Raw genomic sequence first — 60,948 nt, 5'->3', positions numbered from 1 at the left:
TGCTCCGTAGATGTTTCTTAGGAGTAGGTTTTCCTCTGTGATTTCTGGTACCGTCCGTTTCAGGTTAGACTGGAAATATTGTGAAAGAGCCTCCTGACTTTCTCACATACAAGGTTCTTTTCTGACTCTCTTACATTTAAATCCACAAACTTCTCAGGAACTTCAGATATATATCGGACTAAGGACATTATCTTGTAAGACCAAGAACATTAGACTTGCTTCAAAAGTCAGAAAAGAAACTCTTTGCATGCTTGCCAAAGCTTCTTCTATGCCAGCCAAGGTGAGAACAAAGAGAAAAAATGAGGATGAAAATGGGCACTAGACTGTGACTGTGATTTGTTTCTGTTTTTTCGCCACACATTTGGTCAAAGGTTTGAGGCTTTTTTCTTTCCCTTCCTTGTTTTCAGTTGCAAAGCACTTACTGAGGTGAACATTTTAAGCTATCCAAAGCTTTCTGAAGACAAAGGAAGGGAATTAAACTGACTGCAAACAGGCACTGGGTCGATCCATGGGATAACATGGCCTTTTTGGAAATACAACCACATGAAGTGTTCCAAATGTTACTTCATATACTTCAGCTACCTCACACTATACCTTGTTATTGCAGCATAAGGGCATCTCAGATGTTGTTTACAGTTAACAGTTTCCCCCTTACAATCTCAATAAATGCACAGAGAACTTTGTTTCAAAATTCTGCAAAGGAAGCTCACCTTCTAAATCTCTGCAGTTCTGGAATTCTCCCATTTTTGCATCCTAGACCACAAAACAAGAAGCTGAAAACACAGAAAGAGAGTACAGAAAACGATTGGCACTTGTTTCTCTTTACCTGTTTGAAATATGTAGTGCTTTCTGAAGTCAATTTCTAAATTAGTTAAATTAATAAAGAATGGATGAATTCAGTAATTATCACATTAAGAGATGAATTCATAATTCTTGTTACATATCTTATACATATGCATGGGCTCACACGTTACATGCATGCAGAAGTTGTTGGAGCTGGAATCAAAAAAAATATAAGCAGTACATTTTTTGCCCAATCTACTGCCCATCATTGTCAATGGTGTCTGGAAAAAAATCTGTCAGATATGCTGGTGCCTCGCAGCATAACTATATAAGCTTCTAGCACAACCGCAAAAGCTTAGACAGACACAAGCAGAACAAGAATGATCTGATCCTTGATTATTATTAAGGACCATAAGTTGTCACTTGGATTCACAGAGATTTTAATAAAAAGGTCCTTTAAAAAGAAACCACATTTTTATAAAAAAAAATCACTGTCAGGTCAGAATTTTTTAAATTTCAATTTTTCCAAATGTCATGATGCTCTTTTTTTTTTCCTCAGCCTGCATCAGACTATGGAAAACTAGCATTAAGAGTTTTCTTATTTGTTTGGATTTTTTTGCTTTTTCCCCTTTCTTTTTCTAACTTCCCACTCCGCTTTGTTACTCTGTAACTTTTCAAAACTTCTCCATCTTGGAAGCATTATTGTGGGAAAAGGAGAAGTTGGGATAATAACAGAGTAACTTTTGCTAATTTTTTTTTCTTTTTCATTGCTTAAATTTGTACAAGTCAGAGAAGGTTTAGAAAAGTTACAGCAGAGCAAAATAACAATGTGTGTATTCACATGTTGCAGGAGGGAAGAAAACGTTTAACCTGCTTGTAATTGTCTTCTTCCACCCAGTAGAAAAAAAAGGAAAATTAAAAGAAGAAAAGGAGAAAATGCAAATCTGATATTTCAAATGTGCAAAATTTTTCACGAGTTGAACAAAAAATCCAAGATAGTTTTTTCTGAATCTTACAAAACAATTTAAAAGTGCCTTTCATCCATTCCTAGTTGTAGCTTCTGTCCTATCTTTCGGGAAATCTGAATAACACATAGCAGTATTATAACTCTTTCCTCAGTTTCTGCATGGTGTTTTTAAACTTACGATCCTTACTCCCTCTGAACACCTAGTAGTTTTTTTTTAAATAAACGTCATCGGACACGTGCAACTCATTAGTGATGATGGTTTAGCTTGGGACAACTTTGGTGGTTTCCACTCCCAGCTTTCTGCCCTGGCTTTCTCTTGACAGTTCTTTCTCTTGCTCCGGGGGTAGCTCAGCAGCACATGAACCAGCTCCTTCGCCACTTGAGTATGCAGAAAACCAGGATCTATTTCAAATTCCCTTAATACACTTGCCTCTAATTTATGGCAGCTCAGCAACTTCTCCTGAGTAACCATGGTACCTTTGCAGCAGGGTGAGAACCTCTGAGAGAAGAGCAGGGCAAATTTCCTGGCTGAAATCAGGGGAACAAACTAACAACATTAGCACAATGGCATATGTGGCATTAAGGACATTTGAGGAGTCAGGCACTCAGGGAAAAAATAAACTAGAGCAAAATAGAGCTTGATAACGAATTAGGAAAGGCACAGTTTTTAATAAAAGTCCAGGTGGAAGCATGTACCTCATTGCCTTCACTGGTATTCCAAGCCCTTTGGCTCAAGGTATAGCATTTTTTTGGAAAGGCTGGGGTGAGTATACAGAGAAAACATTAGGGCATGTTTTACCGGGAATTCAGACTCTTTCAGCACAACTGACTTAAAATTGATCATCTGTCATAAAGATCATGCTACAGAAGTCTGCCTTGTTGCATGTATGTACGTATGTATGAACGCAGCAAATTATAAAACAAAGCCGTAGTCTTCTTACTTTGTGACTTAGATTAGCAGGAGTGAAAGAAGTGAGGATGCTCAGCAGGTCTTCTAGAGTTGAATGTCTAGCATCTACAATGAAATCCTTTATTTACATGTAGGCCCAAAAGAATTAAACAAATGCATAAGAAGAGAACGTTTTTTGGAGATGTGACTGATTATTTTTCCAGCCTGACTGTGTCACCAGCAGTCTAGATGTGACCCTTAGAATGAAAGAACGTGGCCTTACAGTATACATTTTTGTACATCCAGGTCCTTTTTTAACAGTCTTTGTTTTCTCACACTGATATTTGAATTGTATTTCACCCAATAAGTTTCACGGCAAAACAATAAATGTGTGTTGGTACAGACAGCTACGCAGGTGACATTTTGATTTAATAAAGAATAGTAGAAGAAACTGGGAAAACATCACATTAAAAAGTGATTCTCTGAAACAAAGCAGGCTGAGCTTTGTTTGTATTGCCAAGAAGTTATTTGCCTATCCTACATTTTATTTCCATTTTTCTGCAACAGTCTTGCTAGGAGGTTCTCCAGGTAAGCAAGTGAGTTGTGTTTAGCAAGTCTGTTTGGGCTCCTAAGGATGTTTGCCAATAGGTTTCTGTTTAATCAGCACGAGCTTAAGCAGTCTGCAGGGAGGAGAGGGATAAGAATAAAACAGGAAATTACATTCTGCTGTCAAGATAGTAAAATCCATCTCAAAACTCAACTTAATAAACTTCTTGTTACAAGCTATTTATAGTCAGACTCTCATCTATGCCTAACACTGATAAATTACTGAGTATTACCAAGAACAGAAAACCTACAGCATTGGTGATGCTGGAGACTCTGAAGGTCTGTAGCTCTCTAAAACGATCAATAGACAAAGTAAAACCCTTGTAATGAGTTCTGCCCAGGCTGTTTCTGTCTCTCTAAGGAAAAAATGCTTTCCACGTTGAGATGGGAAACAATGGCCCTAGCGAGTGCAATTTCACAAGAGACTCCCTCCTCCTCTTCCCCCAGGCATTGGGCAAGGCCAAGCACGGCAAACTGAATGGATCGATCCATCCACTAGATCTTGCTCAGTTAGCACCAGGCATTGCCATTCCCTAGCAGCAGGGCTAGTATTTCGAGGGAATTGCACAGGTCAATGCAACAATGCAAAGCACCGCAAAGGCTAATTTAACATTATGAATGTATTCAGCATAGTAAGTCAGGTAAGAGCATTTGTAATTGTGTGTTCTATTAATACTGGGCTGGGTTTCTTGGAGGAGCTATTAAGATTTGGCTCAAGAAGAAAAATGCAGTTCTAGAGACTGCATCTTTAAGTGCTGAATCACCTCAGACAGAGAGTCTGAAGAAAAGATTGCTGTGAAGTGCTTGTAGGTATTGTTAGTTGGGCCTAGTCTTGCTAACACCTTAAGTACAGAGCAGCCACTGGATACCGCAAGAAGCAAAACAAAGCTGCATGCCCTATAATCCTGTCTTTAATCCACAGCTGATAAATCTTGCAGAGAATTATTAAAGCGAACATTAGCAAGTTAATCCATGAAAGAGAGAGGCAGAAACAAACAGATAGAGGCACCTTAAGTTACAGACGGATTTGCACTCTCGAAGGCTGTATTATCTTGTTTTCTTCTCCAGTCTGTAACTAGGTCTCAGCCATACTTATGTAAGAGTTTTTGCCTCGTCATCTTTACATTCCACGCAATCTGGTCCTTTGTGATTTTCACTTTGTTTTCTGTATCATATCTAAGAAATCTTGGTCTTTTAAAGTATCAGAAACTGGTGATAAAGATCATTTGGAGGTGAGCGTTTTCAGATACATGGTAGAGAACTTGGCTTTTTACCTCCCAGTAAGGCTGAGGAGAGGAACTGCATGAACACTGTGTAGTACGCAAGGTGCTGCCAAGACATGGAGCAGCTGGAAAACTCTAAAACAGCAGGGAGATTTGAGATAAATCAGTTTTCTCTTTGGGGATCCACAGAGCGTATTTGGTAGAAGTGATGAAGTCCACTGTCTTGCTAGACCGTCCACTCAGAAATTCTTCCCCTCAAGGGGAGCGCCACTGTCTTTAAGGGAAAATTTTGCTTGAGGCTGCTGCTACTTCCACCAAGCCCCAGTCCCCCATTTAATGGCGGCACATTCCCAGGTATTTTCCTCTGGCTTCCAGAGTCTTTTAAGGAATAAAGTTTAAGAGACAACAAGGAAAAGCCCATGCAGTCAACTTTCCATTATCCTGGTCAAAGGGATGGAGGGAGAACACTCTGGATGATTTACTTTAAATGGGAAGCTGAATGGAACAGGATTAGACTAATTTAACAGAAAGGGATTTTTAGCTCAAACAAAGCACCACAGGAATGCATGAGCTGACAAGTTCAGTAGGAGCTGAACTGCTGCAGCCCTCCCCAGACGAGGAGCATGGTGCTGAGAAACCCTAACACTGCTGGTTCTGAGTGGTACAGATGACCCTCTGCAGACCTAAGCTGCCTTTGTGCAGAAGCGCTTTCATGTCTGTGAAGAGCCAGAATGGCTTTACTGGGGATCATTCACTCAGCTTCAGGAAAGACCTTTCTGGACCTCATCCAGCCCTACATGGTGCCAGCCCAGGCACTCCCAAAACCATGGTGCATTTACCCACAAACCACATAACCCATTCAGAGGTAATGGAGCTGACTGGTCCTTTTCACACCACATTGGATGGGGAATCTCTGCATGGATCATAAGGGACAACGTACATCTCATCTCCGTTGTACTTTCACTCACAGGAGAAACTCCTTTTTCACTTTACTGCCCATGTGTTCCCTCTTTATAGATGTGCATAGAAGAAACCAGGCAGACAGCTGGTGTACAGCTGCTACCTGCAAAGGACCACATCTCAGTGCAACAAAACTATGAATAAAGGGCTTAGGCTGTATGAAGCGACAACCTAATAAGCAGATTCTCTTTCCTATACATTCATTCCTGAGGATCTGACTATATTTGGAAATAGTTATGGTGTTCAAGATGTTTTGCACCAAGAAATAAGGTTTCTTAAAAAAGGTGGGGGAACACAAAGGAGCCTAACTGTGGCTGAAGGGTATGGTATTCTAAGAATGCACATCTTTACATCTGGTGCCGAACTATATTTTACACAGATGCAGATGCAGAAATGTCTGTGGAGCAGGGACTACTCCAAGCCTTACTCCCCTTCCAGCTCTGCTCTAGCCACTGCACTCCAGTCTTGCTGCCTCTGGTTGTTCTCTCTCTGGCCCTCTGAGTAATGGATAATTTATTCTGTCCAGACTGTTTCAACAACAAGCTCTGAGGTACCTCCTCTCCCACCCCTGGCCTGCTTGTCAGGCTGTTCTCTTGGGAAACATAAGGTTGAGCTTCTCCAGGCTGAGGAAGACCTAATATTGAGGTTTCCTGGGCAGGTACCACAACCATTAACTAAAAAAAATCATGGTAGTACCATCACTATTACCTCCTCCATCATAATCAAGGCGTGATTTCAAACAGCTTGGTCACTCCTGAACTGTGCAGGGAGCCTGATGCCACCCGTGGGTGTTAGGTGTGCTCTGAGAACACCCAGTGGGTCAGGCCCTGGGGGAGAGGGGCCAAGCACTGCCGGCATCCCAGATCCAGGCGTTGCTCTCTGGCATCCCGGCAAGGAGCCATGCAGACTGAGGCTCTTCTGCCTGAGCACTGAAGCAGAGTGGAAGGTGCCCAGGAAACCTAAGGACCTCCCTTGTGAGCACAGACACTGCCAAGCTTGGGGAGTGGCTGAGCAGAGGTTTTCTGGATTGCTGTTTTGAGCACAGGTAGCCTGCTTGATGTGCCCTTTTGAATCTCAGGCCCTGTGATGTAACTAATTTACACATTTACAGCTTCTTTACACTTTATGCTCACATCCAGCCCTCTGCTTTAAACAAGTTTTGGACAGTGTGCTGCCATCTCTCTATAACCAGCTTCTCACCTCTCCTACTAACCCTCCTTCCTACTGTCCTTTCTATACTGCAGTGGTGCCCTTCTGGCCAGGCCACCCACAGACCTTCTTCAGTGGCCATTTTCGCTGAGTCTGTGCCCCCAGCAGAGCCAATCTGCACATGCGCAGCAGGGCAGATGCTTCCCAGACATGCTCTTGTCATGTAACTGGGCCTTCTGGAAAGAGTCCGGTCCCCACAATTGCTAGAGCAGCCCATACAGGCTGCAGCCTGCTACAGAGGGAGTCCCGAGCAAGGGACGAATCCCTGAAACAGATAGAAATAGCCTCGGGTCTAGACTGAACAATAACCCAACATCCTGTAACTCCTCCAGCCTCTGATCCCCAGACACTCTGTGAGCTTTGCCTTTGCCTTACGCATTACATGTTATGACTTTTTTTTACTGTCCCCAGACTTGCTTTGATTTGGCACTACTGCAATTCAACAAGTCTAGCACGGACCAAAAGTGCCATTTAAGTTTTTTGTGGCCATGCTCAAGTATTGAAATTTGATTTTTGCTTTTGTTTTTCAGAGATGAAGATAATGTCTTTCAAACAATTCTTCTGTCAAATGTGTATTAAGGCATCTATTCATGAACTAAACCTCTTGCTTTCCCTCTTTGGAAGGCTTATATAGTTTGGGAGCAGAGCACTGGTCTTTCAGTATCCCCTGTCCAAGTTTCTTTTGCACTGCCCACTTCCAAATGAGGTTTCCATCCTTGAACACTGGGATTCCAGCACAGCAGAAAGTGAGTCAGGATCTTTGTCTAGGAAATTACCTAATCACCAAGCCACAGAGTGTGAAACATGCCGACTTCTTTAATTACTTTGTCTGCCACTCTTCTTGACAAAATTGATATATCTTCTGGAAATATTTTGACTTTAAAAAATCAGATTTCAGAGAAATTTCATTTAAATGGAAATCAATTGTAGTCTTTTCTTGTCTCCTGGGTATTCCAGTCTCCTATTATACCGCTTTTCTCTTTCGTTTTTCCCTTTTTAAAATATCCTGAATTTTCCTGTGCTGGCCCTGTTCCTGCTCAATAATAAACTTTTCACGGTACAAAAAGTACTTCTTTTTACATCTTAGTTGGTATAAGATGTAATAAACTCCCTCATGGTGGTTTAAAGTGGTTATTATGGCCCTTATTAGCATAATCTTACGGTAATGTGTTAATATTTTACATGAATAGTCCTCACTCACCATTGAAGGCCAGGAGATCGCAATCCACTGTAATCTACTTCACTCAGTGAGACATCAACTACAATTTACAAGAATGGAATAAAAACTAACTTTTCCTTCTTTGAAATGGCATAGTTAACATTAAGGTGAAGTACACAGTTCAAGGAAATTGCGGGATGAAACTGAAGGGCTGAAATACCCCAGACAATGGAAAAAGCATACAATACAGATATTGGACAGGGTGACGTAGAGACTTACAGACAGTGTTGTCCAGAGAGAACACTGTATTAACAACGCTGGCACGAGGCCAGAGGTAATAAGCCTACTTATCCCACCATGACTTCTTCTGAGCAACTCAAGCTTTTCTGAACCACACTTTTTTCTTCAGTACTCAGCAATCTGGCTGGATTTACCGTCTTGGACTTAATGCCAGTGACGCCAGACTCAAGTGTGCCTGCTCCGCAGCCCTTGTAGTGGGAATGCAATAGAGGGAAGCTGAAGTGGCTCTGCACAGAGTCAGCTTGAGCCTAGGGTGAAAATGACAGGGGGAAACTGGGGGAATGAGGCGAAAGGAAAGAGGGAGGAGTGGGACCAACCCACTTAAAGGCAGGGAGCTCAGTTTGGCTTTGCTGAGTAATTTCATTTTCAGGCTGTGCCACAGAAATACAGTAAAACTGCTCCCAGACCTGAGCTGTCTCTGGAAGCAGTGGAGCAGCATCTGGATGATGCCATTCCTAAAGTAGCAAGTGCAGTTGATCCCAAGTTAGCTCTGCCAGCTATTTGCATCCAGTAAGATAGTTAATTCACAGCCCCCAAAGCACTAACAGATAATAGGAAGTTAACTAGCTTGGTAATTTATGTTGCACAGTTGGTGTTACAAATATCTGGCAGAAGAATGTCAGGACCAATTATCTGTGGACTCTGTCTAAAAACTCAAAAACCACAAGCTCAAGTTTCTTCCTAGAAACCCAGGGATCGAAGTTATGCTTTCTGGGTGCTTATGATGGGCACTGTTTCTCCACTCAGGTGACTTCATCTGGGTATCACACAGCCCTCACATACATGTTGGTATAGATGTGTACTTTGGTGCTCATCATTAGCAGATTAGCAGGGGGTTTCCCTCTTGGCTTCACAAGGAGTCCAGCCACCTCTTTTCCATATCTACAAACAGGTACGAACAGTGAACTCTCCCTGCTCCTTCAGCGACAGGCCACAGGGCTTGCTCTGTGCTCTCAAAGTGACTCTGACAAGGTAGTTGCTCACAAGCCTTCCTCTAACACAATTCATCCCACAGTCATTACTTCTAGAAACATCTGTGCATAAATGTGGGCTCAGTCTCAATTGTGCTCAATGATAAAGCATCCTCCTGCCTCAAAACAATTCCGTGCAAGTGGCCTGAACAACGTAAAAATTTGAAGGAACTATAACATTCTTCTGAAAATACCAGTCTATCCCTTTCCTAATAGAGCCATAACCTTCTCATGTTCATTACACTGTGCACAAAGCAGGAGACTGGGCAAGCCGATGGGCTACCTGAAAACAGAGCCACTCAAGTTTGCCTGAATCACTATGAAAATATTTGTAACTTCTTAGAACAGATATAGAAGGACAGAATAAGATGAAAGAATATCTTTTGCTCTGTAATATGCTTAGAAAAATCCTGACCATTGGAATTATGTACATTCATAGTGTGAATTCCATTCAGAGACACCATGAAGTCTCTTCTGTGTCTACAACTTAAACTCAAAATTAGTTTTGTATCAAAATACACTAATATTCTCCCTTTAATCCTGATACATTTTCCATTAAAGTCACTGGAAGCTTTTCCACTGGCTTGACTCTATAAAATGTCTTTTGAAAAAATCCACACATAGTTATTACAGCTCCTTTATAGTTAAATATAGTATATGGTTATACATATATTCTATATAGCTAAACAGTAATAACTGTATAGTTATATAGTATAGTTAACTATACTGTAGTTAAATAGCTATTATAGCTAATTTTACTAGGTCAAGGAATATTAAATTTTCACTGGAACAATTTAACATTTGCTAGTGAAAAACTATTTAAGAGCGCTATGTTTCTCCTCTGTCCTAGTTATGCTCAGAAACTAAGTGCAGGATGAGCACCTGGCTAAATAACAATGAGGCTGATACATGGGACTGAACCGTTTTTGCAGATCTTGTGGTCTGCCTTGAAGAGGAAGCAAGGAGTCAAGGGTGTCTTGCTACTTCCATAATTACGTCAGTGTTGAGGTCCATTTCTCCTTGCTATAACAGCACAGAAGAGATCTCCAGAGCGCAGCCAGTTCAGCCCCTGCACCAGAGCAGAATCCATCCATGTGCGACAGATGTTGGTCTAATCTGTTCTTACAAACCTCCAGTGAAGGCGATGTGCAACATAGCCTGCCTAGTGCTTATCCCCTAGTTTTTATATATATATATGTGTGTGTGTGTGTGTGTATATATGTATATGCATGTGTATGTGTATGTGTACAAAATAATATTAATAAATTAATAATATATATAATATTATATATTATATATAATTATAATTATATATATTATATATGTATAGTTTGAATCTTCTTTTCTGCAGATTTGACTCTTGTTTTATATCCTTCCCAGTGGGCATGTTAAACATTTAATCACTCACTGTACTCTTTAAAAAAACATTTAAGGAGTATCAGTGTTTTTCTGCTTCACAACATACTATGCATTTTCACACTAGCTGAGCAGCTGGACTGTGATTTTAAAGGGGCAGTTCTACAAGCTACAGTCCTTCTGACACAGGACTGATGATGGGAAATGAAGATCTATGCTTTTATGTTTGAGTGTTTCATGATCCTAATGCACTCACCTTTGATAGTGACAATAAGTCACTGCGAGTTTATAGCTCTGATGGTGACCTGTAGGAACCAGCTGTTTGAGGATGGACTGCACCAGCTAATGACAAATAGCAAGGTGGGTACTGCATCCTCAGAAAACACCATGGATCATCCTGTCATTATGTTCTCAGCGTTGCTCCCACTGCCACTGTTAAATTCAGTTTAAAACGAAGAAGAGAGAAAGAGAATTAGTACTTTGTTTCCTCTTACATTTGCTTTCAGCGGCTGGTTGTTGAAATGTTTCAGCATCACGCATCAGGATTTTTATTTCCAAGTAAGATGTTAACTGACAATTTCTGCTTTCAGGAATGGTCTTGTTTGTTTCTTATGGATGCCTGATGCATTACCTTCCTGTGAATGGACCTTTGCAGGAAATTCTTGTAACTGTTCCTGGTTTGGCATGGAAAGTGACTGCTCTAGAAAATAAGACAATGAAGAAAATATTCCCACTCAGTATCAGCTTGGAAATCAATACTCCTGGGAATTCTGTTCACAGAGAAAACAGCTCAGCAGCAACTGTTATCTTCTTCTTAATGGCTTGGAGATTTGTCTTGAACTCATTACCTGAAATAACTCAGGACTGGATGACCTAGATACAGGACTGAAAGTTGTGTGACCCACTTTACAATCCATCACACTTCATTGTTATTGGCATTCTTTGGTATGTATGGGATGTAATGGTAATGTCTCAGGACCACATGCGGAAGGGAAAGACAGGAAAAACTAGGGGAAGAGCAGAAATAAAAATAAACACAAAATAGCAGCAATGTAAGTTCCTTTTGATATACTGAGAATTTCAGAGGAAGAAACAAACTGTGCTGCTCTCTTCTGTTCTGGCACAGCTCGTCCTGAAGGCCAGTGAATATACAAGGCATAAAAACTGAATGAAAGAGTAAAGGAAAAGGAAAGATAAAGCAGAGTGTGTCTGAGGCATTGGACCATACGAAGAAGGGAACGGAACCCAAACTGGAATAACCTGAAACCTTGGAGAAGCAGAGAAGTGAGCTTAACATTGAGCGTTATCAGAGGTATCACCTTATTAGCAGCGCTGAGCCATTGGTGCTTATCCCACACTAAGCTTTCAAGGTTCACAAACAAAGCCTCTCTCTAACTAGGTCCCTGCAGAGGTGTGATCCATTAGACCAGCTGTGTCCTGGCTCAGCACGACCCATCAATGCTGAGCTCAGTACATGGCACACCAGAGGAGCAGTGTTTTTCAAGGATGTGCCTAAGGGACAAAGAAGTGGTGCCCCCCTTTTGCATGCTGTCCCAGGACAGGAGCGCCCTGCCAGGAAACAGGAGAACGGCTTACCCGGGAGCGCGCATGGAGGCGCACAGCTCCCCATCCCTGGGGCACGTGTTACCCGTGGGGCTAGTGGCAGGGCTAGGTGGGGGCGCAGCACCTTGGTCGGCAAGGGCAAGAGAGACTTGATCTTTTATGAACTTTAACAGGGAGCTTGTGGTTGGCTGCAGCATGGGAGAGGGCATGAAGCTGTCTGACAAGGAGGCTGCCTGGGGAAACGTGCCAGGGACGGTCTGTCCAAGGAGCTGGTCCCTGGGCTGTGCTCAGCCGCCAGCCAGTGCTAACCTCAAGAGGGTTAAAAAGGAGGGGGATTTCTGTCCAAATGTCTGGGGACCCCAGCAGATTATCTGCTCCAGGGATCAAAGATTGAGCAGAAAAATCAATACTGTAGGTGTATTTGCTGAGTACTGTAGGAAAAAAGAAATGAATGTTTTGCTTAGGTATAAACCTGAAATAACTGAACATATAGAAAATTAAACATTTGAAAGGAGACACCTGGTACTAGCTTTCTCTCTGAGCCAGATGTGTCAGTAGGGGACTGGAAATTGCCCCTAAAATCAGGGTGCACCTTTATGAACATTCAATGCCTTTTCATGTGGTAACATTGTTCCTCCGACCACAGTCAGGTTTATACTGAGTATTCAGGGTGTTAGTACAACAAAGCTCAAAGACAAGCACTGAAGAAGTAAATTAGGAGCAAAAAAGGATTTGAGGCAGTTCATGGCCTGGAAGAAAGTTCATGGCAAGAAGCAAATAATAAAGCAAGGGAAAAGGCAGTGCTGAAGAATATCTAAACAACAGGAAGGGAATTGTGCTTGAAGAAAATCAGGTTGAAAGACCAGGCATTTTGTTAAATGAGTTGATACAGAGCTGAAGGTCACATCAGGAAGGAGGAGAAGCAGAGGGAAGGCTAATTAATGAGATAGGCTCTCAGGATGAAAATACAAGTCACTGAGCATGAGAGCGATGGAAGAAGAGAACCAGAAAGCAAGGCAGTGAGGTGCAAAAGCTGGATGTGATCAGGCATGGTGAACATCACAGGAGCGCACACTAGGACAAAGAGTCAAAGGGAGGATCAGAAATAAACTGATAAAAAGTGGAGAGAAGAGAGTGGCTAGAGGGAGAGGAAACGTTAGTTTTCGGTGATGCTACTCATCATTCAGCTTCTCTCCTGTGTATGAACCTGTCACAGGAGGCTCTCACAGGAGATTACCCTCTGCGCTTTATGCACTTGTTGCTCAATTTGAGATATTTCTTCACAAGCAACAACTCTGGTAAGTGTTCCCTGCCATTAATCTCTGTGTGGTTGTGGGCGCACAACCTTCTTCACAACATGAAATGGAGTGGTAAGAACCATATAGTTTCCATGCAGGCAAGGTGAAGTCACCAAATGGTGTTGTTTTGAGTGGAGAAAGTGCAGTCAACGTGGGAGCTGCTGAAAATTATTCATGTTTTAGTGGTGTAACTATGCCACTTTCCCTGGTAGTAAATACTCTCTGATATGTCAACTTTACAGGGGACTATGAATAGGTTGTAGCTGATTCCTGAACTGAAACCCCAAAAAAAGTGAAGTACATAACTTTTGTCATTTTAACTGTGTTAATTGCATTCCTGATCTCATCAAATGGACCCTTTTCTCCTCTCAGTCCTCTGACTTCCACACGTCTGCTGCAGTAGAGCCCCATGACTCTCCCAGGCTCAGGTTTCCTGTGGGCAGCTAGGATTACCTCATGGCCCTGACTCATCTTCACTTCTTCAGGCCTCCAGGAACAGAGAGAGTGGTTTCCATTTATGAACAGCTTTTCTAAAGCAAAGTCTAATTTATTTAGAACAAGGGCAAGGCAGAGAAAATGGACCTAAAACAGAAAAGCTATCTACATGAACGTCTGCCTGCCTCCCACTAAGAGTTACTGTGGTGGCTGCTTCTCCCTACCTCATCAGAGTATCTCCTAGTGTCACCCTGGGCCTAGTGGCAGCTTCTGATAACTGACTGCTCTCTCTTGAGAACAACTTCTTAACCGTTTGCTGGTGTTTGGATTTTCAAGCATATAAAATAGCAAAATAGAGCCTGAAGCTTTTCACTTAACAGAATATAGGATGCTCAGAAGGTCCAGCTTTTCAGTGCTTTCTGGGATATTCTTGTCTGGAAAGTCACTGTACAGCCTGGCATTTTTCTTTTTCCCACAGCCCTGCTTAATTAGAGCAATGCCAGCTAGCCAGCAAGCATTGTCCTACCCTTCTATAAGTCAAACAGATTAGCTTCATTTCCAAGGGTACATTTTCATTGCAGAGACCATGGTGCAGAGATCCCCAAGCTAGCATTGAGCTCGTCCGGCAAGTCCACACAGCACAGTAAAGTATCATGCAGATATGCCAAGTGGGACTGAGAGGCAGAATAATCATGTTCAGCTGGCAGAGCATGCAGGGCTATATTGCTTCTGTTTCAGTGCTGGCTTGCATGGAGTCGCTGCGCTGTTTCCCAGCTCTTCCAGCTGTGGGAGTAAATTGTGCAGCACTGGCTTAGATATCTTTGTGCACACCCTAAATTGCTGACCGTATTCTTAGATTATTACATTGCAGCTCCGCTCCATCACAACCTCTATCTTTCAATCAGTGAGAAAAATGTCCTTTGGTATGATCCATTTTATCTTCGCTTCATCCTGATACACTTTTGACAGTGATTTTTAAACCTATCCTTGATAAAGTCATATTGCATAAACCCTCAGCTGTTTGTACTCATTCTGACCCCTTCCTTACATAGAAACTCTTCTGTTTCATTATACTTAACTGGATGGGGAATGAAGAAAACTCTTTCCTTCTCTTCAGCATATCCCAAAGCCTTTGTGAGAAACAGTTATGAAAAAGAAAATTTATTAATATAGAATCATGACTTGGTATTAGATATGGTATGAGTAACAATTTTGGAATCATCCTATATTAGTTACCTTAAATTCAAGAAACCATTCTTTCTTTCAGGCCCAGAGTAAGGAACAGCCAGCACAAGAAAAATTACCATCTTGCAAAGTTTTTGTAGCACTGACTCTGTGTTCTTGAAAAGCAGCCAGGACTCCATCCCATCCACTTGTAAATGCTCTGCAGTTATTCTCTTAATAATTCAAGGTTGATGGATGAGTGTAAGGTTAGGCAGCTTTGTTTAATAGCCTAGGGGAGAGAGAGAGGGAGGGAAAGAAACAAGTATCAGCAAATATATTGTGCAAAAGACAAATAAAAAGAATTACACAATACACTCTATTTTTTAAATAAGCCTTCTGAAATGTTGTCATTGCCACCAACTGATGTTGCTTAGAAAAATTCACCAGCTGACACTGTCACAATCCCACTAATAATTTAGACAAATGAGTCCAAAACATTGTACCCTGCTAGTGCTTAAAGGAGTGTCAATAATACAGAACAATATTTTCAGCAAGTTGCATTTCCTAAAGAGATTCTCTTCCTCTATGTCTCTTCTGAGCTTGAGGAGCATTTCAGGAGAATGGGAGAAACGCCTCATTTCAAGTCATGAGGTGGAGGGGAGGCTTGAGATTTTCCACTCTTCAAAGTCACTTTGCTAGTGCTTAATACAAAGCTTCTGTTAGTTTTTTAATTCAGCAGTTTTCAAACTCCTGGGAGAGATAGAGCAAATCCTCTTAAAGATTTCACAGTAGGTAAGTGAGAAACACAGTCACTATTATCAATGCACTTAAGTTTGGTAGAAATGGGGACTGCCTCTCCACTTCTTGCCATTGTCAAGATCATGAAAGTTCATTTTAAGTCTGTTATGAATTTTTGTAGTAATTATCACTGGACTACCTTCTACTTGAGGAAAGAAAAATATAAAAGTCCTTTCTTTTCCTTCGCTTCTTGTCACCCTTAATCCATTCTTCCTTCCATTCTCTCTCCTTACAGTTTAAACGACTGCCTCATCCCATGATCACCAGAACAAAACAAATAATGAGACCATCTTTAGCATGAATTTACTTTTTTTAACTGAGGCAAGAATTTTGTGATTGGGAATGTATGGAAGGATTATGAGAATCATAATGATTTTAGATCATGTATATGCAAAAGAGCGGAAGTTAAGGGCAAAGTATATGGTCATGCATTGGATAGCTCATGGATCTCTGGGTTCATCAAGCAAACCTCCAGTGAGAAGGTGAGCACCTACCTCTCCTTTTGATGTTTGGGCTGGGCTCAATGTTTCACATAATTAATACACATTTTTCAAAACCATCAAGCATAGTATTCATGCCTTGATGAAGGAAAGGCACATAGCATATGCAATGGGAACTCAAGTGTATACTTATTAAAATAAACATCAAAATGCCTCTTGACCTCAGTTGTGATCAGCAGGCTCTGGTCCTGTACGAGAACAGCTGTCTGGAGCTGACTCGTAGCAAAAATCAGCAAAAAGTTGCTGATAACTGTAGGAAAACAGTTTTTGACGTTTTTGTAGCCCCTACGTAGCACAAGCTCACTATTGGCTAAGTCAGTCTGTAATTTAGTAGTAGCTTTGAATTCCTGGCTGACAATAACTGCCTGAAGTAGCTTCTGCAAGTAGTGCTTGCCAGACTCTCTCCCTGGTGTAAAGACTCCACCTGATGTGCTTTGTGGTGGGGCCTAGGGAGGTAATCTTCCTGATCCTGAATTTCATGGTACCAAATCCCAAATATTGCCAAACATGTTGACAGAACATAGGCTGCTATGAACGAATTTGACCTGTCCCGTTTGCTACCCTGGCTGTCCATGGCACTTCAAGTCTAGTTCAGTCTCTTCATCCTTGAGATTCTTCATGGTCACTACAAAAGGCCACAGAGAGTGACAACTATGATTAGCCTCGTGCTCTCAGCCACAGTCCTCTGAGATACAGAAACCTGAAGGCTGTCACAAGCCGGAGAACTTTCTGCTCCAATTGTATTTGACCTTGTCTTTCTAACAATAGTATTCAAAACCATGCTGACTGATACCCCACTGAAACAGACTGCTGCAGAAGATCCATCCCTGAGGAATGGCTGACAGGGCCCATCATGACAAGCACACTCATCACAGCCAGAAAGCATGGTTATCATAACAAAGACTGAAGAACTATATCAAACAGAATACAATGCCCATCCAAACAGCAGGAAGATCAGGATGCATGGCAAATAGCAAACAGTCAGAATGGACCAATGAATAGGCAAATATCCTTTAAATCAATAAAGCTCTTAAAGACAGAAGTGCTTTGCTGCTCTTGCTAGTGGCTTCCAGATAGCATGCTATTGCTGCTGTTCACCATGTTCAGCGAACCACCACAGAAATTGATTTCGTCTGAGGAAGCACTGTAAAATGTAGTCCCACATTCCTTCTGCTGAAGCACAATTTTAAGCTATAACATTGACCGACCAGAACAATTTATGCTGTAGTGTATCATCAGTTACACCAAAATGAGCACGGTTTTTAATTTTACTTTTTTCCATATATGCAGTTAGGAAGTAGAGGACAAGGGTTGTTACTCGCATCTACTTATTGGGGCATGGAAATAGAAAGGATTAGGCCAAATGTTGTGAGGGTACTTGTGTAAGTGCCCTAACATGTATACCAGTGCTCTCTGCTATGCAGCCAATTAAATCCTCCATGAAATTGAGTCTAGAAGGCAGGGGTTCCTGAATCCAATACCATACTTAATTCATCCCTCATTACCATAATACTGAATATTATAGCACCAAGTAATCCAGTAATTACAGTTTTCCTTTTCAGATCTACTGGAGTTCATTGAAGTAGTTGACATTAAAACACTCCTGAGGTGTTTTCAACAGAACACCAACTCCAATATGTCTTTATTTGCAAATGCATTTATTCATATAAACAGATTAAAGCTAATTTCAGAAAAACATCATGTGAATTGAATTTCCTATGATCCTGAAAGAGGTTTGACTGCATTGGTGATAAACATACACAGTCCTACTTGGGCAATAATAATACCATCTTTTTCTTTCTAAGGAAGTCTGTCTGACTTGCTAAAACATATATTGTCAAACGTATCACAAGCACAGGTGATTCAAGAGAGATGACAGTACTAGCAGTCATAAAGTCTGCAATTCAGGTAACTGCCATAAATAGCCATGAACATTTAATTTCTATGCTATAGTTGCTGGGAAGTTGTTCTTTCAATAAATTAGTCGTTATAAAGATAGGTTATCAGTTTTTAAAATGCCAAGTTAAGAACACAGAAAGGAATGGAGGGGCTAGGAACTGTCCTGACATTTGTAGACCAGACTGTAGGCCTGATGCAGATCAAGTTTTCTTTTGGACATAGGAAGCTTGTATTTGCAGGTTTCTCCTGCAGCCAGATTAGGCATATTAAAAATAAAAATTTTGGAGCAGAGTTATTTCATAGAAATCAAGCAATCATCAGACTATAAGAAAATCAGCAAGCTGGAAAAGCCAACAAAAGTGTAAGCATTTCTGAGAGCAAATCTGCAGCCTTTCACTTGGGCCAAAAAGCCAGGTTGGGCACAGGTAAGGTGCTTGACCTACCAATATCTTTACCGGCTGTAAAGATATGTCCGGCCTGTCAGTAGCCGCATTGCTGAGCCTTTCTTTACAACTGCGCCTTTGTCTTTATGTGAATGCTCACCTATGAGCCTATACATATGCATGTACCTGAACAAAATCCAACTGATCAACTTGTGCCATATATGTTCCTGCACTTCTCTATACATGTATGTATATGTGCACGTGCGTGTGTCTTCTTTCATTCTCTCCTGTTCTCCTTACTTTCTTCCATCCTGTTTCATTTATATGCCACTTAATAAATCTCCAAGACTTTCGACGGACATAAAACAAAATGACAAAATCATGAGAATAACTTGACAGTTATAAACTCCCAGTACTTTCTCTGCCTGTACACCATATCCTTCCACCCAGATTTCTTTGACAGTCATAGCTAGTCTGGGACAAATATGATTGTACACTGTATGAGTATATAATGACTCTTGCTGATCTTGATAGAGACCTTTAAGATTATTGAAATATAAGTAATAATAATATCTACATGCCAGATATGGCCTCTTCAGCAAAGGTTTAAAATCAAAATTATAACTCCTGTGGGAGTTTACCAAAACTGAAGAAAAAGCTAGAAATACACTAGTCTGTATTCAGGTCAGCTTACCTCATAGCGCTTGCTGTAGTAGTATGAATCACATTATGCTCCCTTGGTATTTCTGTGATCGCCAAATTTTTATATTCAAATATTATAACTGATCCTTGCAAACAATTAGCATGAATTCATAGCTGAATGTAAGAATGGCTGGGTCCCATGGGACAGGCTTGCTTCACTGCGAACCCCTCTGTGTTGGTGCTGAGGGGGCCACCCTGCCTGTGTCCCGACAGTGCGTGTGATACACATGGGGGTGCACCAGCTTCCTCAGTGACCTCTTTCCCCTTGCAAACCTGCAAGCATGCAGTCAGAAAGGGCAATGCTGTCGATTACACTGGAGCATATTGAGTCTCTAGTAGAGATACTGCTAACAGCACTGGCAGAAGCAGAATTAATCAAATCAGCGTTGAAGCAGTCCTCAAGGCAGTGGTGGGGTTTGGATTTAGGAAGGAAAGTGCTGATGACAGAGATATAATGGAGGCATCCATCATAGCCTATATAGAGGAGAACTATACGTTGTTGTAATATCGGCCAAAACAGCTGGTAGCTGTCAAATATCAACCCTTGCTATTCCAGTTTTTCCTTTTTTTTTCTGCGTACATCAGTATGTTTACGGAAAGAGTGGACTGATCAGAAATAGCCTAATTTCTCTGAAGTGACAGAAAGTCCAGAAGTTTTTGTTCCTTCAAATAATGCTGATACATACCCTTGGATGCTCAGTACCTTTGAAAATCAGGTCATATACGTAAGATAGGAATGCTTGGCTCTAATTTTTGGTAATTTTTTTAAAAAAGAATCTGGATTATAGTACTGAGAAGGAGCATAATTATGAGACATTTGTATTGCCCTTCATTTCCATATGATACAGCTGGATGTGGTATTTTCTCTGGATGCACATGTTCATTTTTCAGCCAATCTGAAACCAATGTATACGGATGCATACAATGCACAAGCATGTAGTTGTCCTCTTTGCAAGGACCTAGGGAGTTATGCCCAGGCCCATGAGGTTATTTAGGTGCCTAACAACCAATGAAATCAGTAAGAGTTAGCTGTCTAAATATCTTCATGCACCCGGGATCTACTTTGTACACGGACCCCGAGCAAAAGAGTTTAGTCCTGTGAGAAAGAGAACACAAGTCAAAGTTTGCCCACTCAACTTCCTGCATCTATCACGGGCAATGCCCAAAACAGTGACTCCTGTGTACAGTAAGGTTGGGACCTTGCTGAGTGCTGCAGCAAGGTACAGAGTGGATCTGCTAGGACAAAAGGGCCTCTAGCACCAGCTCAGGTTTGCTTCTCAAAGCAAACTCAGCCATGGCTCTCCCTGTACCAGGATAGGCAGAAAGGAAAACCCACACCAACATGTGCTCAGGGGAGTCCTGCCATTCCAACACATGCAAGAACAGCTGCAGAGACCACCCAGGCGAAGCACAGAGCCAGTCTTCCTCCCTTGCCACGTGGTACTAGGTCCTGCTTTTACTTGAAGCTTGCCTGGTGTTTGCATGTACTTTGTGACTATTCAGAGATAAATATGTGCATGAATTATTCACAAGTATCCAGAAAATCAGTTCTGAAAGTTGTAAAACAGTAGTGTGACGACAGGCTGGTCAGATCTTCAATGGTTTGTTTGCCACAAACAAACTGGAAGAATCAGCAAAGGTTTTATATTAATTTCTAGTTAAACCTGCCTTGTGTAGGAATCAGTTCTTCCTGAAATTTCATCTATGAGCAGTCAGATCTCCATGCAGCATTTCTGCCACTTGCCTGAGTTACAGATGGGCAGGTACCAGCAAGGAGGGTAACACCTGAGTGTTGCCCGTGATACAGGCAAAAAGCTGCCCCGAGGCATCGATCTGTGGATTAGCTTGGGTGCATTTCTTACCTGGGACCTAGGTCTGCTCTCCCTGAGTTAACAAGTTTGTGAAGGGGCATGTTCAGGCTTCCAGTGTACTAGTACTAATGTTAATGATATTATATGTTATGGCTGAATTATGTCCTGGTGCTTAGAAAATAAACAACTTGGCTTTCCCTTAATGTTTATCTTCAGTAAATACCTCAGCTTTGCTTCAACAATTATCTCTCTGCAGCAGACCATTATGCAGTAGCAACATATAATTCCATTAACATTACCGTTTAAAATATATCCTTTTTGTGCAGAAGAGAAAGCAGTTGTGTGTGGGAAATGTCAGGGGCCTCATGTATTTTTGGAATTAAAACAGAAATTAAATCATTCAGCCTATTCTTTATCCTCTCAGTTTTTGTTTTTCTATTTCTTGTTTTGCACAACAATGCAAGCTCTTTCTGGCTTGTGAGGAGATTGCAAATGGAGAAATTTGGAAGGCGCCTGGGGAAAGCCTATTTTATCACAGTCCTGTGCCAGGGGCTACTGATAATAACTGATAAAGGTCCAGCATATCAGCTGAATCTGCTTCAAATTGGCAACAGGAATTTAGGAACAGGTAGATGTCGGGCTCTTTTATATTTTCTAAGGAGGAGGTGTAAGAAGCTCCTGGTGATAATTGTTAAATATTAACAGTGTGTTGACATTTCAATCTGATTGCACACAAGCCAGCAAGACACCCAGAGGTTAACAGGCTGTTTAAAGCAAAAATGATCTCACTAATTTCAGTGCTAGTGTAGGAGCAGTGTGGGAGGAGCCACTGCCACGAATATGGTGTTCTGCACAAATGGCCAGAAGAGTAGCATCTGGAAGCTCACAGCTTTCTATTATGCATAAGTCTTTTTGTCCTCTGCATTCTGTATCGAGCCAGCTATGCAGTTAGCACTTAGAAAATATGCAATAAGACAAATTAATTGGGACAGGATCTGTTCTCATGTGTATCATTCCAAATCTAGAGGAACTCTATTAACTCACTGAAATAAATGAGATGAGGACCTGGCTCATTGTGTTTATGGCCAGATAAACTTTGGCAAAGATCTCAAATAACAGGATCTCTATAAGGGAAAAAGTTGCAGCGATGGGAAGCGGTTAAGAAGGAAAGGACAGTGGCAGAACTAGGCAAAGAGAGCCCAGGTGTGGATGGAAACAACACAGAGTCTGCAGGCAAACTCTCCAAGGCTAAATAATTCCAGTAGAGGACACAGATGTCTAGTGAAGAAAAGGTCTTGGGCTGTTTGGGACACTTGAAACCAAAGCCATTGCTGCCCAAGCTCATGCAGTACCTCTCTAACAGATCTCAGCAGCCCCTGGGCTTCTTCACAGCCCAAACTTGCTGCTACTTCACATGACCTGAGCTCTCAGTGCCTATTTCACATCTACAGCTGTGTAAGATTCATGGACTAGGTGTTCTTGTACCAAGGTCCCCAGAAGGGCTCACTCTAGTAGACACACTCTGAATGCACCTCAGGACTGAGTTTCATACAAAGTACTGCAGAGAGGGTCCTGTGCCTCATGGGGGTGCCCAGTATTTTCTAAAATAACCAATGGTCCACTTTCATCGGCCTTTGGCACCTAGTACTTGCAGAGGCCATCACACTAGCATGACCAACAGGAGCAGCCAACATTCCCCCAAGGCGAGCAGCTATCTCTACCCTCACCTGTCATGAGCCATTAAACAACTTTTCTGCACTGCTGCTGTGAGGAGTTGGGGAGATCGGGGTGGTGGGCTGTTCTGAAGTTTGGGTTAGGGCAGGATGAGAAGTTTCATGTGGTTCTTTAGAAAGGCTTACTATAGGAACTGCTCTAGTGAGATTCTCCACCTCCTTTAGGAACAGTGACCTAGACGGCAGCACCATGTGGGTAGGAGTTAGCCTACAGGCCACCGGTATGGCTGAGCAGGTCTGGTGAATTTTGCATTTGCTGAATAACCAGGAGAGATGCGCTAGATGTCCTCCTCGATAGCTCTGTTACCTTTACTAGGCAGAGAAAGTTAGGTTAAGTCTAAGAAGCCGGATTCAGCCTTGAGGTTCAGGAGTTCAGGTGGGACAGGAAGGTCTTTGTTCCCACTCTTCTTATGTAGGTTATCCAGTGTGAAGTGCATGGATAGCCCTGAGAGGAATGCTTGTGTGTACGAACCCAGGAACTCTGTATACAACAGGAAGGGTTTATAACTAGTCTTGGTTTAAAAGTGTCTCACACCTACAATTCAGGAAAAATGTTAACAGATTAAGAGGTTTCAGAAAAGAGTCCAGTGAATGATCCAGGACTGGAAAACATGCCTCACAGCAAGAGGTGCTCAGAGCTGAAACTCTTCACTAGAGCAAAGGGAAAGGCTCACGTAACTGCAATTTAAAAGGACCTGTGTTTGGAGCAAAACTTTGGAAATGGGCTCTCACATATGTCTGTCTAGACAATCTGCCTTAGAAACAAGGCATGTGGTTTCAGCAAAAAGGTAAAACTAGCTACTAGCTTACAATTTAAATAGAGGGGAAGGTAGATTCTTTATCACCAGGAATAGTTTAATTAGACTTGGCTGTCCTACTCAAAGAAGTGCTGCAGTTCAAACAGGAATGAATGTAAGTCATGCACTTTGGTCTGTGTTACACAGGGCAATGCTAGGTGACCACAATCAATGAAAAGTGGGTCAGTCTGTTCTTTGCTCCCTCTCCTCCCTCCATCCCTCAGCAACAGGTCTCTGCACAGTAGGAGCGAAGTGAAGCATCTCCTAAGTTGCCTTCCTCCACCCTGGGATGGGTGCAATTCTGGCGTGCAGGAACTGAGCTTGGAAATTCAGGAATTAATAGCATTTTTCCTGGGCTTGCATAACTAATTGTTGACCAAGAAAAGAGAGCAGATGTGGGCTGGTAGGATCTAGAATAAATTCATTAGAAATTAAGAGTCCAATGATCAGCTGGAAACTTCCTACTCTTCGGAGGCCAGAGAGAGTCCTTACAAAAGAGAATATCTCCTTCTGTCCACATGAAAGAACTGACAACACTTACTCTCTTTCTCTTTTATACACACACACACACACAAACACAAACAAACAAACAAAAAAAAAAGAAAGAAAACATAGCCTTTTTTTAAATACCTCATAATGTTATGGTAATTCCGAAGATTAGGGGAGTGCTGGGTTTTCTTCTCTTCTGGGGCTAACAGTCCCTTACGAGATCCAGACTCTATGCACCAGGCAGCAGTCCCCTCACACTTCCCACTCCGAGTGTGTTATCTCATGTCTTTGTGAATGTATCCACAGAGGATGCCACAGTGACCTCTCTTGGCAAGCTACGCTTGTGTCAAATTGCAAACATATCTTTTTTCTCAAGCTACTCTTTGCATGATGTCTGCCAGGAGATGTAAAAGAGAAATCAGCTGAAAAAAAACAATGCTAATTACTTGTAAGTCAGAACATCACCTTAAAAATCAGGAAAAAAGCCTCTATCCATTTTTATAATGTTAACATAGCCCCAGCGTAGCAGTTCAGCCAACAAAATTTGTCAAAGACCCAGTCTAGATTATGCACGAAATATTTAATGCCTGAATACTTTTATCTCCTGTTTCTTTAAAGGGAATAGCACTTACTCTAGAGTCCCCATGAATGCATTAACCTCCCTTGACAGCAATCTTCTAAATCCCAGCATAAAAATAAGATGCAGTCCGATGATGCTTATACAAGCTTTGAAAGCTCAGACTAGTATTTATTTCTCCAACTTGTTCCTCCTTGTTCACAAGATGTATTTCAGTCCTCTGAATTTGCAGTCCATGCTTTCTCACAGTATTGCTCTCCTCATCCCCACCCCAAGCTGAGGGAAGCTCTATCTTTAAGACACCGTGCAAGTCACCAAGAGTGGTGCAACACGTAGCTCCACCTGTATGTGGCCAGACAGGTAGATCTGGAATCCAGCCCATCCATCCCATCCAAAAAAGAACAACTTTCTAATATGAAGGCTATCGAAGCACTGGAACAGGCTGCCTGGGGCGCTGGCAGAGTCTCCATCAAGGGAGGTCTTTGAGAACTGGTTAGACAAGCATCCACCGGGAGTGATACAAGTGCAGTTCATTTTGCCTTGCAACCCTATTTTTCTTAGATCTAGGGTCAAATTCTATTCCTTAAGAACTGTTATGAACTTTCTTATGTTTCCTGCATCCTAGGAAGATAAGAAGACACTGTTTTGCAACTTGCACTGAAGTAAGTGGGTTGCAAGCCCCATTAATAATCTTAGAAGAGCATTAGGCCCTTACTGACTATTGTCCAGCTACTAGAGTGATTGGTATTGACTGGCATTTGAAGCTCAAATCCCCAAATCAGCAATAGCTTCCAGACTTTTATAGCTTGCATTATTTTTAGAATATTACACAGTTTTCACGACTGATCAGCCTGGAGTGACTTTGCTGTGAGTCCTAAGGGAGGGGAGAGAAAGGGGTTCATGGAGATTTAAATTTCCATGGGTGATAAGCTTGCATGTGCTTTGAACTGCAAAATGGCAGCTCGTTGTGAAATCCTCTAAGAGCATACCTTTTAAATGCCAAACAAGCACAGCACCAAAAGCACATAAAGAAATAATTGAAAGGCTCTGGAGGGAAGCCAAGAGGACGTGGCTAATGTTTCACCTAATCTCACCCCCTCGCTCTCTCTCCTCCAACAGCTCTGCCTGCATGACGTGAACTTCAGAGCTTCAGCAGGCAGCTGCTTCTTGACTGCATGCACTGTCTGCCTCGTTGGCAGCAGGACAAGAAAAACAAAGAAGCTAAAAACATAAAACGGTGAGAGATTAGGAACTGTGCGGCTGGGAGGACAGAGCTCTCTCCCTTCACCGTGGGTCTGAGGTTAAAGTCCCTCTCAAGATCCTGCCTGAGCTGGGCTTGGAGGGCACCGCTGAGATCTCTGCTGGCAGGCATCCACTGCACAGAGCCACCACACACAATTTGTGTGCATCTCAGCTGCCTGTTCAGGAGAGGCCTGGCACAGAGGATGTCTGAAAGGCCTCCCCTCAATGCTGTGAAAGAACCAGGTGGTTCTTTCAAGTCGGGCAGGAGATAACTGGTGGAGCAGTATGGGAAAAACTTGTAATGAAACTTGTTAAGCTGTACCTTTCCTTGGAATAAATCAGCTTCGATCCCCCAGCCTCCAGTCTCCTGTCATTTACCTGAACACAGTAATATATCTCCTTCTTTCATATGCCCCCAAATACCTTTCTTTTAACACAAAATATTTTATGATGTGTCAATAATCTGTACTGGAAGTAATACTCTAGAGGCCCTTCCTAATAGCCCTGCTCTGGGACTCCTGCTTTCTCTAAGTTACTCCGAGTCGTGTGCTTACTTTGTGCAATTAGTACCATGAACAAATGCTACTCAGGGTATGAAAAAGTGCATAGTCACACCTGGAATTCTGTTGTTATCACTTCCTGGACAGGTTAAATTCAAAATGCAGCTGACAAACCTGACGTGCTTAGAGCAACAGAGCTATTATGTATGCAGGAATTTGGACTTATTGGAGGCAAACAGAGTTAATTATTGATTGGTCATATTCACCCCAGCTCAAGTGAAGTTTTTAGGACTGACCTTTTGCCTGGCCTTAAAATATCAACTGTCGTTGATGGGGTAGTAGAGCTACAAAGCTTTTCAGTTGATTTAGAAAGGGCTCTTCATGCTACAAACAACAAAAGTGACAAAAGTATTCCAAATGTTAAATGAAAAAAGCAAGTCATAATTTTTTACTAGGTGCTGACCAAAAACCTGGAGTTTAAGTCATAAATCACCAGAGTTGTGGTCTCACGACATAAGCAGTAGCATAGCAGGAAAGCAGTGACTGAATGGCAGTGAAATGGAAGTAAAGATTGGAGACCAGTAGGGGACTGAAAGCAAATGTGATTCTCCTTGGTAAGATCATATGAACCCATAGGGAAGAAAAGAACTAAAAACGAATGCACAGTTTGGCCCAAACCAGACACAAAATTAAAATCAACTGAGTTTCTGAAGGTTTGGTCTTGTTTGTTTATTTGTTTACTAGATTTATTTTTGATCCGGCTGTTTTTCATTTTGGTTAGTTTCATTTTGAGGCCAAGTGATGAAACAGTACAAGAAAGGAAGTTCTTGTGGTTTTTCAGGGCCATCCAGACGCAGAGTAATGGAAAACCAACCATAGGCAGGAAGGACTGGAAATCATGTGTGAGAGCTTTCCTATGCAAGTTCTGCCCCGTTCTGCAGATTAAAGGTATAGCATGAAATACAGGCTCTTTCTTGGGGTTGTGCAGCTGTGTGTAGATCTAGGGTAGGCACTGGGAGATATTGTGATAAACTTCTAGAGAGTACCAAAACCAGATTGCCTTTGGAGATATAACGATCCATCCATCCCCTTTGCAGCCACCCACTTTGCACTCCTTCCAGGATCTGTAGTCTTCGTGCTCCATTAGCCCTAGGACGCACGTTGTGTTCAGCCAGCAAGCGCTGGAGATGTATCCTTGTGCTCTCTTCCCTGCTTGTGCACCCGTGTCAGGTCAGGCACTTCCTGGCCTTAACACAGTTCAGAGAGTTTGCATTAGCATTGCACAAGCGTGAGCCAAACTGCCAAACAGTAGAACTATCTTTTTTTTCCTTCCACTTCTCAGTAAAAACTCAAGAGCTCCAGGGCAAAGCGCATGGTGCTGCTCTAGATGGTGCCTTACTTTAGCTCACTGTCTTTGTAGAGTAAAAGGTACTTCCTGCAACAAAAATATGCATGTGTGAGTCCAGCTAGCTAACTAGCTACCTGGCTAGCATATTTTAAGTTTGCTTTACAGGCTAGTCAAAACCATTCTCATCCAACCACTGTGCACAAGCAGAAAGAAAACAGCATTAAATCTAAGCATTTGACTGATCAGGCCCAATCAGACCCACACAGCGCACCAGACTCTCACCTGTCATCAGCATCAGGTAAGGTGAAAAATATCCAAGAATTCACATCTGTACACAGCTACAGAAAAGAGAGAGCACAAGGGAAAGGTAATGCCTGGCTTCTATTAGACAGAGGTTGGCTTATATCTCAAGAAGGAAGTTTCGTATTTTTTTGTTCTGTCTGTGATACATATATAGCTACTATCATTCAAGTATATGAATGCTTTGTGATCCATAATTCACATCTTTTCATAACCTCCTATGAGCAGAGAAGGATAAAGTTCTTACCTTCACTTCGTAGGATACGGTTTGGCCAAGGTCCTAAATGTCAGACAGAGCCGTGAATTGAATGAAATTGTCTCAGCCTATAGAACAATTGGTAAAAGTTTAACCTTCTCCTTTTTATTGTTTATTATTCATTAAGTAGCTACAGAACAGATCTTCAGCTGGCTAAAGTATGCTTATCTTCCTTTCTTCGTGGGGATGTTTGCCATCTTGCCCCATCTCTGGTTTAACCCTATAAACGTCAAAAGGATCGGCTTCTGTAGCTGCGCCAAGAAGTATTTGATGACCTTCCCATCCTCGCAGGTTTCCCAGCATGCAGTAGAAGACCATCAGGTATGTGTCCATGAGAAGAGAGGTGCGAACGGAGTGAGGGGCCGCTTCGTGTTCCCCCGCACCAGGTCTGGCTGTGCCCAGGCTCCCTGTGGCCCACAGCTCCCTGAGGACCTTATGGAGCTCTCTTGCCCCTCTCCCTACATGAAGCTACTACATATAGCGGTGACAAGCTTGTGGGTCACACTGAGACTGCCCTTCCAGCTGGTGTACACAAGAAAGCCTCTTTTTATGCCGCTGTAATACAAATAAAACAATTGCACAGGATAAAGCCTGCTTTCCTTTGCACTAAAAATCTGAAATGACACCATCTGGTTTCAGGAGACTAGCTCACCTTCCTTCTTCTAGCCAGTCCTAGAAGAAAATTATTTTCTGTGCTCCAGGTAGGGAGCAGAGAATCCCAGATGTGACTAATTTATGTGATTAATAGCTGATGTGAACTATCAGGAGAGGAAAGTTGTGAGGGAACAAAAAGGAAAAAATCATTTGGGGAGTCAGTCATATATGATATTTTATTTCATTTTATTAATAGTTTGAAAAACAAATGTAACCAAATTCAACCTTCAAAGGCCTCCACTAAAAAAGTGCAAAAGATACCATTTTGAAAAATAAGAATTATTTCAATGATTTAAAAAAAGATTTCTTTTCTGATGAGGCTATTCACTGAATTTAGCATAACCTTTGCAATATTTTCAGTCAAACCAGAACTGCTTTTTTTTTGTTTTACTACAGCAATTATTAATCTGAAAAAATATATATTTTTGTACTGGACTCATGCATGAAAAGTGTTTTACTTCTGTGAATATTCTCAGGCTTTATACTCCTTTATTAGTCTTTCTTTAAAATATATATCAAAGAACTGAAAGATTTGATTTTCTCCCTTGTTCCTTCTGTGCTTTTCACCTTACAAATAGGATCTCCAATTGTTTATGAGTGATTGCAGATTATTTCTCAAGGATGTGACAATGAAATTAAAGGCAATTTTTAATCAATGCCATTAAACATGCCTTGCTTTTTAATCTGTTAATTGTTTCTTAGAATGCTTGTTTAACTCAAATACCCAGCAAACATTTTTAAGGGAAACAATTCTTTCTTAAGATTCAACACCCTGTTCCATCTGCAATGGGTGGGAAAAACTCAAGAATACAACTTCTGAGACCACCCAAAAAGTCATGGGGAAAAAGAAAAGAAAGACTAGACTTGACAACTTTGTTGTTACTTTGTCTTGTGAGTTTTATTTCTAAAACATGGGTTCTGGACATCTGAATAGTTTTCTGCGCTCTCCTGAAAAAAATTGTACTATAGAGCAATATATTTTCAGCTTTCTAAGCAAAATTTAAGTCTGTTCTTCTTCCTATTCTGTGCATTTTAATGATCTGCCAGAAGTGTTAGGAATACATCATTCTTTTTTTGCAATAGAGAGTTTATGTATTTACTCAATCTTTTTAGCTTTTTGCTACAAATGTGCATTTGTTTCAACTCGTTCTCTTTCTAAGTCATGGTATTAAAAATGTTCTGCACAGGATACAAATTATGAATTGGCTAAGAGATATATTTAATAATTTTCAATGGAATTATCATCTTTCCTAGCATCTGGTCCCAAATAACACTGGGCATTTTACTCTGTCAAAAAATTTCCTGCCTTTATCAAGTCAAACGCCAGTCACATTTTTCAGCAGAAAAGATAAACAGGAATTAAAGAGGAGGACCCCAAGGAAAGGAACCTCAATTTATCAGTGTAACACCTACAAAAAACTAAAATAGTTTGCTCTAATTGAGGGGTTTTAGCTAGCAGAGGAGTTTCCACACCATTTTGTTGGGCTAAGATATGTCCCCCATTAATCACTGCATCCACAGGGCTCTGCACTTGCTGAAGTGAGCTGTTCTGGACAGGTACACCTCCATGCAAAGTTCATCCTTTGCTTCCCGAGCTTACAAACCTTTCACAGGATATTTAGACAAGGGAAAGTAGTGCAAAATGTCGGTTTGAGAGTGCCCATGAAAGTCTGAAGGGTTGCAGACTAGTTCTTTTCAAAAGAGGGTGGATACGTCTCTTTATTGTATCCCTTGGTCTGCATCACGTTTGAGACAGAAAGGAGAAAGCCCAGATGAGGGAAGGGAACAAGAGACAGAGGCCTCTGCAACACAGTCTCAAGTAGTCAGAAAAACAAAATCTAAGGTCCATCCCACTCCTTTCAGTGGGAAAGAGGTAGTGTGACCTCCTGCAGCGACCCTGCCCTTTTTGAGAGGACTGTAACACTCCGGGTGCTAGAGAAAATGTAGAAAAGCAGAAAACCTTACTGCACCAGTCTTGAGCTTCCTGCCATTAAATCAACGGCTGTTGGGTTGCTTGGGCAGGGGAGATTTTTGTGGGCAAAAGAACAAAATACACACTGAAGACAGAGATGAATAGGATAAGAGTTATGCACACACTTTTTAAGTTACTTCAATTTTGGATGACGTTATCTTGACACAAATCCTCAGGAAAATCTTAAAAGGTCTTGAACCACAAAGGTATATGGCCTTATTCAGCAGGGTGGTGCATCTTCCCTAGTTCAGAAATGAAAGACAAACACTGGCTGTCCAGGCAGTCAGTCCCAAAAAAGTTGCTTTGGCTTGCAGTGTGCAGCCTGAAATTGAACGTTATCTTTGCCTGTAATTCTCCTTTACATCTACAGATTGCTTTGAAATACACTGCAAAACGCACTAAATCCCCTACTTGCTCATTCTAAGGGTAAGTACCCCAGAATGCCATACATTTTCTGCATTTTGAAATGTCTCTATGGCCTGATCTGGATCATTTAGCGTATGAAAGATCAACTGCACTAAAAGCCAAGGGTGCTAATGACGTGGTAAGCCAATGCGCTTTTCCTATTGATGTTTTCTCATTCTATATCTGCAGCTACAAAACTCTGCTTCCCATGTAACGCGTTTTATGTGTTTTGACTACTGCAAAACTGACATCTTGCCTGGGGATGGGGAAGTCAAGCTGAACAGGCAGAGGGCACGGGGGAACCAGCCTGGACAAGTGATACAGATGTGGCAAATATGGCCTGTGAGTACTGGACTGCAAAAAAAGGATCGAGAAGCATGCTTATTCTCCTGTCTCCAGGCACAGCAGTGGGCAGGAGCCTGGGATCCCTTATTCTAAGGTTCGGTAGAGGTACGTATCCCTTGAAGAAATAAGGTTGCTGGCAGTGTAGCACGGGTTGGGCAGCAGGCAGGAGCGCTGCCAGAATTCACCGTTCTGGTCCTCACCATCGGTTCTGTCACAGTCCTTCGCCTGGTGTCAGTACTTCATGAAAGAGGGCTCGTCCTCCTTCCCAGGGTGTCTACGAGAGCTAGGAGCAAAGACGCAACTCCCCAAACTTCAGGAACTTCAATGAGATCAAGGAACAGCCTGAACAGTAAATCTAGCAAGTCCAAACATCGTGGGTATCTCACTACCAAGCCATTCCCACAAGCCTATCAGTTCACATAACTTTTAATTGCCACAGTACGAACATCCTTCTACACAACTTAATGAATCAAGGAATTTTTTTTTCCTCATTTACAACTTTTAAAAGATCATTTAATTTTGAAAAAGCTTGATTTTTTTTAAAGTTCTGGCAAATTAAGAATAAAATCGGTTACTGAAAGTCAGTCAGGATGCTTTGTTTTGACAACATGTTTTTGGTTCATGAAAATATCTCAGCTTGAGTTTGACTACCTCAAACATTTTTAATGCTTTAAATACCATGAAAGGACATTTTGAAATAAAATAATGATGAACCAGAGGCCAAAAGTACTTAAACTATCACAGTGACAATTTAGTATATAATAAACTCCTTTATTAAACAGATTTTTATTATGTAAGCAATTCAGCAAAATTTCCATGTATTTGTGAAAGGTCTCAGTGTTGTTAGAGCAATTTTCTCCATTTAGACAGAGTTTGTTCCTCATGTTTCATGAAGCCCTGCCTTATCTCACTCTGCCGTATAGAGTTGAAACTACATAGAGTAAAACAGGGAAGTTTGCGAAAACAATAATTGAAAGGTTAAAAAAAAACAGTTTTGGATTACCTCATTTTTTTCTCTCTTGCCTTCAGTTTTGCTCCATGGGAAAAGATTTTTTTGACAGCAACTCTTGGATGTTCTGGTTTGGGGGAGTTCAGTGATCATTTTTGTTTTGTTTGCTGCGTATTACAATTCCCTGTCCTATTATTCTAGTCTGAAATGAATTGAGAAACTCAGGGCAATTCTCATAAGACACACTGAAGTTGGGGCTGAAATTATGTGACTCATACAATAATGTCAACTTTTTGTTAAATCAAAGCTGTCTTTCACAGTCATAATGGAAGTAAGCAGCATCTTGAAAGGGTGAATGGATCTTTATCAGTCCCTATGAACCTGATTGTCATTTCACAGATTAATGTTGTCAATCAGAGGCAGAGAAAACATTGGAGATGGGTTAGTGTCAAACTAGTGTAAATGAAAGCAGGACTAGGTCCTGCATTTCAAACAGACAAATATGCATATTAAGAACTATTCAGTCAGGACTACTATATGGAAAGTAGTCATCTTACTTTAAACAGTAAGATTTTTTACAGAAAAGTGCAGGAACTGGAATATTAAAATTGTTCTTGCACCTTCTGGAACCTTTCTTTCTAGTAGATGTTATTTGGCATCTACATCAGAAGGATGATAAAGGAAAAAGAGAAAAGTAACTAAATATATAGCAATGAACCAGGAGTTGAATAGAAATAAGACTCAAATTTGCTAAAGCTGAACAGGAAAATAAAAGAAAGAAAATATACTAATGTGTCCACACAAAGTCAAGACCAAGGCAGCTGTCCGTTGGTATGGTGATACCTCAGCAGAGAGTCTCTGGAGAGTTTATCCTTCATCTGGAGGAAAAAAACCTGAATGAAGAATTACAAGTTGAAATGTACATTCTTAATGAAGCAAGTGCGTGCTTCTCAAAAAAGTATGCAAAAATATTTTATCCTCTAAAAAGAAGTATTGGCCTCATGCCAATACTTCCTGTCTTCTAGGAACCAGCCCCTCCACTGAATCGTGATAACTGTGGGTTTTGCACACCTTCATCAAGTAAATGAAGTAGAAGTCATAAAATTCTTCAAGAAGGTAAGTTTCACTTGAGTTAATGGGAGTACTAGCAAAAAGTAGAAGAAATCATCCCAACAAAATATTTCCAGCAGGGTTTCCCCAAATCAATGTTATCAGCAAGCAGTAGTGAGGTAGTATGCTTTTTTAAGTTTCATACCATCCGACTTTTCCAGAAATTGTTCAATATGCCCTTAGGGTTTTTTGTTTGGTTGGTTGGTTGATTTTGTTTTTTGCTTTTTTGCAGTGAGGATTTCATGATGAAAGGCATGAATCTGATCTTGATTTTATGTTGTCCCATCGGGCTTGGTTTCTTCCTGTGTTGCTGAAGATTTATGCAACTGACCTGGTTGCGTATAGAAGTCACCGTTTTGAGCACGCAGCCATGAGAAATGAACTCAGGAAAGTGTGGTTGCTATGTGTATAAGACAAGAAGCAGGCCTGAGAATGTTTTAGAAAACCTGATATACCAAGACCAACTATCGTTTTCTATCAGTTGCCTTATCTTAGTACATCAGGAAAGTAAACACTAAGAAAGGAGAAGAGTTATTTAAACCGGTGAACAATGTTGACCTAAAACCAAACAAATGTTTTTGGCTGGAAGTTGGAAGTTTTTTGTCAGACAAGTACTGGAACAACCTGTCATTAAAAGCAGAGGGAGGAAAATCTTAATATTCTAAGATAAATCTGAATCTAAGATAAAGTCTGATAAATATAGAGATTGTATGACACGATTTCCTGCAGTAGCAAGATAATGGAAGTGACGGCCCCAAAAACCCAATCTGAGCTTACACCTTATGCTCCCTGTGTTCCCATCAGAGTTAGAAAGCTGATGGAAGTAAAAGAGTAAAGAAATATGAAATACACATGGAAACGTCCTGGTAAGCAGTGATTCCTTCTGTGTTCAGCCATTTCTTTTCCTCAGTATCCCTCTCAATAGTGTGAGTAGTTCTCACACACTTGACTTGGGTACAGTTGTACATGGGTCAGTACTCCACTTTGTAAGAATGTGACATCATATTATAATGGTGTAGTGCCTCTGAAAGGTGTCAACTGTAGGTTTGCTAGCACCTCCAGGATGCAGTGAGGAGAATGCAGTTAAAGCTGGTCTTTTGGAATTTCTCCTTGTGGTATTTTCACAAATATGCTTCACTGCTTTTGTCCCCACAGCTGCTTACATGTAAGTGTCTGTCACTTAGTATAAATAAAGGTAATCTTCAGATTTCATACTGCAAGCACATTATTTATTCTTTGTTTTTCACTATTCCATTGTCAGAGCTTTTTGGTTTTTTAGTTTTTTGAATGCGAATCTCATCAGAAGATTTTATTATTATTAGAAAGAACAGCATCTTGTTAAGGATCAAACATCCTAACACTTAGATAAGCTATACACATTTCCAGTAAAAAAGCAGTACAAGTGACCATACAGCGAATATCTACTGTTGTGAAGCGTATTTTTATATCTCTGTCTGTTTACAACATGAATAACTAGTCGAAGGACTAGGTCAGCAAGAAGGTTAAATTACACAAAAATACTAGTTTCTCAGAGGTAGTATTTCAACAAGCTCTGTTCATGAAAGCATAGATACTGGGAAAAGGAAAGTCAAGGATTTCCTCAAATGTTACTTGGCTCTTAGGAGAGTGGAAAACGCAGTGAAACATATTTCACCACCAGCAGGGAGAGAGAGGCACTAAGCAGTCGGTCCCCGGTAGCCAGCATTAGCAGGGAGGACTAGATTAGAGCCCCTTCCTGCCCGTCTGGGAGGGAAGAGCACTTTTGTGGTTTTATCTGAAAGGAGAGGATATGCTTGGCATAGAGTTTTTGCAGGTGGAGCTGCGCTGCTTTAGCCAGACACCAAGGCAACAATCATTGGATGAGGAAAAATAGCACAACTAGAAGTAAATGAATGTGTCTAATGCAAAGTAGTCACAGGGGAAGAGACAGACTATCGGGTTGTGGGAGAGGTGGGAGTGTGTGAGTAAAGGAGATTAGGAGGGTATTGGAGACTGTGAGGGAAAGGGCAGGCCTGGAAGGTATGTCATGGAAGCTGTAGTCTGAATTTTAAGGCTATTAGGAAAAACACACTGAATAGGCGCAATAAAGAGGAAATAATAGGAGTGTGGGGCATGGAAAGAGTAACGCTTGAATCTACTCTGTCAATCATATTCCATTTCAAACCCTGATTAAATAGGCATTTACTTATACTGAAAAGCAGTAGATGACTACAGTTGGTATTCTGATAAAACCTCAGAGCATTTTCTATCTATAGAAATGCACAGTGAAGTCTATTTAATATGGCCCTCATTTCAAATTGAGCAGAAGAATTTAATAGACTGCTGCTTTTTGTCTAAGGACAAAGGCAGGGGAATGTGTAAAGCTGAATACAAAATACACAGGAGTCTGCTTCTAGCTGGTACTTAAGGCTCTGTTTTACAGTTATGGAATTTTGGGGAAATGTTCTCTATTAAAAGAAAAAAAAAAAGAGCAGGAGGTGCTTTTCTCGTATACTCTATTACTTCCTACAATTCATGAGAACTCTTTCCTTGTGCATAAAGGTCACCCTTCATTTATGTACCGTATCTGTTTGTTTTGTTGAAAAAGAGTGTCCTAAAAACATATTTAAAAAAAACATGGAAGGAAATGTAAAAAGTGTGGTTAAGAGAGTGTCTTTCATGGCAGGACTTCTATAAATAATGACTGTTAGAGGGAGTTGGCCACTGAAATTACTCCATACAGAAATACCCTAATGGCACTACAGATCATAGAAGGAAAAAAATGACATTTGCTAACTACTGTTACCACACAGGGACTTTAAAGCCTCAGGCCCAGACTACCCACTGCTGTCATGAATGGCCAAAAAAAATGTGAAGACATGAAGAGAGATGTGAAATCTGGCAGAGTAATGCTACAACAAAGAGAGAACCAAAAGAAAACTGGGAACCTAGAAAAAACAGGGGAGCGAAGAGACCCATTTAAATGACGGATGCATTCAGGACCAGATGGCATAGTACATTTGCCCGTGCCCCACCGATGCCTCTGTGCAGAACTATTCCCACCTCAGGCAGACCCTCCAGGCCAGGAGAGCAAAGCAGGGTATTCCCGTAAGACCTTTCAACTCCCATCATAGATACGGTTATGACAACCAACCAGTAACACTAACGTCAAAGGCCTGCATGTGAGGCCACTAGATACGTCAGCTGTGCTTTTTTTCTCTCCAGTTGCGGCCCCTCACCACACCCAGCCCAGGTCTACTGCCTCTCATGGCCCCAGATCCCAGACTTTCCCGGCAGTCCACATCAGGCCACTGAGCGGGGAGTGGTGGCATCAAAGCATAACCCAAATATACAAGACACAAGTGGACAGGGGGAAGAAGCACAGGGTGTGATGCAGAAATGCAGCTCTCACACTCAGCATAGGAGATTTGGTGCATCTAAATGGAGTGTGTAGGCAGATGCCTGGGTAACATCTGGGAGGCCGCACCAGCTTGCGATGGGACACCCACCTACTGTAGCAGCAGCTGCACAACTCACCCACGGTCTTCCAGGGGCCATTAGCAGTGGTGTTTTCTTTTGATTGAAATTGACTGATGATATTTTCACTTTTATGGTAACTCTTTAACAAACCCCCACCATGTTCAGGGAGAGAAAAATGTGAGCTATTGTAGGCAACGGTTAGTCGGTGCAATTCATCCCTTCCACAGCCAAAGATAATTACATTTGCAACCACTCCTTATAAATCCTGAACAAACTATGGCCAACAGCTAACGAGTGGAACTAAATCTACATCAGTATTTCTATATGCTCTCATGAAATGTGTAAAAAATGTGCATCAGGATTACTAACAGTGAGATTCAGCTGCTGGAGCTGCACAGTCGTAACTACAGCTGCCTTCTTATGCAGAACTCATACATGGCAGGGTGTCTCTTCTTGCCTTGAACTGTACACAAAACCAAAATGTCTTTCAGGGCCTTCCCAGCTTGTGACCTCCACCTAGAAGACCTGAAGTGCTCAAAAGTAATTTACATAAAAGTTAAAAGAGGAGTGCGTCGTGGTGAACATCAATAATTGAAGCACAGCTGCCATGACGCTTGTGAGTGACCTGGCAGAGCAGGGAGGACTACGAAGAGGAGGGTCTAGCTCCCCTGCGGATGGCTGAAGGTGCAGAGGGAGGGAGAGAAAAAAGAGTCAGCCCTGAGTATGTGGCTCTCGTACACCTGCAACAACAAAATAACTCATGAGACTTTGGCTAAATGCAACATGCATGGGCAAAGGCGAGAGAGCCCAAGAGAATCAAATCAGGAAAAATTCAGAACTAGAGAGAGCCCCAAAATCAAGATTAATATCAAGCCTAGGTGTTTTAGAAAGCGCTGTAAACAGGACATTTCTTTGGTCAAAATGATAGGGAGGGGAATGCTAGGGAGGTATTTGGGAAAACATTCAGCACTTCCTCTAACAAAAGGTGCTAAGACCAGGCAGCTGAAAGGGATCAGCGCAGCAGAAGGATATCAGGGTGTGTCGGCAATGTGAGCAATGAGGGACAACGCAGAGCTGCAGCTCTCTTCCGCCCTGGCCCCCTCCGCCAGGCATCCGGATTCCAGGCGCAAAAGGGCAAAGTCATTTTTTTCCTTGCATAGCCTTTTGGGACGCTGCGAGGTTGGCCTTGAGACTGTCAAAGGGCTGCTGCTGTCTGTACAAGCTCCTAGCACGAGGTTCAATTAATCATTCTCTCTTGGTTGTAACTGTAGTAGCCCTGGAACCAGACATTGTAGTAAAATGTCTTGAGCTTGTTTCCTTTCTCCTTGCCTGTTATTTCTGTAACGCAGCTGATGTGGTTTGTCACTGGCAGGTAAAGGAGCTGCGGCTCTGCTGTCAGTGAGATGCATTTCTAACATAACAGTGCATTACAGACTATGTTACTTATGTCCTAGCTGCATTTTTTTCTTACTCTTACTCTTCCTTAAAGCCTTTTGACTAAAGTTGTTACTCCACATTTAAAAAAAAAAAAAAGAAAGAGAGAGAGAGAGAGAGAGAAATACAACTGGTATTTTGATTGAAACAAAAAACCCCACCCCAAACAGTCATATTTTACCATACAGGAGTTCCCCTAGACAAGCAAACATTTAGCACTACTCTACAGACCATTTGTATATGTAGGACTTCCACCTTTCTAGAGACCAGATGGCTGGAGAGTATGTCTTTGCCTAGAAATAAATTGATACCTACAGTAGAAAGCACAAAATATCACCAAATAAAGTCTTTCAAAGAACATCAGGTCTTGAGTTAGTAGCAGGAGAATAAAAGAGGTGATATCATGAAGATTTTTTTCTTTGTTTAATGAAGCATTGAGCAAATAAAAATATGCATGTCTCTGTATTTACTGTACTTTTCAATAATCATTCTGTATTGCTTTCATTCTTCATTTCATTTGGATGAGTTTTATGCAGCTGCTGTTGTGCTGTGAATTTTTATCATTGACATTGGATATGTTCTTTTTTTCAGGGTACAGTATTCCACCAGAAAAATCTCTTTTGAAGGGGGGTTTTGGCTGGCTCAGCTTTGACAGGTACTTAGAGTTGGTGGATGTTTTCAGGAGAGGGAATTACATGAGACTACAGAGCAGGAATTAGGGAAGGATTTGGTTTCAAGGTCAAGAATCCCCTTCAATTTGGTTGTGAGGTTTACTACCATGCTAGTAACTATATAATCACATAGCCATTCTGAGGAGGAGGTGAAACACTAAAGCGCTAAAGCCAAAAGAAACAACCAGAGAGAGAGGGGGGGAAAAAAAAGTGACTGAAGTGATGCAGGGGATGCTAGAAGACATAAGGCATGTGAAATACAGTAGATACACAGCAGTCAAGTATGCCTAGTAATCATCAAGCATAAATGTTTTCAATGCATTTAAGCTTATTATGCTTTTTTGCTTCCTACAATTTCCAAGGCTGTCGTAGTCTAAATACGCATGGAGATATTGAGGCTGTCCATCCCGGCAGCGGTAGTTCCTGGTTGATCCTGGCAGAAAGGAGCTCTGGTGTCCCTCCAGGTCCGTGAGGACATCTGCCCTCCTCATCTGCCCTCCTCTGCTGCTGCTTCCTCCAGTGCTCCCCTTCAGGCAGAGCTGAAGGCAGCTGAGCTGCTGCTCCGGCAGTGTCTGTTTATCAGCTTCTCCTAACCTGCCTCGGCCCAGTGAAGTGTTTTTAGTGGCATACAGACATACGAGGGAGGAATCAGCAGCAGCGACAACACACCAACTTCAGTGTGCAAAGAAGCAGGACTCACTAAACACAACGTCAGGTTTTATACTCGTGGAGAACTTGCTTCAGTGTAAAAGACTTTCAGTATACATCAGGATTCGAATGATGAATATGAAATAAGACACTGCAGGTCAGAGGCATTGCTCAGAGCAAGTCAAAAGGTAGGTTAGAGTTTCTAGTAAAGTAAACCTGAAGTATTTAGATGGGAGAATAGTTAAAGCTATAGAGTTCCTGGAGACACTTCTTACTAGTAACAGTACGCAGCCCCGTAACAGAAGATTATACTCGTCCCATTTTTCAAAGAATTCAACTTTCCCAGCAGCAAATTCACATTTCATAAGACAGGCAACGGAAGATGTCTTGCTACTCATTTCAGGCAGTTTCAGTGCTCTTAGTATTCATAGCTTCTTACAGGTAACGTCTCTGGCTTTGTTCCATCCATTTTTTAATGGATTTTTCAACCCAGAGGTACTGAAGTACCCTATGCAAGGCAGCAAGATACAGGTGACAGCAGTAAGGCTGTGGCAAGTGTTACACAGTGAATGCTACACTCATTAATGTACGTCACTTGTCCCCAGCCCACATATCTTCTCAGCGATGTAAAATTGTTTTTTAACACCTCGACTGTATACTGGCCAATACCCTGCAGAGCCCCTCGAAGCAGAACGACCTACACTTGTTCCTTTCCACCTTCCTCCCATGTGTGCATCAGTTATTTCATCCATCTCTGGCACTAAAAGCATATTTGGAGTGGTAAAGAGGAGATATTCCTGAAAAAAGGCATCATCTTTTCCCTTGTCTGAACTTACAGAAACTTCCGTCCTAGGGTCATCCTAGAGACGAAGGACAAGCAAATCAGCCTTTCTCCAGCCCTCCTCATTTGCCAGGGGCCTTGGCAATAATACAGCCTGATGAAAGGAGAGTTACAGTTGTAATATCTTCTCTAGACTTTTTCTTAGTCATATTTTGGAGAATGATTTTACCAGTACTAGCAACATGGAGTGCTAAGAGGACCAGAGAAGGCATGGAAGGAAAGTGAGAGCATGAAAAAAACACACAAAAATCTGTCAAGAGCTGGGCCTAGATGGTAAGTCCTGATTTCCACTTAAATTATAAAGTGTTGGAGGCAGAGGGAGTTGAGAAGCCTACCTCCTACATTTGCAAGGAAGCGTTTTCTTAAGAGCAATCTATTATTTTTCATTTCTATTTGTATTGGGCTGTGGCCTGAATCCAAGTCAGGGGCCAGTTCACAGAAGGAAATTAAAAGACAGAGCCAAAATCTAAGAACCTTATTATTTCTTCCCAGCTCTGTAACCGTGCCGTCAACTACAGCTGGGTGTAAAATGCAAGCACACTGGGAGGACTATGCAGTGTGCAAGGCAGTGGGTATATCAGGCCCTTGGGAATGAAATAAAATAAATCAGAGGTTATTACTAAACAAGATTTAGGATTACAGTCACCTTAACCAGACTGCAGGGACCAGGACTATGGCTAGATGAGGGTGGCTGAAGGAGCTGTCGTTGCTGTCCTCACGGCTGTGGGGTTTCCACCCTCCCGGTCCCCCCAGCGAGCCAGCATGAGGGTGGGCAGGCAAGGGAGAAGAGCTGACCAGAAGCGACCTCCCTGTAGCAAAGCTGCGTGTGAGGCAGAGGAAAAGAGAAAAGCAATTTTTTCAGGTCTCCCTAGAGCATGGGGAGAAACAGCAACGGTATCAGGTCTCAGCTGCAGGTTTTTCTGACCGGTTTGGTCAAGTGGGTGTTAAAAATCCCAGGCTGGGGGGCTGCACTTCCTGCAGCCTCCCCCGTGGGCTGCACCAGGCACTTCACCGTCCCTCCACCCCCGGGGGGACACCGCACGCAGCTCGGGACACCGTTCTCAGCTCGGTGCCTCCCCTGCCCGGGCCTGGCCTTGCACTCCCAGTACAGGCGCTAGTTATTTCATCCACGGATCTGCAGCTCCCCGAGGCAGGCGTAAAGCAGGGATTGCAGCTTGCACGGGAATATTTGCCTCCCAGCGGGGTGAACATGAGCCGTTTCAGGGCTGGACAAACAAGGCTGTGTGATATTCAGTATTTAAACACCTCACAGCATCAACTGTATTTATGCTTGGCAAACAAGGCTTTATCCCACAGCCTGCACAGGTTACAGAAATCAGTATTTGTTAAAAAATGCAAAAAGTGAGTCCTTCCTGTGAGAAGCAGATTCTCCAAACACTTCAGAAGGACAAAAAAAAAAAAAAAAAAAAAAATTCCTGTCATACAATAGCCCCAATAAGAGATTCAAAACATCTGTACATATACAGAATGAAGGGGACAAACAGAGAGAAACGTATCTCAGTTCCACTTTTTAGAAAGTGGCACCACTAAAACTAGCTCTTCACTGAGATCCTCATCAACCTGCTGTCACAGCTTAGTGATGAAGGAAGCCATCCAGCATCTCCAAGTGCTCCAGTTTGACCATACTATTTTCATGGAATGCCTGAAGCCCAGTAAAACCGGTGAAGGCAGCAGGACCAAGAGAAAAATGAGTTCTCACTAGCTCAGAACTAGAACAATTTTAGCAATAGTCTATTTACATTTCATGTTTAGGCCCAGATCAAATAAAACACTAAGGCTCCTAACTCCTATCTTAGGCTCCTTATTTATCCCTATTTTCTGAAAATTATTAGCCTAAATATTCTGTTCTTTTTGGGCTGTGGTGCCTAAAGTTGCTCCAAAATTTCAATTTTTTTTTTCCCAATGAAAAATTAACTTTAAAGAAAAATACCCTCTTTTTTTTGCAAAAAAAAGTTGCTTCTGATGGAAGCTTCTGTTACTTCATCAGAATATTCTCACCCTGAGACAACGTTCCCAAATATATACTCCAGAATATATATACATTCCAGAATATTCCCAAGCACTGCTGCCATGAAAACCAGAGCCGCACGGCAGCTCTGCAGGCGTGGGAGTGGGCATCTCCTTGCTGTTACGGGGCTCGCGTCTCCTCCCCAAAGAGCAGGGGCTCGCTCGGTGGCCGGCCCACGGCCACGGGGCAAGGCTGGCCAAACAGGCGGCCTCGAGCTCCAGGCTGTTCCCCTAACGCACTTCATTTCCCCTTTCCCATCTTTGCATGTGGCCAGTTCTCCAATGCTTCAAAGATCACACAGAGGAAGTAACTGAGTAATAAAATAAATTTCCTGTTTGTTATAGCTCTGCGCCAGCGATTGACCCTGTGAAAGAGAGTCCCACAGGTCGGCCAGCCACCCCGTCCAGAAGAGCGTCTTGTTCAATGTTTCAAAAGCGTATCATCTTCTGTCTGTAACTTTAACATTATCCCTCATCGTCTGCAGCTGATTTTTGTCTGCAAATCTTTTCAGAAGACCTGGTGGGATGCCTGTAGACTGTTCTTATAAATATTAGATGGGCCTGGGCTTGTTGGAGACGAGGGTTTGTCAGCAGTGGTGCAGGCAGGGCCGGGCCGGGCCGGGCCGGAGCGGCAGCCGGCCAGCCAGCTGTCTCCCCCACCTCACGCCGAGCTCACTAACACGGTGCGATTCACCTCGGCTTGCAAAGACACACCGAGGTTTCTACAAGGGTCCGTGTGTCTTCATTCCCTGTGATCAGATTGCGCCTGTTGGTAAGCGGAGGAATAAATAACGCGCTGAACTGAATAAGCTCGTTTTCTGTGATGTCTCAGTCGGCCACAGTCACGTGTCCTGACGTCCTTAAAGCTCCTGCTACTGGTGGTACCCACCCAGTCGATGTAGGGGGCAGAGGGGAGGCTGGACCCCAGAGGCACGGGGTAGCCATCTGCCAGCCACGTCTGCCCACGGCAGCCTTAAGCCCTCCAGCTCACTAATATACCAGCCCCACCTCGCAACACACAGTCTCAGTCTTGGGCAGGTTTGCAGCCTGCAGAGCTCAGCACTCTTCCAGGCTGCCCTAGGGACACACTTCAGAGCGAGCTTTAAGCTAATGCAAGTACACCTGAACGGCGTTACAGTCACAGCTGCGGCTGCGGCACAGACGTACCTGAGGAGGGACAGGCCTGCAGGGTGCAACCCAGACACGCAGCAAGGCAGCAAAGCCCGTCCCCAGGGGTATGCCTTGCAATAGAGTAGAAATGATCTAAGGCAGAGATCAGCCAGGACCGACCCCACTTACACAGTCCATCCCGTGTACTCCCTCGCTTTACCTCTGCCAAAACTCTCCATCTGTGTCTTTGTCTCCACTCAACCTTCCTATTGAAAATCCTTTTCTAAATCCAAAAAAATTATATTCTTGGATATGTGCATGAATACTCCTCTTCACAGGCACAGACAACTTCTGTTGCCACATTCATTGCTAAGCATACTGCCTCTCTATCCAATCCAGGAGCCCATTCAAAAAGGGCTTCTTGTTTGTCTGACACCATGAATTTCCTTATTAGCTTAGCTCACAGGCTTTACTTTCTCTCCCTTCTTGCTCTCTAGTTCCTCCCTAGTTCCTCTGCTAGGATCCTTTTTTTCCTGGCCATTTCTGAGTGCAGGAGTAGAGAAAAAGATAAATAAATTGTCTTCATCTCAGCTGCAGACACGTGGAAAAGTATTAGTGTTTATGGTTGCCACAGGGATACTCTATGTTGCAATGAGCAAGCTTAACTTTATTTCTATTTTTTAATTGTAGCTCAAAATTCAGCTAGTCCTCTTATTTAGAAGTCAGTTATCAATCACTGGACAAGAGAATATGCAATTTCTTTGGACAGAAAAGCTATTAACTTTGCCAAGCTGGCATAAATGGTAATCATTTTGGGAGTAAATGATCCAGTGTAATTCATTTCCTTTTTGTTCTTTTCTCTCTTTGCCTCTCTCTCCATTTATTTCCTTCCATATCTCCTTCCTAATTTTCCATCTGATATGTTTATTTTTCTAAATTTTTCTTAATATTCAATGAAAAATCAGAGCGTTTCCAGTATTTTCCTCAGTAAAGATCAGATGGTTGCTTACATCTGACTGCTCCTTTAGAAAGAGACAACTTGTATTCATTTGACACTTGCAGCAGAAAGTAGCAGATAAGAGCATGCATAATTGGAGCCTGGGCACACTCCCAAACGGCTGAGCACACCCTTCTGCAGCCAGGAGCTGCAGACCTCTCCTGCCTAGTACAGCTGCACCATTTAACGTAGGGTTTTCCAATACACAGAAGTCCCTCAAGAGACCAGGCTAGTAAGCCAGATTCACAGTTTTATTTTTATTTTACCCAACTTTCTAGTAAGTCTTTTCTTGTCCTAGATAGTTCAGTGACATCATCTACATCCTCTTAAGGTTATACCTGCATAGACTCTGTTTTCCATGCTGAGTTTTCACTTAAAACTCTGGTCCTAACCATCTTCCAGGCTTCCATAAAATTGTGCAAGAAGATGGTCTGTGATTTAAGCTCCCACTCCCAGAAAACACGGCTTTAAAGTGTATTGAACATGATGCAATGCCTATAACTCTCCAAGATTCGCTGACAGTAAGAACATCACTTTTACAAGAATAAGGCGTGTTGGGTAAATCAAGGAATCTGTTCATCAGACCCACTTGTGAGTGATTACTGACGGCTGAGGTTTCAGGGGCATTTTATCGTTGAATGGTAGCGAAAGACTAAGACTACCTCCTAGCTCTTTCTGGCACAATGAATATTCAATTCAAAAAGGAATTGCTCCAACAGGACAGATTGACTTAATAGCTTGGTACACTGAATATTCACCCGGGATATGTATACCAAGGGTTTTAGTTCCTTCCTTGCACTAGGAAAAGGAAGTGTATTTGAACATCGTCAAGCTAGAACTTCCATCTGGAGCTCTTCTGTTCCCCAGAAAAGGACCCCGAAGACTAGCATAACTTTTAAAATGTAAGGACTACATAACTTCTGTAAAACAAGCAAAGCAAAAATCCACAGGCCATGGATTCCATTAGTCTTTGGTGGTTAGGAGATGAGGGGAATCACAGAGAGAGGCTATAAATATAAAGTTACATAAAACAATTGTTTTACAAACTCATAATTTTACTGTTATAGTTACAAACATTTTAATTAAAAATACTGGTAATTCCTGCCAGCTCCCAGCTATGTTTGCATAGCTACAGGCACGAGCTACAGCTAGAGCCAGTGACTGTTTCACAGGCCACTAGTGATGGCCCATGCATCACCAGCCATCCATGTAGTGTACCAGACTACCTGGCAATTAGAAAGTATCATCCTTGTGCCTCTCTCCCCAGATGTTTAAAAGGTGCAAGCCTCATTCTGCATCAGACCAAAACCAAATGTCAAAACCCTCAAAAATGCTGACAAACAGGTAATGTTGTCTGCAGTACAACTGTAGCTGCAGTACCCTCTCCTATACAGCAATGCTGAATTTCATTCGGGGAGGTCCAAAACATTGATAAGTGAAAACATGAAATAGACAGAGAAAGCCATAAAAGAAACCACTGAACAAAGCAGAGCCATGAGGAATCAATCGTTTGTTATTATTCCTTCTATAACTGAGATCACAATAATAGGCAACATGAAGTACTGGAGCAGTTAAGTAAATGAGCAAATTTGTGAGGTCCAATTTTACTGACACATTTAATTTCCCTCTAACTTTACTATCCTAATGTCAAAAAAGAAAAAAAAAAGCTTAGTAACTCTAAATGCAAAACAGAAGTTACAAGCTAGTCTATTCCCTTCAACTTGCAGGGAAAAAAAGGGGAGATAGACTAATCTCTCCTCTAATAGATTGCAAAATGTTAATGATTAGGTACCTGTGCATAAACACCTGTCCATAAGAAACGCAAAGCTATGGCCTCTGCCTTGCAACGTAACTCACAAATAGCTACTGCACCTCTGGAGAGCTCCACAAATTTCAGTGGAGGACAGGCAACACACGGCCTGTGTTGTCAATGGTCTACAGAGGGATAATTCTCACATGGTCTATGGGAGGGATAATTCTCCAAGGCTCAAACACTTCTTAAACAGCTCTTGCTGCCATTTGATTGAATTTCAAATAGTTCTTTGGTTCAGCCATTTTCAGCTCCTTTTGAGTCACGAGGCCATGAGGGCTTGTGAGAGTTTGCACAGCTCCGCAGCTGATGTGGAGGGAGCGATCAGCAGGGTATGAGGGTCGGGCACAGCTGGGCACCATTCGCATCCCTCCTGAGCACGCCCTCGTGGTTGCGCTGTGACTAACTTCATACAAATAATAATTCCACATACAATTGGAAGAGCAAGAGCATTTGTGCTTCATCACCCACTGTAGACTCTTTTTGTGCATTTGCATTGTTCTTGGTTTAAAGAGCTTCAGTGAATCAATGAAGACCAATAGAATACATTTTAGCTGACTGACTTACATAACAAATAATCAGTAGTGAACTCCCAATGTGAAAAGTCTGTGATAAGTTTTTGGGCTAAAATTTGCTCCTCTGAGATGCCTCAAAACACTATTAATTAAAGCAATGGTAAAAATGCAGAGTATTTCGCAAGTGATCTGCAAGCACAGAAAAAAAAAGGCTTAAAGTAATTGACTAATGTGCTTATGTGATCTCAAACACATTTTTTAAATTAATTTAAAAACTTTACTGTAGCATAAAACCTAAAATTTGCACAAGGGACTTGAGTCCTACGGAGAAGGGACAAAATCCCACTGCAACAACAGCATTCAGTGGAAATCTATATTTACGAACTGATTTGACTCAAGGGAGCTTGAGTTTGCATCTCCCAGCACATTTTTGTTTAGCTGAGGCTTTCTCACAGACATAAGCTCCACTGTAACAGGCTTTGAAGTCCTGTGCACACCTGCATAGATTACAAAGAAGGGAAGGCAGGTCCCTCCACACCCAAACTGTAAATTAACAATGCAACATGTCAAGTTAAGATATGCCCTCCAGCACCCTGTTTTAGCAGTGGCTGACAGTCTCCTGATATAGTTAACCCTTTCACTAGAATTCATAGCCAGGTTCCAGACTCATAAAGGAAGAAACTAACTTTTAAATGATTGATGATGTGATTTTATTACATAATACACTGGTTCAAGCCTCAGCCATCTGCTTTACTCTAAGCGGGGAGTTGAATCAGACCATATTTTTCTTGCACAAAACAGAAGAAAGCTACCATTCCAGTAATTTGATTTTTGTAGTCTGCCTTGTACATTTGTGCGGAGCAATAATTTCACCCTGTGAGTGTGCTACAGGTTGAAAAGAGCCAGCCTTTATCTTTCCATATCTCCTGTTACTTGTAGAACACACTGCTGGTATGGGTAGGTCACATCAGTTTTTGGCTTTTTTCCTCCAACTCCTTCATGAAGCTCTGCTTTTGCACCAGAGAAATATGTCAACAGTAACATCAGCTTCAAAAAGGACTTATACTGAGCCAAGAACAAGTACACCCACCCAAACTAAGCAATCTCATAGTCTTATTACAGTAACCTCTTTCCTTTCTTCCTCCCTTTTCTCATGGTGGGCTCCCAGCCATACTCATCACCTTCTATCACTTCAGGCATAACAGTAGGTAACAACTAATTCCAGTACTGTTTGTGGTGTTAATCTCCCCCGACCCAATCTTCTGTCCCTATCTCATCTTATGGCTCCTATATCCATATCGAACAAGCATATGTGAAGAGAGGACCCTGCAGAATGCCTTAGCACAACTGCTGTGGGGAGAGAGCTCTGGGCCCACTACCACTCTGCTCTCCAGCACACATTTATTTTTTATATACAGCACTAAGCCGGCCTACAATCAAGTCCAAACGTGCAAATATCCTCACTGTGTGGCGTGAGCTAACATTCAGGCACAGGTTTGAGGTACAGACAGGGCATGATGGGGATGGGCAGGAGATGCATCTGAACCTGCTTTAGACATCAGCACAAGGCCAAGCATGCCGCCACCTACAGAACAGGCTCCCCAGGCACCTTAGGCTCCGGTGGCCACCTCCGTGTATCCTGCCTGCTCTTCCAGGGAGCTCACACGGCCTGCTCTGCTCTGAGGCCCTTCCTGGTGGAGTACCAACACCATCTACCCCAAAGAGGAGAGTCTGGAGGTGGTAAAGCTTGGGCTACCCTTTTATAATATGGACCTGATGGTCCGAATCACAGTCACCCCAGAAGGGATAACACTAGACAGCTAAGCTGAGCCAAGGAGGGACCAGACTGTAGTTCATCTCCTGGTGCAAGCCCCAAAAGACAGTAATAATTCCTGTGCTGAGGTGCTGGTTCTTACAGTAAGACTCTTGACCAGAAAGGTCAGCCACACGTCCAACAGTAGTACTGGAAAAGTCTCATCTGCCTACCATCAAGGATATGCGATTAAACTGACAGATGTTAGAAGGCTCTTTATTTAAGAAAATTTCCGAGAAGAGCCAGGGGGGTTATATTATATTTTTAAGCTTAACTGAAATTTTCAGAATTTGATATTCTTTGGCAATAAAATAGATGTCTGTTTTGGGAAAAAAAATAAAAGGAATAGATTTTACTCTATCTCCCTCTTCTCTCTTTCTGTCTCACACCCCTCTCCTTCCTTGTTGCAAGCCCATGAGGCAGGTCCCAACCATGTTTTCCAGAAAGTAAGAATGGTCTGTTAAATTAAAAAACACTGACTTTCACAAGTCTCTCGTTTCAGTGGAAAACAAATGTACCCAGAAAAACATTAATTTTTGGTGTGCCTATATTAAGTGACTTACCTTCAGTATCTAAATCCAGGCACTTCTTATTCTCAGCTGCATCAAAAAGACATAAATATCCCAGAAGACAAGCAAAGAAGGAAGAAAGAAGATAAGGAATGGCAACCACCAAGGAGTTTTAAAAGATGAGAAGAGAAGAAAGAGGCAGAAATAGGACCTGGCATCTTTAGCTGAAGATGTCACTGAAAGTGGAACAGCACCTAGATAACAAGAGCAAACCCTCAAATTGCCCAAAGAGTACGTGAAAAAAAAAAAAGAGATTTATCAATAGGAAAGATGTGAAGAAGAAGCACTGCAATGCATGATGGAGTTTTTATCAGTTTTACAGGGATCTTAAATTCCAGGCTGTTTCTCCAAGCAAGGAACACCTGAACTCAGGTTTTCTCGTTTCTTTCTCTTACAATTATGCAGCAAAGTTGACTGGAACAGTCAATCTCACATGTCATTTTGTAGCACCACAAAATGTTATAATTGTTCAGGAGCAGATAATGTAGGGAAATGTAAACGGATTTTTCTCAGGAAAGGACACAAGCAGGGGCCCCCTGGGTCAAGCTGCAACTCACTTCATGTACAGAGTGACATGCCAAGCACTATCTGTCTCCTTTTCTCCTGCTTGGTACTGAAAATAGTTAAGATCCCAGACTCAAGGTGGGAGAGGGCCAAGACAGGGAATATTCAGTATCTTGATGAAAAGTCAGTATGACAATGACTTATCACCTATGGAATTTCTAAAATCTAGGGCAACAAACAATCCCAAAAACTTTCTTCAAGAAGCCCGGATGGGAACTGAACTCCAGATAGTCCCAGTGGATCCAAGGCAGCAGTTGTCCTTCATGGAGTGTTAAGGGGATTTTAAGTCCTTTCGATGAGTCCTTCAGCCTGACAACAGGTCAAAACAAATGTACACACAGTTTCAAAGCTGTATTTAAAATGTACGCATGTATGTCTATACAATATAATCGAATGCAAACAATCAGCAGTGCTCAAATCCTCTGCTTGATAACCAGTTCCTTCTAGAAAATATTTAAAATAATGCTAGCTAGAATTTAATCTTATTTTCCTCCTTTCTGCTTCTCTGCTTTTCACCTTTTATCTATCTCAAGAAGCCTCTGTGATCAAAATTTCAAGAATCCATGTCTTAGAACTCCCTCAACAAGATAATATAGTGCATTAGCTGTAATAAGCACAATACTAAAATGACAGACTGCCCTGATATTGATTTTCTTATGTTAGAGGCAGTAACACAGAGAGTGCGACAAAACCATAAAAATGGATTGCTTTCATTTCAAAGGAAAGGGCAACTTGATCTAATCTGAGAAGTGACTTAAAATGGCTCCAGGGAGTGTCATGTTTATTGTAATTTACTGAATTTCATACCATTTCAGCTCAGCTCAGTTCACCTCACCTTCTGATAGTATACGGGAATTTGAACTCTGGGAGGAGAGGCAATCAGTTCTCACCTGAGCTCACCTTAAAGGGCAGAGTACCTATACACTCTGTAGTAATATGTCTCTTTAATTTCATGAAATATTGACACATAAACTGGGGGAAGTGTAATTACCCGTCCTTGAAGCCCATTGCAAGTAAGAGCTGAGAGTTCCTCCTGCCAAAAGTTCAAGCTGCCTTGCAATGTATCAGGGTTCGAATTGACTTTGTGTCACAAAGACACAAAGCCAAGCAGGGTTTAGAGAGTCACTGCTCAGGGAAGAAGGCAGCTCCTTTGAGTATGTGGTGACCACCAGCCTCCAAACCTGCTGACTTCCGCTTTCACTTAGCAGCCAAACTCCCACCCGCTCTGACCCTTCCAGCTCTAAACTATCCACCCCGTTATGTTAAAAACTGTTTTGATTAGCTGGAATACCAGAGCACCCTTAACAATTAATCAGTGGATGCCCCCTTTGTCCTACAAACATCTTCACACTGTTTTTGGTAGCAGTTCTGTCAGGGGTCAAATCTCATTCAAATGGCTCCTGGAAGCTCATTTCTGCCATGATTCCTGCAAGCAGTGATGGAGTAGTGCTTACTGCTGTATCCTTTCCTTCTTCTTATCATAAAAGACTTACCCTTCTGTTGGCCTTACTGTTTTTGAGAGCCCACCTTACAGTGGAGTGAGGGATTGCGCTGGAGAGGACAGAAAGGGTTAATACAGTAGGGTCCGATATTGTTCCTCATTCATTCGTAGTGTAGAGGTGCCCAGGCACACTTGCAAAGATCAGGACTTAATGGGCCAAGCACTATACAAACAGTGAGGGACATTGCCTGCCCGTGAAGCCTGAAGTCTAAACAAACAGGGTAAACGAAGGCTGAGCTCCCATTTCGAGTTTACACACAGGAGGAGGTGAAGGATCCTGTCCGGCCATCTCCCCTGTTACCAACCTCTCTGTTTTGTCACCTGCACCTCAGCTCCAAGGCATGCTGCAAGAAGCCCTGGGCACCAGCCCCCACCTTTCAGTCTTCCAGCAGGAACCTCCATCTCCTGGCAAAGAAATCCTGCTTTTCTCAGAGACATCCCCTCCCACACCGAGCGTTTCTCACTGCACGTCTCCCACACAAGTCCAGGGCAGACCTGCACGCACCACATGTCTGCAGCAGCCCCCAAATTGCTGGAGCCCAGGTATACCCACATGCAGGCACCCACATGCACACACAGGGCTCATAGTCAATGGCTGCTGCTCTGCCCAGCCCTGCACACCCGCAGAGACCTAGGCCTGCCTCGTTTGCATTTGGGCAACATCACTTCCTTGCATGCTGTTGCCCAGCCTGCAACACCGTCTGCACGGAGCTCCCCAAGCACCACTTCACAAGGGAGCCATGGGGGCTGCTCCTTCCCAGGAGGAGAACACATAGCCTTGACTTTATCCATATTACATTTAACGCTGGAAACAGCCAAGTTTTTTCAGCCTAATATGCATGCCTAGAGGTGCACATTTTGTCATGATACCACACCCCTTGTGCACACCAATCAAGCTGGGCCTCACAAGTGCCTCCCCTTCCTTCTTCCCCACCCAGTCCGGGCTAGACCAAGTGTCCAGTCCTAGCAACATCCCATCTAACTCCAGTCACTACTAGGCTGGCAGCCAGCCTTTGCCTGTAAATGGCAAGTTAGGAAATTGAAGAAAAAAATAAATTGTAGTGGTAGACATGGAGGGAATGAGACACAGAACCAAACTGAAGGCATTTAGTTCTGGGCTCTTGGTGGTACCCCTGAGTCCTAAGAGTAGACGCATACCCTGTGCTCAATACTATCTTTACAGCAGCTGCTCTGAAGACAGGTCACAAGAGGATGCAAACTTTAAATTGCCAGATAATTAGCATTATCCAAGTATAACTTCAGAATTTCTTCTTCGAGGATAAAACCGTGACTGTTCACAAGTTGAGATACCCTTAAGGATAGAAAATAAAACTAATTTAACAGTCAAGTTGCTATAACTCTTTCTCTGGAATTCCCCAGACAAAAGGGTATGTGAATGAACTCCATAGACTGTGTGTTAAAAACCCCACATGACAGGAAGTGCCCAGACTGACTGGGCACATGCCCTGCACAAAGATTTGTGGACATTCGGTATATCTGACAGCCTGGGAACGTGTTGGACTTACCAGGCACGTGTGACTCAATTGCATAATGTAAGCATGGCAAATCCAAAGTCCAGGATGCTTTAGGCCTACCACACTATCAATCCACATCAGCAGAGCAACTCTGAAATCCCTGGGAGTGTCCGGCTGACCGTGCACACGTCGGGTAACTAATCTATGCATGTGCTGTAGAAACATCTAGGATTTCCAGATTTATGACAGCTCAGCCAGGGATCTATCATGTAGTCACTCAGCAGGGCTGCCCAACGTCCAGAAACCCTGGGCCAACGTGCAAACCCTGAAGTTCTGCCCGTGCAATGTGTCTGCATGGGAAACAGGGTATCTCCAGGAGCATGCACATATATGGTGGCTCTATGTAACAGCGATGTCAGCGCAAGGGCTTGCTTCTGTCTGCCTCACCACTAACAAACGATCTCTGTTTCTGACAGAGCCCAAGCCTGGTGCCATTATTGGGAAGGTTGTGCTTGTTTGTACTAGCCCAACAGCAGGCAGATGAGGAGCCCATGCAATGCTAATTATGTACTGTAGGTACATGCTAATCCATTTTACAGAGACTTGTGTATCTTTATAATTTAAAAGGACAGACACAATGAGTTACATGCAGATTAGGTCTGGCTTAGTGTTACAGCATCTGTGAGGGACACGATAGGGACAAATGATCCAGAGAGCCCTTTTCTTCACTGCTCTGACTGCAGAGGGGGCAGTTAAAATGCTGAGGCCTGCATTGCCGGATGACAAGGAAGTGATGTTTCATTAGCACAGCCTGAGGCACTGCACTGCCTAGGGGAGAACTTACCAGGCAGGAAAATGGGTGTAGCAGAGGCCTCTCCCTGCCAAATCCCTGCAGGTGGCTTCAATGGGTGCTGGAGGGCACGCCTGGCGGGAGGCTGCACCTAGGCTTCCCCTCCCAGTGCCCCGGACAGCCTCTCGCCTGGCTCCGCTGCAGCCTGCCCCGGCGGCCGCTGACGTGCCACCGCTCGGCTGCCCGCGCCTCCTGGCAGCCTGCGTGCCACCGCCAGCGGGGAGGAGACTACCCTAGGAAGGAAATGGGCATGAGGAGGTAAACGAGAAAATAAAGGAAAACATTTGGGAATCAAAGCTTGCTTTTCCTATGGCCAAGTTCCCAGAGCAATGCAATTTCTTTGGATGTTTATCACACATGATGACACATTATCAGTCCATAAACAAAAAAACAAACAGGCAGTGATATTCAATTCCTTGCTGCGGTGCAACTTGAGGTTATGACGATCAGCGAAGGGAAAAACTTGGCAGGATTTTAGGAGTTTGGAAGGAACTGCACTCACATACCTCATGCCACATTTCATCTACTTCACTTTTACACAGTTTTACCTTCGGTGGCTTTCATTGAGCTAGTCCTGATTTATAGATAAAATGTGTTTGGTCACCTATTGGCAAAATTTTCATACAACAAACACCATCTTGCTGCAGCTAGCAATAACTAGTGATGCTGATGGCAATTCCTACAGAGGGACCAGCAGCTTAAATGCCTATTAGAGTGAAGTACCAGTTCCCCCTTCAGGTGATTATTCCAGATCAGCAGTGAACAAAATAGTAGGGCATCAGGAAGAAGCCATCTGTGGGCAAAATTAAAATTTCAGCATCTAAGCTGGCACTTTCATAAACCTGAAACAACCTCTCAAAAAGGTACATACCTTTTGGAAATCCGGAAAGAGCGATATCAGATTCAGGAGTCCTAACTACTGAGTATTACTACTGCAGGCAGAAAGGGTACAGAAGGTCTTTTACAAACTGGATACAGCTATTGAAAGGCCCACCCTTCTCCTAGTGCTGTCTTCAACTGTGGATGAATAGCCCTAAGTTAAGGGCTACAGAGGGTTGCTCACTCACTGGGCAAGTCACCTTTCCCTCCCTACTTTCCTTCAGGCCAGAGAAACATCCCGGGATTAGATCATCGCTCAGTGGCAGGCCAGGGCGCTAGGTTGCCAGCCATGGGTGGGTGTGTTATTAGTCACATTTACATGTCTAAAACATCATTTGTGCAAGTGCCCCAGGGCATGGCTATGAACGCACATAGAATACAAATCTGAAAAAGAAGTTCAGTATGTGGAAAAGCAATGTTTAAATTCAAGTACACCTAAAAGTAGGCCAAATCTACTTGCAACAAGTTGGCTAATACGATTTCTCATTGGATTTCTTTTAGAAAGTGTTTCTATTGCTTCTTTCAATGTTGTTCACATTGCTCTGCTGGATACAGTATGTGTTCAGTATACAACTGCAAAAAGCAGAAAATTACACTAAAGCGTCTAAGAGAAGTGGCAGGTGTGAATGCACGCCCCCAGAGGAGATACTTTGAGCCTCTGCGACAGCCATTAAATCAAAGGTACTTCTTGGGCTGTTAACCTACATAAGATTTCTTCACCTGCCTACCTAACTTGACAGCTGTATGCTGCCGCTCTGACTCTGTAACAAATATTTCACCCTTTGGTGCTCGGATGCTGCTGTCACCTGAGAGTAGTAAAAGCCGCAATGAACTCTGAACAGAGATGGTAAATCTTGAAGCAAATTTCAGAGGCTGCAACAGATCACAGGCTGTTGACTATGGCTGAAAACACGCTGGAAACCTGTATTAAACATTTTCATCGCCAAAAAATACATCTATTTTAAAAGATCCTTGTCATTCTTCTTTAATTAACTAGAGAAAATTAATGGCTCCAAAGTCAAATGTTGTTGAGCAAACTAGGCACAGGAGCACGAGCCTGGTGGAGAGTAATTTCAAATTGTATTACTACTACGCTATTAAAACTTTAGAAGTAAAACAGCTGAATTAAGGCTGTTGTTTAAGATCTATTCTCCTGACCAGCTGTCTCCAAAGCGGTTGTCATCAGAGGAGCTGTGGCCCCCTCCTCCTTCCATAGCACTGGGAATGAATGAAGTCCTCAGACTGCAGCTTCACAAGGGGAAAAGGGAAAATCTTGTGGAATCCAGAACAAACACAGAACAAAGTAATCTCCTGAAGACTGGGCTGCCTGTCAGTTCAGATGTCTGGTAATTTTGCTATACCCTCATTTCCACACATGCACTCCTCCTCCCTTCTGATGGCAACCTTGCCAGGCCTTTCATTTCCTTTCTCTATAGTCACAGACAGCTGCTTTTGGCCTGTTTTCCAGAGCCCAGTCACTGTTAGAAACAGGAACGACTGAGCCGGTCGCATGCATACACTGCCCATGTAACCACGCAATCACATTCTTGTAATCCTAAACCTGATGCAGCCCAATTTACTTGATTACATCCCTTTTGTTCACATTAAGTGTTCATTGTGAAACCCTCTTGAGGCAGGAAAAACTAGATAACAAAGGAAGAGCTGCTCTATGAAGATTGCCACAGATGGCACCTGTGAGGCATATCCCTTCAGCAATGTATGTTTTATATGAGTTACATTCAAGAAATTAGTAGGACATCCAAAATGTCCAAAAATTTCCTTGAGATGTCCTAGGCATGCCATCATTTTTTACCAGTAAGCTGTACAAGGAATAAAAGATTTATTTTATTTTAGTCTGTACTTATAAAACATACACAAAAATTCCAAAGCAAGACAGCCTCCCTGCCTCTGGGGAAATTACAAGGAACGTAAGCTAGATTGTAAAAAATCCTCTTGAAATAATTTGATTATAGAAGAAAAAAAGATTTAAAACAGTTCACAGGATGCTGGGCACACCTGCTTAATTATTCAGATATGGTCGAAATCAGCAACCTCAATGAGAAATGAAGATCATGTTAAAACTTCTCCAACTCTTCCCAGAAAGAAGACAGACTAAGCCCACTCTTCACATTTGTTTTTAACAACTCATATCATGACCCTGGGCCATGCTTTCGGTCAGTTCTGTCCCAGAACCATTATACCTCCATAGGGACAGCACAGTTCCAGCCCTGATTTCTCTTTTTTTATTTTACCCATCCAAATAGCCTTCCTTCCTTCCTACCTGCATTTTATTGGCTCATATAGTGGGCAGGGTGGCAAATTCTGTTCCGCCTGCAGGGAGGGACTATTAATACCTTCCTGTTCCATTGAAATGCAGGATTTGCCTACTTCACTGCAAGCCAGTTCTAAGTCTATTTTTAAATAGTACAGTCTTGATTTCTGGTATTTCAGTTTTAGGAAAAGCCTCAATGTGATCTTATCTCACTCTGTTTTCCTTAACAACCTCAAAATATGAAGTTGGTTGCCTGTGATCCAGAAAGAACATAGCGGTTAGAATCACTTTATAGAACAATATGCTCCAAAACACTCTCATATCTGCCTAGACCCCTAAGATAAAATACTATTAACTAATTGGACAATTTGAGACTTTGTGGTAGCAAATATTTGCTGTTAATTGACTAAAAATAAACTACTGAAAATATAGTTATATTCTCTGCATTTTGTTAGCACTTCAAATGCCTACATGTAGTATTAGGTACAAAGTTATTTGCCTAACAATTTTTCTAAAAATATGCTAAGCTACTTTATTCATGTTGTTTCTATTGGTTTAAAAAAGCAAACTATTAGTTTGTAAAAGTCCCTTTTTGGACTACAGGGACCGTAAGTCACAGTTTTTGCTCTGTTTGTTTTAGTATTATAAAATCTCTAGGTTGACATAGCTAAATTAATGAGAATATATCATTTAAGACTCTGATGGTCCACTAATGATTTGCAATTCCATATTGTAAATAGTGTCACTAGTTCAGTGGAATAACTTAATGCCAAGCACATGAATACAGGCTGTGACTTGTAAACTTGCACACGGTAGATCACAGACATTTTATTAAATTGAGAATTGACAATATACGGGGAAGAGTTTTGATATGATTTATATTAAATGTTTTTTTTTGATAGAGATGGTATTTTTATAGAGAGTATTTGCCTCGTATCTATGTACAGGACTACTACAAAACACAAGCCAAGAAAGCTACGCTGGCATAAGGGTCATTGTTGAAACACAATTCTAATTCCTTGAAGAGTCATGTTTTATTGTTATTTAAGAGGATATATTGGTAGAACCAAAACTGTTTGGAAACCACACCTAGCAACAGTTCAGGGAATTATATGCTGAGCAAAAACTTTAGTAAGGGTACAATTTCTCTAAATATATGTGGAAATTTTGAATATGAAAAAGTTTTGAAGTAAAATGTAGTTGAAGTTTGCTATTCAGGTAGCTGAAGTTTGCTCCTTTCTCTCCTTAGTTACTGTACCGACCTCAGGCTATCCCAGAATATGTCAACGGAGAACTGCAGCTAGCCAACCACTAAAGCTCTGCCCTGTTCCTAGAGAAGCCAATGTGAAAGTCCCATTGATTTTGGAGGTTCAGAATCAGTCTGAAAAGCTTTGGTAAATCAAGGCCTAGAGCTCTATGCTGAAAATGGTCATGTGCAGCTCCACGCTAGGATTCCTCTTTTAAGCACGCCATCCTCAGAAATTGTTAACACCACCAGCAGTGTACACCAGCATTTGCCCTAGGTTTCTCCTTCTGCACTGTGACTTCCCAGTCAGAAGGAAACCGAAGAGCCTTTTAATGCAGAAAATTCAGCCTATCCAGTGAGCCTATCCCCTTCTATGAGGCCCTAATGCTATAAAAATGATAAGCTGACTCATAGTTCAACCTAATAGAAGAGCTGCCATTGACCTTAATAGGAATCAGAATGGGACTTCATTAGCGCAGTGCAGATGATTTTTAATACCTCTCCAGGAAAAGAGACGGATCTATTAGCATCTACAGGACAATACTGGCATTTTGTGCGTGAAGAAGCAAGTGAGTCCGCTGCAGAGAGTCTGTTGCTGATTTATGATCCATGTGGACTTCAGAAATATCATTTCCTTAACAAGGATTGAGCCATGGCTTTGATTTGTTCCCTCCTACAAATGACAAGTGTCTCCCTTAAGTTCATCATTCTGCAGTGATGTTTCCCAAAGCGTGGCCTGTGACTCCTTTGAAGATCAGAAAGAGTTCAAAAGAGGCCATGTAACATTAGCAAAAGCAGAATTAGTCAGCAGCAGCTCAGTTCTTCCAGGCAAAGAGTTGTGTTTACTGGCTACCAGCATTTTCACCAGGCAAGGAACTGTGATCTCCCTCCCATTACCTTCAACTGGCTTGCATTAGGTCCCTTCAGCACATGGGCATGAGTGTTTATACTTGCAAGCAGCAATTGCCAACATTTCTCATTATTCCATCCTAAAGGGACTGACCTGCTGTCAATTCAGGAAGTTGCACAAAAGACAGATAAACCAGAGGAGGATAGATTTATGGAAATCCTTCTTGTATCACGCCCAAAGGAGGATAGATGGCAAGCAGTTCCCTAATTATTGATGAGGTAATAATGTATAGGCTTGAAACTGTGGAACTGCAGGAGAAGGGGCTGTGCCTTCAATGGCCTCCACACCTGTAGAAGAGCTCACCTTTTAGGAGACAAGTTCACTTTATGAGTTAAGAAGATGGTAAGCTAATGAAAAAGGAGTGAGCAAAAAGGGAGAATCAAAGAACACTCATCAAAAGCAAGATGTTGAGAACAAATTTAGTCATGAAGCCAAAGGACATGAAAAGAAGAAAAATATAATTGCCTAATTATCAGCACCAAGATGTTGGAAAATAGAGGAGAGGGACTGGAATTCATGGTTATGAGCAATGTAACTTAGCATTACAGAGCCCTGCATGATGAGAATGTTAAAGCGAGGTGTTACAATCTGCGTAGGCACAGGGAACAAGGGAGATGGTGCTGCACTTCATGTAAGAAAGGTCATTACATGCATGCAGCTCAGAAATCACTCACAGCCTAAAACCTTGGAAACGATCTGCTCATTCAGTGTCTGTGTTCAGCCCAGCCAATGCAGGCTCTTCACAGCCCAACTGCTCTCTGTGCAGGTCTGTGGAAGGCGCACTCCCCCATGGCCAGCTTCTGAGCTGTTGGCACTAAAGAAAAACATGATCTCAAAAGCTTATGAATTAATATTGTCACAGATGAAGTTCAAGATGAGTGAGCAGGAGGTCTGTTTGTGGGATTATCAAATCAAATCAATTAGCTAGATGACTAGATCTATAATGAGCTATCTGTGATGCTAGAGAAGAAAGCTGCATTATCACACAGCTGAACTCTGCAAACCAAATGAAACATGCTGGAGGTCTGCTGTTGCCACTAACAGAATATAAAAGTATAGGCGACCATTTCCTAATAATAAGGTAAATCTGTATTAGACCTCAAAGAGAGTTTGATCACAGAACTAAATTTGGTACAATGGATTGTATGCCACATGTTACCTGTAAAGAGAATCAAGTCTAAACTAGTAATGTATTCAGCTGATGACTTGAAAGGACAAATTTTCTAAGCAGAAAATAGTTATGAACTAAATTAATTGAGATAAAGAATTTAAACAAAAATATGTGAATGATAACTGGATGTTCTTGAGAAACTGTAGTAAACTGTAGCCACAGTTCCACAAATGCCAAAAACAATCACCTTGGCTTAGAGGGAATGTGAGAGCAGATATTACATATACTCCTATGAAGAAAAGAGGAAGCTGATGATACTAATTAGCAGGCAGAAAATAGCAGCCAGTAGAGAAAAGGAAAAGAAAACAAAACACAATGGCGAAAGAACTAAAGATAGTAAGTTTTTAAAGCATATTATGAATAAGAAATTTATTCTATAATGAATAGATTCTATTATTCTTCTTTAATGTATAATGAGAAGAGAATGGTAGAATTATCAATAACAGTATAGAAAAGGTAGAAGAGCTAACTCTTTCTATTCTGTGCTGGGAAAAATCCCAAGTGGTATATAGTCATAGAAGATGGTGATGAC

General features: G+C 42.1%; 1 long non-coding RNA gene across 2 annotated transcripts; it reads right to left on the bottom strand.

The window, feature by feature from the left end:
* Positions 1-721: 721 nt before the first annotated feature.
* LOC104143074 (uncharacterized) lies at positions 722-24,834 on the bottom strand. 2 transcript variants are annotated; one of them, XR_693842.2, is made up of 4 exons: positions 24,137-24,263; positions 14,956-15,172; positions 10,680-10,855; positions 722-773 (listed from the first exon to the last, which is right to left on the bottom strand). It is a non-coding gene; the product is annotated as an uncharacterized lncRNA (long non-coding RNA). The 2 variants fall into 2 exon arrangements; XR_011140728.1 differs by lacking the exons at positions 722-773; positions 10,680-10,855 and adding an exon at positions 24,628-24,834 and having other exon boundaries at positions 14,868-15,172; positions 24,137-24,417.
* Between the last annotated feature and the right edge of the window lie 36,114 nt (positions 24,835-60,948).

This window comes from Struthio camelus, chromosome 4, assembly GCF_040807025.1.
Source record: "Struthio camelus isolate bStrCam1 chromosome 4, bStrCam1.hap1, whole genome shotgun sequence".
NCBI classification, from domain to species: domain Eukaryota; kingdom Metazoa; phylum Chordata; class Aves; order Struthioniformes; family Struthionidae; genus Struthio; species Struthio camelus.
Note: the sequence above shows the minus strand (reverse complement) of the source record. Positions and strands in the feature narration are given on the sequence as shown.